This window comes from Aulonocara stuartgranti (genome assembly GCF_965226115.1).
Source record: "Aulonocara stuartgranti genome assembly, chromosome: 19".
In the NCBI taxonomy this organism is placed as follows: Eukaryota; Metazoa; Chordata; class Actinopteri; order Cichliformes; family Cichlidae; genus Aulonocara; species Aulonocara stuartgranti.
Window position 1 is genome coordinate 13,385,634 of NC_138955.1, and position 60,948 is coordinate 13,446,581.

Genomic DNA, 60,948 nt, shown 5'->3' on the forward strand with positions numbered 1-60,948 from the left:
CTAAACGTCACAAATCTCTCTTCCTAAATAACCAAATGTCGTATTGCCATATCATTTTTGATTGGTCGCACGCAGCTGCTTAAAGGTGTAGCCCCAGATTACTTACAGCTACTTCCGTACAACTGATGCGGTAAGATGCGGTAAGCTGAGCACAGCTTCAACCGTCTGTTTGTTGAAAAATAGTAACGCGACCGCACCGAATTTTCTTGTTAGTAACGGTAACGGCGTTGTAACGATAGAAATAGTAATTAGTTAGATTACTCATTACTGAAAAAAGTAACGCCATTATTCCCATCACTGACTACTACTATATCTTCTTTTCATAAAATGGAAAATATTATTAAGATAGTTGATTAATTATTGTCAAATAAGCAATAAGTTAGTTTATTACAGTGCTTATATCTTCCACTCAGTATTTTGAGAAAGAGCTTTATCGAAATGCATGCAAACATATCGAAAAACAATTTATAAGGGATAAGCAGAGCTTGAAACTCAGTATTTGGTCTGATCACCTTTATTCTTCAAAACAGCCTGAAGTGTCTTAGGCAAGCTTTATTATAATTTCTTCAGACAGTCTTCAGTTCTCCAGACTTCTTGAAGGACAGTCAAAACCCTTTTTTGGATGTGGACAGCCTTTTGCTCCATTCTGTTTAAAGATGATCCCACACTGCTTCAATAATGTTGATGCCCAGGCTGTGGGAAAGCCAGTCTATGTCTGATAGGGTTCCACTATGTGTTTTCCTATCCAGGTATGCTCTTACACTGGCAGTGTGTTTGGGATCATTGTCATGCTGAAATATGAAGTCGCTGCTTATCAGATGCTTTCCAGATGGTGGCATGGTGGTTCAAAATGTGACTGTACTTTTCTGTATTCAAAATTCCATCAACTGTAACAAGATCCTCAACACCACTGAATGAAGTGGAGCTCCAAACCACAACACTCTGTGTGAGCCTCCACTCTGTTTATGGGCACTGTTGTACCTCACTCTTTGCTTGTGGTGCACAACAATGATGATTTCGACCAAAAACTTCACTTCTGGATTCATCACTCTATTAGACCTGTTGCCACAAATTTTCAGTCCAGTTCTTCCTTAATTTGGCGTATCTCAGACTTTCTCCTTGTTTACCCTTCTCCAAATGATTTCTTGACACCCACCCTTCCACTGCAACCATTTGTCTGGTCTTGTGCCAGGTCTTTGCCGTCTTTCCTGTTTCTGAAGGACATGACCTTCAGATACCGTTTGTCTGCAGTTTTGTCAAACTTTTTAAGGATACATTGCTCACCAAGTCAGGATATGCTGAGTTTTCAGCTAACAACTCTTTGGAAACCATCTTTTTGGTTGAAAATACTTGTTTGTTTGTCAAACCGTGTTATCACATCATCCTTCTGTTCATCCATTGTGTTCTTCATAGCCCGCAGAATTTTGATTCTGTTCATCTGAACGTATCGTATTCAATCCTCAAATACTTTTAAACTGAGTGTTGTGCAGAAGCTCTGTGAAGGTTCCATTTCTGTTGCTTTGTGGCTCAAACAATGTGACAGAGAAGAGCCAGTCTCTGTTTTTCCTTCTAATTCATTTATTAAAAGATTATTTTTTGTACATAGTGTTAAATACAATCTCTCAGAATTCTGAAACCAACACAGTTTTTGATTCATGTCCATTTAAAAGACCACCGAGACAATATCACTCTGTAATTACTTTAAAACTCAATGCTAACCATCTTGATTTGGAAACAATATAGAAGAAATTAGAGGAAATGTCTTTTAATTCATAGCATATTTGTGCAAAACAGGGAGAGGTCCCAGAGCCCATATTCCAGCAGCTTCCTTACATTAAAGGCCAATGAAAACATCTTTAAATACCCAACCATAAAACTCAGGCCTTCTATCTTCCATCAGGACGACCATGCATTTCTGGTGTGTAGGTCAGAAGAACAATCATGACCCACAGGTGCAGTACCGCCTGCAAATAAAGAAAAAAGATCATGAATAAACTATAGATGTGACAGACCACTTTACCAGCTACTGAGCACTCTCTCATTGAACAAAGGGTTCATATCATTTCAATACTAACACTGACCATGTACAGGATGACAAAAACTCTGGCCATTGGGTAGCGCCTCAGAAAGATTCCCAGTCTTATGCTGTTAGAAATAAAAGTATTGGTCACAGTGAACAGTTTTTCACTTGTAAAACAATGGAACTGTTGCACAGTAAAACGGTGAACAGTGAAAGCTTACCTGAAGCGGTCAATTGTGCTGGCTGCCTTACGTACTTTTCCATACACTCCTGGACTGTCCTGGTCACTGAAGAGCACAGGTGTGTTTCTTTGTCTTGCCCCTGACAGTCCAAAACAGAGAAATGTAAATGCATATATTATATATTAGGGTTTTTTTTAATAAAACAACTGTTCAAAACAGGTCTCATTTACCAAAACAAAAAGAAAATGACAGCTTCTCCTACCTGCTCCCTCTAAACCGCTCATGTTGATTGCCGGCCCTCCACTTTGTCCTCCCTGAGTATTCTTCAGCTGCTGCTCCAAGCGCTCCAGCTGAAAGACGAGGGAGTTTTTTTCCGTGCCAAGAGCTTCCACCATTGTCTGCTTCTGGATCAGTGTCTCCGTCAGCTGGTGGAGCCGGTTCTCCAGCTCTGTTTGGCTGTTGCTGAGTGTCTTGTTGGTCAACTGCAAAAGGAAATTCATCAGACATTATTATTCAGTGGTTTTAATAGACACAAAGCAAATGTTCCCTAAGTTCTGATCTGGGAAGGAGACTCCTCAATTTTTTTGTATAACTTTAAGGTACTGACCTGGTTCCTGAGTTTTTGGATTTCATCTTCTCTGTCTTTGATTCGACTCTGCAGAGTGGTTTTGGCTCGATGGTGCTCTTCCTCAAGGTACTGAAGCTCCTATAGGCACAAAGATTAAGTTAGTCAAAACAACAGCTTGTGCACAGCTTTTATCATTTTTAGCCTATTATTATTATTGTAACTCTCTTTTACCTGTTTGTAGCGCTCCACCTCAGCCTCTACCTCCTGCTTTGCTCTGTTCTGTAAGGTCTGCTGCTCCTGTAACTGCGCCTGCTGCTCCCTCCACGTCTCTGCCTCTGCCAGCGCCTGATTCTCCAAATCCTGTAAGCAAAAATTCAACCTCCACTGAATTACTGGCCTCTCTCGCTAGTAAGTAATTTTGCTTTTTCCTACTGCATATAGTATCTCACCTGTATTTCAGTCCTCAGAGTGAGAACTTGCCCCTGCAGTTTTTGGATCTCCTCCCTCTGCAGGTCCTTTTCATGACGTAGCTCCTCAAGCTCCAGAGCCATGGTCCCACTGCCGTCCAGGGTGTCTAGACCAGATCCCTCCTTCAGACTGCTGATCAACTTCTCTTTGGACTAAACAAATATTTAAAAGTATTAAATAAAAGTTCAAACATATAATAATGAAATTTACTCCACTTTACTCCAGGGTAAAGCTTTCAATGAAATCATTTTTCGGGAGAGCCTCCACAAGCCTTACTTGTAGGATGCGTGAAGCTTTTTGCTTATAGTCTTGTAACTCTTGCTTGGCAGACTCAGCTGCAGCTTTGGCACTTTTTAATTGGTGTTGGAAGTCGTCGACCTTGAACTTCTCCTCTGCTGCTCGCCGCTCAGCTGCAGTCACTGTTTCTGCAAGGGTTTGCCTCTCGGCCTCCAATTTAGAGAGCCGGCCAGCATATTCAGTCTACACAAGAACAGAGAGTTAAGTCTCATCATTTCCATATGACCAGTCTATATTTAACCGTTGTAAATACAGAAAATGAATGGCATCATGTGCACCTGCATCTGCCGGTAGCTGTCCTGTTCTCTTCTGAGCGCCAGTTCAGCCTCTCGCAGCCTCTCCTGTAAGGTTTCCAGAGCTTGGGACTGCATGCTGTTCCCTTCTGTGTGGTCTTGCATAATTCTAAAAAAATCAAACAAGACAAGAAAATGCTATCTAAATCAGTTCTTTATAAGTTTAGTGTAATTTCTATTTAAGACTTTGGCTCCAAAAGCATACTTTGACTTTTCCTTCTGTGCCTCCTCTAATGCAGCACTGCGGGATTTTAGAAGCTGATCGGCTTCATCGAGTCTGATTTTTAGGACTGCAAGCTGACCGTCTTTGGCTGAGAGAGCTTCTGTTAGGTCATCGACTTGTGACCGAAGTTCTCGTAACGTTCGGTCAGTCTGGGACTGCTCCGAGTTCCATTTGTCTGCACGTAGACGGGCCTGGTTTAGCTCTAAGAGAGAAAAAAACAAATTAAATCATAGGAAGAGGTGTAGCCAGGTGAATGTGTGCCATTTTCGGGTTTCAGTATTGGCTTTTTTTTGCTAACCATCTTGTAAGTCTTTTGCTCTCTGGATAACTGAAGCCATCTCTTGATTCAGGGAGGCCACCTCACTGCGCAGCAACTGGTTCTCTAGACGCAGGCTGGACAGGATCTGGTTCTGTGGTTCTTCTGTTGGTGGAGGAGGCTCTTGCCTGCTGGACTCCAGAGGGACAGCCAAGCTTGAGTCTGAACTCTCAGGTGTATCTGTGGTGGCCAGGCAAAATGGTAAATGGTAAATGGCCTGTATTTATATAGCGCTTTACTAGTCCCTAAGGACCCCAAAGCGCTTTACATATCCAGTCATCCACCCATTCACACACACATTCACACACTGGTGATGGCAAGCTACATTGTAGTCACAGCCACCCTGGGGCGCACTGACAGAGGCGAGGCTGCCGGACACTGGCGCCACCGGGCCCTCTGACCACCACCAGTAGGCAACGGGTGAAGTGTCTTGCCCAAGGACACAACGACCGAGACTGTCCAAGCCGGGGCTCGAACTGGCTTGGACAGTTACAAGAGTAAAGAGAAAACAGCATTTACAGATATAAGTGTGGTAGCTCTTATGTTATACTTCTAAACAGCAACAAACTGGCATAATAAAGCATTAATATAAAATTATCTTATTTCATACCATTGTACTTTAAGGTTCCCTGTCAAGTTTTGGACACCAAGTGGGTTAATTCTTTAGTGGGGCGTGGTAAATTTACCATTTTAAAAAGGAGTCCCACAAGGTTCAGTATTAGGTCCCATGTGGTTCATATTAACAATATTGCACCCTCTCTCTATAAGAAAATATACCATCCATCTTTATTCAGATGCTACAGTTCTGTACTGTATTAATAATATTCTTTACTCAGCCACTGAAATCCAACAGCAAGTCTTTCTAAATTGCAAGAACCACATAACTTGAAATTAGCTTTGAAAGCAAACAAGTTATCAAGAGCTTATGAGAGATTATGGAGACTATCTGTAAGTACACCTCTGACTCCATTCTTAAACCCCCTTAATTAATTTCAGCTCTTCAACCAAAGATTTACTAATAAAAACATTGATTCTTGTTTTTACTGGGTTTCATATAGAAAAAGCTGAGTTATGACTGTGGCACAGTAGTCACTGGTTTTCATTCACTTTCTTTAAAGACCTTTATTTTGTTGTAAAATATTTTTATCCCTTCAAGCAATTGACTATTTCAATATGCAATTACAAACCAGAATGTTCTTGAAGGTAACTTTTATCTTACCAAGTGACTAATTATTAGTTCCTTTTCATGTGTTTATTCACTCCATTTTCACTGTACTCTTTAAATCTTTGCAAATTAGAGCATGCTATCACTGATTTATTTAAACAAAGGCTGCTTTCATGTGCACCTGCACATAATTTTTCTCTCATAGTCATGAGAGCCTATCAGTAGAAGTAATGTGACAAAAATGCACTGATGCGCCAATAAAGGTGAAGAAGAAGTTAAAAAAAAAGTGTCTTAACTGTAAGCTGAAATTTTCTTCTCCTGTGAATAAAGTTTATTGTTTATAAAATGTTTGAGTGTTGTTAATTAGTCAGACAGTGCGCTGTTGGCTTTGCTCATACCTTGGCCTTGCTCTTTAGCAGAGTTCTCCTCCGTTTTGATGCTGTGAGCAGATAATGAGCTCATGCTTGAAGCTCTTGATACACCCCGGGTGGAAGGGGGTGTGGAGGGGACTGATGGGGTTGTATGAGAAGTGGTGGAAGCGGGAAATGTTGGGTTTTGGGCCTCTACCACTTTTACAAGGTCCTTTCTTGAATCTCTCCGATTGCTGACTTGAGGCTCAGAGCTATTCAGAAAATCAAAGAGCATGTCATCGTCCACATTCTGCTCACTCTTTTTGGGCCTCACAAACCCAGATGAAGTCTTGCCAGTGTTGGGGGCGCTGCTACCAGAGCCCAAGGGTGTACTGGTCACGTTGGCAGACCCAGCCAGCATGGTTGCATTAGATTTCTTGATGTTGCCAGCTGCAGCAGAGATGTAGCCCTGGGCATCATGAGAGGATGCATAGGTATGATGTGTCACAGCTGGGTTGGTCTTGTAACCTGCAGAGTTGTAGTCCGTTTTAGCAGTGGATTCTTCTCCATAGGCTATTGAGAAGGAGGAGGATTTTTCCTGGCCTTTACTCAGGGCAGTAGCAGCTCCCTGGTCCACTTTATTAAGGAAGTCTTCAGCTTTCCCAGCCAAGTCAGTAAACCAAGACATTTTGCAACCTAGCGATAGAGACAAACAGCAACATGTAAAGATTTATTTGACGGATAATATATTTATTTACTTTCCAAGTTCTTGGATTTCTATTTAACAACATAAGGAAGGTCAGTGGTGGAGTAACGGTCACTATGTCAATGACAGACGCTAAATCTAGACACGCAGTTTAACTGTAAATAGCATTTCACCTCCCCTCATCATTATCACCACTGAGATACCATCCAGTGAGGCCTTCAGTTTCGAAAGCTCAGGATACACTGCCTAACTGTACCTGTGCATGACAGAGCTACTTCTGGTGTGGCTACTATCAGCCCAGGTAACCATAGCAGATCTTCTGCCTTCATCCCCCTCTTTCTCTAAGGCTACGTTCACACTGCAAGTCTTAATGCCCAATTCCGATTTTTTGATCAAATCCGATTTTTTTGGTCTGCTTGTTCACACTACAAATAAAATGTGACAGCAAACACGCTCTAGTGTGAACCCTCAAAGCGGCCCGCATGGGCAAAAGAAGATGTCACACACAACGCGCTCTGTTTAGATCCAGACCAAACAGTATTGTTTGACTGATGGACCTTAATATAAAGACTTGTTTTGGACTTTACATTTCCCAATTTTGCTTTAAGTTATAAAGTTATTTTATTATTTACATATGGCCTAATAATTATCCTTATTGCTGTTTTAGAGAGGAGCGGTGCTTCAAAGGATAGTTGCAGATTTCTGTCAGAATCTGCAGATTATACAGTACAAATAAAATGTTCACATTTCTCCAACGTTGTCTTCCCAACAGTTTCACTAACATCTACACTGGATGGCCAGGAAGCGTTCACATTGTCTTCTCGGGCGCTGATAATTGGCGTCTGTCTTGTTCAGTGACGTAAAAGACAGATTTAATGTCTGCCGGTCTGATTTTTAGGACTGCAAGCTGACCGTCTTTGGCTGAGAGAGCTTCTGTTAGGTCATCGACTTGTGACCGAAGTTCTCGTAACGTTCGGTCAGTCTGGGACTGCTCCGACATGACCATTAAAACAGCAGTCGCTTTCTAAAACATCAGATATGTATCGGATTCAGTATCACATGCGAAAGTGACCCAGGTCGGATTTGTGCTGTTCACACTGTCATACCATGATCGCATATGGGTCGCATAGGGTCAAAAAAGTTGGATTTGATGCGCTTCCGCCTGCAGTATGAACGTAGCCTAACAGTCTCCTCTGTTACATCACACCACTGTATGCCCTCCTTCATTAGATCTATAATTCTACTCTGATGTCTTCCTGTAGACTACAGGAAGAGCAGAGCAAACCCCCTCCCCCTGGCTGTCAACAAAGGCTGTGTAGAGAGGGTTTCTCAGAACCTTTATTGCTGACAACCTCACCTGGTCTGCTAACACAACAGCTGCAGGTAAGACAGTGGCGCATTCGCTTAATAAGGTTCCTGAAGAATAACTGTCACGGATGAGAAACTACTTTTGGTAACACTGCAATATGCCAACTGCTTTGCAGCAGCTATACATGTTATCCACAGGGTTATAAAGACAACAGAAAAGATCAATGCCTGTGCTCTTCCCTTTCTCAAAGCAACTGCAAAAGCAAGAATCCACTCAAGAGGGTCAAAACAGCTCTCACCCTGGGCACTTGCTGTTTGACCTGTTGCCCTCTAGTAGGCACTACTGATCCAACAAAGCAAATGCAGGCAGTTTTGGGTTTTGTTTTTTTTAATCCAAGTGCATATTGTCCAAAATAAATGTGGCAATAAATGCATTCTGAGGATAGCATTGAAACTAGACAGGACCGAGCTAGATGGGAAGAAAAACTGCGAATTGATCCATATTAAATAAACAGGATCGCAGCAACAAATTGTAGACAGTTAAAGTTGGGACTCTTCCAGCTTTGTGAGCAGCCTCTCAAGTTCTACTCAGGACTAAAACGGTCCCTGCGACAAATGCTGCACAGCTAGCATGCTATAACAAAAAACTAAGCAGCGAAATTTAATCAGCTATAATTTTTAACGACACCACGCTTTTTTTTTTGTAAAACGTAAATGAACAAATGGGGGGTTATTGGTTGTGTTTTAACTCTAACGTTATCGTAAAACGATGTAAACACAGTTGTTCAGGATCAACTCCATCAGTGCTGCGGCTAACAGGCTAGCTGGCTGTTAAAGGAAACATTTAAAGGTACCGTTTGACAAGAGGTATCAGTCTCAGGGTGTCTCCAGTCACCTGGCTGCCGCCGAGGTTAAACAGATCAGAGTGAAAGAATAAAACTGCTTGGAAAACGAAGTCAAATATCATCATCTGTCAAGGAGGATGTTGGTGATCCTCTCAATACGTGGACCAGGAAGCGCTGCAAATAAGGACCCGACAACAGAGCGCCCTGAGAAAAGCCTGATCGAAAATTAACCAACGGTGTTTCCAAAGCGCAGAACTCACCTCTGTTAAGGACTTTACTTTACTGTAAATAAAAATAAATTAATGGAGAACAACAACAACAGCAACAATAATACTAAGAAGAAGGAGGCGGAGGAGAAGACCTGACCAACTGGTAAGTTGTTTACTGTATTTTTTAAAGAAAATTAAACATAGTTTTTAAGTTTAAATATGATCCTATTTTAATTAATATTCGGATAAACACGTATAAAGTACTCATCTTTGGATAAAAGCTTGCCGTTTGAAACAAATGAAGCTAAACACTGGGAAAACTACTATAAAATAAAAAATAAGAAATAAATTACAGACTATGGCCAGAGTACTTTATTTTGTTAAGACAATCGAGATATTATTGAAGTGCAGACTTTCAGTTTTATTTCAAGGGGTTTACCAAAAGTTTTATCAATTTTTTAGATTGTACCTCATTTTCAGAAGACCAAAAGTATTTAAGATATTAAAAAATAATTGCTTGTTTGTTTGTTTGCTTTAGTCCACTAACCTTAATTATGGAACACATGGATGTTGCCAAGTAGATGTTCTGCTAACCCTTTACTACTGTCACCTTCCAGTCCTTGTGACACTTTCCGTATTCAGTTTTTAATTTTTTTTGCTGTATGCAGCTGTATGGGTTGCCTGTGAAGGTTCTCAGTCATCCAGGTCATAGTAGTCTAAGGAGCTTGGAAAGAAAAGCCTCTGGACTTCTTTATGTTTCTTCAAGACGTTTCACCTCTCAACTGAGAAGCTTCTTCAGTTCTAAGACCAATTGGTGGAGAGTCCCTTTGAGCTATTATCCATTTGCACTATGAAGCACTGTTCAATGAGTTTGGGAGTATTTGGCTGAATCTGAGCAGAGAATATAGGTCTGTAGACTGTACATTTCATCCTGCTACTTCTATCAGCAGTCACATCATCAGTAACAACTAGTGACCCGGTTCCACTGACAGCCACACAGGCATATGCTGTAATATTATTTCCATTACATTGGATGCGGTATGGTTCAGCTGTTTCTGTGCTTCTTCGTACTTTTCTCTCCCATCATTCAAGTGCAAGTTCTTCTTGGTTTCATCTGTTCAAAGATTTTTTTCTCAGAACTGCACATTTGAGGGTTTTCTGGCAAACTAATCTGTCCTTCTTGTTCCTGAGTGTAATCAGTGTTATTGTAAACCTTCTCTATACATCTCCTAAATGTAGATCTTGACAATGATATGCCTACCTGCTTGAGAGTGTTCTCAACTTGGTTAGATGTTAAGTTTTTCATCTTAACCATGGATATAATTCTTTTACCGTGCCCTTTAGCGGTCTTGTTTTTTTTGGGCCATTTAATGTTGCTGAGCTGCCCAGTGCATTCATACCTTTTAAGAATTTACCAGAATGTTGTTATGCAGTTCCTGTGACATTCAGCCTAAGGATGACCTCCTTTGCTTGCATCTGCATGTCTTTGGACTTCCTACTTAAGAGTTGTCAAATACAAATTCAACATTTGGAATCAGCTCCAGCCTTTTTATTGGCTTCATTTGTCAACAAATGGTGAACACTTGTCAGTTAATTGCCTTCTTACTTTTGAGTGGGGCACTAGCATACAATCGAATGCGACTGTCTTCTTTGAGGGCACAATTCATTTGCTCATGTCTTGGCAGCTGTATCCAGACAAAACTGTCACTAGTTTTCTTTCCAGTCTTTGAAATCTCTCTCTTCTTACCTCTGCTGAGCTTGTTCTGTACTTGAAGGCTCTCTTTAAATTTCTTGATTACTTCTAACTCCAGTTCCTGAAACTTGGAAACATTGTTCTAACTTTGTATATTCACTTGTCCTCATCTGTAGTCCATGCAGAAGACAGACAAAATGACACAGAAGTTATGAAACAGTGCCCCTTTATTTTTTTCCGCACTCACTCAAAAATGCATATTTACATGGCATGCCACATCAAAACAGGAACTGACTATGGACACAATCAATAACACATAGAATCTGCTCTGGGAGTTGAGGGCATGGGAGTTATCCCATGAACAACCAACCGAGGGAAACCAAAAATGAAGCAACACTTAGAATAAGGTCGGCCATACAAAAGAGTTCCTCTTTATTTAGGTTGATTAAAAAGTGACAGATGTCCAGCTGACCTGTACTGAACGTTTTACATTTTTCATGAAGGGCCAACACTGTGGTTAAGTCAGAGATGATGATAGTGTGAACTCTGCAAATAACCACAATGCTGTTGAAATTTAGGATGGAATGCAAGTACAGATGTTCATACATACAGAGGGGGAAAATGTACTATTTTAATTTATTACTGATGAGAACAAGCTGGTCAAATCTGAAGATGTCCATAGACTTTAAAATGCCTAAACAACCTAAATTTTCTAAGATAGGTTCCTTGTTCAAGGTAATAATCCACAAGCGTCATGTTGTCTTTGTCCTCTTGGAGAAAAATTAAAAAAAAAAAAAATTAAAAAAGGGAGTTGACTCCAGAAGATCCAGAAGAGTAGGAGAGAAGTTAAATACATTAAAAAAAACAAACAAACACACAAACAAACTCCGTATACAAGTTTGTCTGTGAATGCAAAAAGAACAAAAAAAAAAAAAAACCCCCAAAAAACAAACATAACTGGACAAGGTTTTCTTTTTTCTTTTTCCCGAGAAAGATCCTTTGAGAAAAATGTTGTCTCCGTTTAATCAGTATTTCCTTTGTGTTGGATGAACAGTCTATTTTATCATCATTCAAACACACATCCTTCAGGACATTCTCGCTCTTGCTCATACATACAAACACCCAGTCTCTCACTTTCACTCACACACACACAAACTCTTGCTTACACATGCAATGTGGGTTCTCGATGAGGTTCTGCCACATCAAATCAGCCCCCTCCTCTTCTTGTAGTCTTCCAGGTTGAGGGACCTGCGGGGAGCGCCGTCCTTCACTGGCAACGCGTTAGAGCTCACAGACAGAGACTTCGCCTCTGCAGACGAAGAGCAAAATTACACAACTTCACTATATCACTGTGATACACACTGGCATTCACCTTGTGCTCCAAGCAAGCAGAACATCTAGGTCGTATAGCTTCAACAGTACCACAAAACACACAAGGTTAAAACGAGGGTCTCACCTGCATTGGGAACCTGTAGGTCAATCTTTACATCAAAGTCGTGAACTTTAAACAAGTCTTCCGAGAGGTCAGTGGTTGGCTTCGGGACATCTTTGTCTTTCGGGTTTGTTTGACCCTAAAACAAACAAAGTAAAGATTTCTTCAGGATAAAGAGCTACAGTTCAGGTTAGTACTCATTTCCAGTCCAATCTCTTTTAACAAGACCTCAAAGAAAAATACATTATTTTCTGCTATAGTTTTGCCATATTCTAAAATAATAGTTTTGTTTTCATTCTTTTAAATATGACAGCTTATAATTCATGAATTCACCAAAAAACAAAAAAAACAAAACAAAAAAACAAAACACTACAGTGCTGAACTCAGTTTAGTCTTTCAAAAAGTTGAGTTTATCTCAAAATGTCTTTCCTTGGATAAAGCCAAACTTCAACACCAGTTTTGGCATAATTTTTATGAGCTATCAGAGAGGGTCCTGCTTACCAGTTTGTTCTTCTCTGGACTTGAATTGTCTGGTGTTGAACCAGAGCCATATTTCTGGTTTAGGTGAGCAAGAATAGCTGCATGGACTGACGGATCTCTGGCCTGCCAAATTAAAAGAATCACAGTGACAGATCAGATCAACGGAAGTAGAAGTAGTGGTAGTTTAGGGACATTTCAGACTGCTGTTATGCTGCGTGCACATAATTAAGCATGTCTTCAGTCTTATTTATAACAATTCAGTCATTTAAACTGTCACCTTCATGATTCAGGTATAAGTGTTTGTGAAAATGAGGCACGTGTTATTTCAGTGTGTTTAAACAAGCACAATTATCCAATCTGATAAATTTATTATAGAATACTTACATTAGACACCATGGTGGGTTTGCACTGTCTTCGTGTGAAAGGATCCATTTGTTGGTTTTTGGCATTTTGTCCTTCAGCCTGTTGGAAAATAATTAATAATATAAAAATGAATAAACTAAAAATTAGTATATAGAAACCCGCACTATCAAGGTGATGTATAATCATGAAAGCTGCATTAAAATTCATAAGTATGTTATTTTTACTACACATGCAATAGGACGTGACGGTTTTAAGCCTCTGCAGGTTGTCTTGGACATACAGGTGCTATAGTATAAAACTCTTAGGCTGGCAGATGCCTGAAGTGAACCACAGTGATACTGAACACGGTCACAGTAAAGCAGCACCAGATTAAGAAAACACCTGACATGAGGAAGCACTTTGAGGAAGATTATGAATGTACCTTTTTTATAAAATGCTGCAAAAACAGACTCCAAGTGTAAGAAAACAGACTTTATAGCCTGATGCTTGAGTCATTTATGGTTTTCCTATCCATAGATGTATTAATATGGTGTTATGCTGTCAATATTTTAGCATAAAGTTATGAATAATGAGTAATTGCATTATGTAATATAGCTTTTTTTTTTTTTTTTTTAGCTCATCTAAGGTTGTGATGACTGTCTATGGTGCTGTTTAAGAAGGTGAACACTTACCACAAGAGCTTTCTCAGATTCAACAATGTTCCAGCTTCTGTTCCTCTGATTAATGTAGCTGGGTGGCAAAAGAACAGTTTAAGGTCATTACAGAGTAATGATAAAGGACTGTATTTACATATCACAAAAAGTTTTTTTAAACATAATACCTGGCACTACCAACAAAACACAATTTAGCTGTTTTTCTGTAGTTTCCAATAACTTTATTTAACATTAGGTTTACTAAAACCAGTGTTTTAAACTATGTATTTTAATTCAGGAACTTTGGATAAGCAGTTTTATTAAACAGTAAAATGTTTATAAGTGTAGATTGTGTACCTAATAGCAGAGATGTTCTTGGTCCTTTGTCTGTCGAGGGCTTCTGCCCTTTCCTCAAGCTCATTCAGTTCATCCTGGATCACTTTCACTCGTTCACCATCTCCACTTTCCTCTGCCATGGCCTTCAAACCAAAAGAGAAAAAGAAATGAAAAGGTAAGCCTGATTAGCCTTTGTCTCTCATCAAAGTTCAGTTCAATGACATTTGCTGTCAGTGTCCATGTTTTGTTGGTACAGATTTACAGGTTATCAGGGTGACATTTAAAGGGCTACGATAATTCCACCTTAACTTGGAGTTTAAAAAAAAAAAAAAAAATTCTGGTTTTCTTTTACCTTATCTTTGAGTAACTGCGTTTTCTTCATGGCATAATTTGGTGGTGCTTTCCGGAATCTGTCCTTTTCTTTTACAATCTGCAGAGAGTTTAGACAAAATTTTTTATGATCGCTCATAATTAATGACGTCAGAAAAAAGAATGAAGACCTAGTAAAAAAAACAACAACAAAAAAACGACTTACATCCTCAATGTCTTTATCATTGAACTTGTAGTTGAGAGCTTCTTTGATGGATTGCTCCTTCTTGGTGATTTCATCCAGAGTTGGTACTTGCATTCCAGCAGCAATCATCTGAGAAAAATCGATGAAACACATTTCAGCATCACTTTATCGATTATATATTTAGGACTGTTTAAACATTCTTCTTTTTTAAAAATCACCTACCGCCTCTTTCCACTTCATGAATTCACTTTCTGTGAACTCTTGATTTGATACAAACTCAAGCCTGAAAACCCGTGTGTCACCACCATGCCTGTAGATGATTTACAACATTAAGAGTTGTGTTTTTGGAAACCAGGACAACTAAATGATCCATGTATCCATGACAGTATACCTACCTTAACTGTAATCCCTTGTTTGTTCGTGTTGATCCAAGCTGGTAAACCTTTGCCGTCTCTACTACATCAACAATTTCAGCAACCTTTCAACAACAAGGGAACAAGAAACTCAAACATAAGTAAAAATACTTCCAAAATAAATAAATAAACCTTACAATAATATATTGGTGGTAGAGGAGATGTAACGAGAATATAAGCTCACCCTATAAACTGGTTTACTGCTGCTGTTCCCGATTCCTATCCTTACAAAGCAGCCAGTCACAGTCTTAGCAAAGAAGGGCATGTGGCACCAGCGCTCCAGCTTGTGTCTGGACAGGCGGATCCTGTTGAGTTCATCTGGCAGGGAAACGGGCTGTGACTTTGGTGGAGTCTCCTCTTTTCTGGTAGCAGAACACAGTTTAAAAAGTTACTCAGAATCAAGAGAAAAGCATCAAACTTGACCATTGCTCTTGTGATGGCACTGTGGTGAATGCACTGGTTGATACACTTACTCGTCTTCATCGTAAGATGATGAACGAGAGCTGCGATCGCTTTTGACAGATGACTTGTCATCATCCTCCTCCTCTTCTTCCTCATCGTCAGAGTAAACCTCACTCGTCTTCAGCGGCTGACGCTTAGCCAGCAACTCCGCTGTTAAGAGACGACACGTCAGCGTTTGAAAGACAATCAGATTGGCACAACAACCTGTCACAAAGGAGTACAAGGCATGCCAACCTGTTTTATTTTTCTTCTTCTCTCGTTCAGCCTTTAGTTCTTCCATAGCCTGGGATTTTTTGTCAAGTTTTTCATCACGCTTGGATCGTCTTTCCTTGTTGTGGGACATGACCTGTAGACATGAGCACTTAGAGGTTAGAATTAGAAATATGATAAAGACAACGTGTAATGCCACTCCTTCTCATACCAGGCAGAAATGAGAAGCAAAAGAGGAATCTGATTTCACTTAAATTACTGAGTGAAAATAAAACTTCAGTTCAAGCTCCTATTTAGGCAAGACTATCAATTATTGATAGAGGCTTCATTAATCCTACACTGGGGAAAATCAGTTGAATTAGACACCCTAAAGTATTATAGAAGTGTAATTTGTACTATATACAGATTACTACTATATACAGTAAAAGGCACTAAAAGATGTCACAGAGATTTTTTTGTTGTTGTATATATTATAAAGTGCAGTGGGAGTACTAATATACTCCCACTGCACTAAAAACATATTGCTAAAACAATATGTTTTAGCAGGTACTGATACACACTGTTGTATAGTATGTAGAGCAGGGCGATATGGCCAAAAATATTTCGCACGATTGAGTGGAAAAGTGTTAGCATTCATCCTGCAGCTTCACTGTGTTTATGTTATGCTAACATAGCTGTGTCGCTAGCGATCACGTAGCACATCATTATATACCAGCTAGCTCACCTTCAGTAACCCTACAAACGTCACTGCTGTTTAGTTTTGTCTTTATTTATGTTGGAAGTGATAGCAGAGCTGTACGTTTGAATTTTTTCAGAAATTTCTCAGTCAGAACATGCTATGTCATAGGGCTGTGCAATATGACCAAAATCTCATATGCCGATATAAGAATTCTATCGTCCGATAACGATATAAATCACAAAAATTTAACATTTTCTGTAAATTCTGTGAATCTCGGGCAGCTCGACTTGCGTGAAGTGTTTCCAGCTGCGCGTCCTTCAACCGGAGTCGAGTGTTTTAACCAATGCATGAAACTATACATTTTTAGACATAAGTTGTAACGGCCGCCGTTTTCTTTGTATTTATTACACGGCGTGCTGCGGGTTGCCTGTTCTAACGTTTGAGTCTAAGGTTTATTTTTTAGCACCTGGCGGCTCTTTTTTACTTCTCATCCATAAATATTCTGCTCTTTCACGTGATTCAATTTATTTTGAAAAGTCTCAACAGGATCTTGAGCTTTATTGTGAAAGGTTTATGTGGAACATAAACAAGCGGAGACGCGAAGGTGTTACTGTCATTGTTGCTAACGACAACGCATAAAAACAGGCGCTTGTCCGTCCGTAGTGTGGTTATATTACATATAAGAGAAAGAGAGAACTTAAGAAATTAATATAACCACTACAGTGACCATCAGAACGATGAAAAAATATTGCCGTAAATCGGTTTATTTTGCGACACCACGAAACAAACGATAGCATAAAATGAAACGATTGACGTTTTTATATTGTCATCCGATATATATCGTTATATGAATAGCCCCACTATGTCATGCTTAGGTAACTAGTGAAACTAGCGAGCTGACCTCCGCTAGCTTCCTGCTAACGTCTAACTCTCTTAAATGTAATAAATTCTGTTTTCATGGATGCCTGGATGTTAAACTTAATTGTTACACCTGGTAAAGCAGCAGTGCTGATCATTTTATTAAGATGAAAGAATTTAGACAGTTTTTAACTCTCAGTGATGCTGCAGTGTTCGTTTGACTTTGGGACCTGAAGAGGACGGAGTTTTGGTCCCAGATTACTCCCAGATTTACGAGCACCTTAGTCCGACAAATACAGCAATAACAACAGCCCGCTTGCATGTTGTACAAAACAATGTGCTTTGGTGGGTATCTGACAGACAAACACTAAACCAGTTCCACATCACTGAAGTTGCAACATTTTTACAAACCAATTCTGTTTCATCCGTTTCACTCAACGATCCGCTTTCCCCCCCCCTTCTCATTCTCAGTTGCCGCCATGCTTTTTCGGCCATGTGCGTATGAAAACAAAGGCACTGTGCATGCGCGTTTTACCCATTTTCTATCGCGATATTTTATTTTCTTATCGTTGCCCAACATTGTACCGGTATTACCGTGAACAGTATAATATGGCCCAGCCCTAATAGTGTGTCTAATATTGTTTTAGATGTGTGTGAAACTAGACTCACCACTTGTGTATCTTGAACCTGAGATTGCTTCCTTTTTTCTTGCTCTTCTTCCTGCTTTTTCTTCTTCTCCTCCTTCTCCTTCTTCTTTGCTGTCTTTAGTTTCTTCTTGATTTCAAACCTTTGAAAACAAGCAGAATCCTGAGTGAATAAACTGTGAGCTCACGTCATAACTTAAAAATGCCACGTTTTTGCATTTTTTGGCAAATTTGTTGAAGTAAAATAGGAGTGCTCTAGTGTATTTTAACAAATAACTATCTTGTAGGATTTTTTTTAACAACTAAGAAAAAGTTATTTATGCCAAGTACAACTTTTTTTAACGATTTTTATTCCCCACTCACCGTCTCTTTAGCACCTCTCTTTTCTCAATTCTGTTGAACAGCTCTTGTTCTCTCTCCTTTTCTGTCATCTGCTCAAGTCGAGCTCTGTCCTCAGCATCACCCATCAAGTCATCATCATAACCATCCCTGAACACCTCGTCCTCAGAGGAATCCGAGTCAGAGCTGGAGGACGAACTGTTGCTCTCTGAATCAGACACCTCGCCTAAAAAATTTCAAGGAACCAGAGACAGGGAACACACACACAAAAAAAAAGCTGTTTTCAAATCAATTACAAAACAAAAAGGTAGACACGTCATCAGAGAGATTTTAATTCTAATATATCTGACTTTTGTCTACGAAATGTGTCATAAACAGCTTTTATAAGCAGAATTTGGAAGGGAAGCTTTTAACTATGAAGCAGTTCTAAATCCTTTTAACATTGCCAATGTAATTAGGTCCCAAAAAAAGTAAATAAATAAGTGTAAATGGCTTAGTGAAGTTGTACTGTAGGCTTTTCCTCACTCAATGTAGACAGTTTCATGTTAGTGGATTACCAAAACTGAATTGGATTTGTGAACAACCACAAATTCCCAGGAGAATTTTTTTCCAGGTTTTTCTTAATGCTGTCAGCCAGTTCACACCAGGACAATGTGACAAAAATAAACAACAGCTTAGATGCTTTGCTGTGAGACACCTGAGATAAACAGGATGAGTGAGTGAGTCATGTAATCCTAACCTCTTGAAAAACCTGTGGATGCAGCACTCTAGTGATGTATAATCTACGGTTCGTAATATGTCTGGATGTCCCGCTCTACACTTCATGGAACATGTTTTGAACATGTTTTGAACATGAGAACGCGTGCAAGTCTGTTTTGCTCACCAGTTTAGTAGCATTTCAAGGATACTAAACTTATGAATAGATGTGTGACTTAATAATAACTTAATCTTAATAATAGATTTAAAAAAAAAAAAAAAGGCTGCAAAGAAGCCTTATTTGAGAGCAGGGAAAATCTTTTTCAATGTGAACACTGAATTAAGAAACCCACCTTCCTCCGGTGCAGAGCTTTCAGCTGAGCTGTCCCCATCTGAGCTACCAGACGCTGTCGCTTTATTAACCTTCTTCTTTGTAGCGTTCTTCTTTTCAGACCCTTTGCCCTGCTTAACCTTCTTTTTGCCTTTGGTGCCACCGACCGTCCACTACACAAAAGGAATGAAAATGTAACTTTTGATTATATAATTGACAGAGAATTGAGGTTTAGTCTCCTGTGCCTCACATGTCCAAAACTGTAAGGTCTTTTAGAGTAAATACTAATAGTGCTATACCTCGTCATCACTGTCAGATGTCTCAGAGTCTGTGGAAGCTGCTGCTTTGCCAACAGGTTCTTCTTGCTCACCCGAATCAACCCTTTTCCTCTTTGCCAAAGACAGCAGCTCCTGAAAGTGACAAAACAGCGATGTGGTTCACCTACAGTGAGGGAAATAATTATTTGATGCCCTACTGAATTTGTAAGTTTGCTCACTTACAAAGAACTGAACAGTCTTTAATTTTGTTCCACTTTAATGAAGAGACAGAATATCAATCAAAACATCCAGAAACAACACATTACATAAAAGTTATAAATTGATTTGCATGTCACTGAGTGAAATTAGTACTTGTTTGATTGACTAAAGCCCAGCCAGAATTAAGGCTCCACAGGTTAGTACTCCTGCCTACAGAATCAATTTCTTCCATTCTGATCTCATGACCACCATAAGTAAGACCAAAGAGCTGTCAAAGGATGTCAGATATAAGATTGTACACCTGCACAAGGCTTGAATGGACTACAAGACCACCAGCAAGAAGCTTAGTGAGAAGGTGACAACTGTTGGTGCAATTATTTTGATCTGAAGACAGTTGGGACCACAGTCAGTAAAACACCATTCGTAACACATTACACATAATGAACTGAAACCTTTCAGTGTCCACAAGGTCCCCCTGCTCAAGAAGGCACATGTACAGGCCTGTCTTACGTTTGCCATTGAACATCTAAATCACACGTGTCAAAGTCAAGGCCCATCAAGTATGGATGTACTATTATTGTTATTCATGGCCCGGCGATATGAGGCGCTAATAATATACAAACTACATATCCCATAATGCAGTGCTGCAGCCTCCTTGCTGAACGCTAGGCTAACTGGGAACATTCCAGCGTCAATCAAGTCAAACTTCTGTTATTGCGAAGCTAGCCGCTCACAATGGTGGAGAGAAAAGTTGATTCTGAAAGCAGAGCCTTTCAGCGCCAGTGGGTGACTGAATATATGTTTACAGACATTGCTGGTAAACCCGTGTGTCTTATTACTGGAGCTAATGTGGCTGTAATTAAGGAATTTAATTTAAGATGGCACTACGAGACAAAACGTCAGGATAAGTTGAAAAACCTAAATGCAGAGCAGAAACTACAGAAAGTAGAAGAGCTAAAGAAGAATCTGACATTTCAGCAGACGTTTTTCACCAGAGCAAAATCAAAGTGAAGCTGTTGTGAAAGCAAGTTTTATTGTAGCAGAGGAGATAGCCAAATCAGCCCGGTACCACTCTGAAAAGCTGCATGATGAAGGTGTGCGGCGTCTTGTGTCCAGACAAAACGCAGATTTTGGCAAATGTGAGCCTGAGGAGAAATACGATTGCTGATCGGGTTTGGCCACTGATTTAAGAACACAGTTAGAAGCAAAAACTTTATTGCATACTCTCCTGCTGTAGATGAAAGTACAGACATGATGGACATTGCACAGCTGGTCATCTTCATCCGTGGAGAGGAAATATTGAACATTAAATCGATGCACGGGACGACGACAGAAAAAGACATTTTTTAAAAGGTATGTCAAAGTGTAACCGACATGAAACTGCCCTGGGACAAACTTGATGGACTTACAACAGATGGAGCGCCGGTGTTGTGCGGTGAAAAAAGCGGACTAGTCAGCAGGATGTGAGTAAAGATGCAGGAGGAGAACTGTACCGGTGAGTTATCAGCATATCACTGCATCGTACACCAGGAAAGGCTGTGTGGTAAAGTCCTAAAAATGGAGCATGTAATGATCACTGTAACGCAAACCGTAAATTTCATCTGAGCAAAAAGTTTAAATCACCGTCAATTTCAGTCTTTATGTGGGAAATAGATTCAGAGTTTGCCGACATTCCTTATCACACAGAGGTCCGTTGGCTGAGTTGGGATAAAAATGCTCAATAGAGTTTTTGAGCTCAGCAAGGAAATCTGTCAGTTCATGGACATGGCATGTATGATGCGGTGAAGGCATTTCAAGTGAAGCTGCCACAAATGCACCAGTGCAACCTGCCTCACTTTCCCTGTTGCCAAGTAATGTTGAACCAAGTCAGCGGACTTTGCTGAACTGCACCTGTGCAGATTCAGATGGAGCTGCAGTGTAATGATACACTCAAGGCAAAGGACGACACTGAATGGCCCACACAGTTTATTAGTTCCATTCCTGAAGCAATGCCCAGCTCCGTCTATATGCGTCTCGAACCTTGCGTATGCTTTCATTAATTTTTTCGGGGGTTTTTGGCAGCATGTTCATATTTCTAACTTGCATAATTTTGACAGGATATATTTTTATTTTATTTAAAGTTAAAGTTTATTTTTTTAAGTTTATTTAATCTGGAATAATATTCCTGTCTGTTTTTATTCATATTTATGTTTAAAAAAACATTGTTTTAGTGTGTTCAATAAATGTTTATCTTGTTTGGCCCGCGACCTAAAGTGTGCCTTGAGTTTTGGCCCCTGTGCAATTGAGTTTGACACCCCTGATCTAAATGATTCACAGGTTTGGTGAGAAAGTGCTGTAGTCAGACAAAACCAAAAATCAAGTTCTTTGTCATCAACTCAACCTGGCGTGGTTAGAGTAAGACAAATGCCAAGTATGATCCAAAAAAACACCTTGCCCACAGCCAAGCACAGAGGTAGAAACATTACGCTTTGGGGCTGTTTTTCTACTAAGGGTAAAGAACATCACTACATTGAAGAGTCAAGTACCAGAAGATTTTCTGGTATGTGAAGAGTTTTAGATAAGAGACCCTTTCCGTCAGGCAGAACACTCCGGAGAGGTCGTGGATGGGTCTTCCAGCATGACAATGGACAAAAGCATACCACCAAGGGATCAGGAGTGGCTAAAGAAGCAGCAGATTAAGATAATGCAGTGACCTAGCCAGTCTGAAAAGTGTGAAGGGAGCTGAAGCTTTGAGTTGCCAAGCAGCAGCCAAGAAAATTAAAGAACTTCTTTATAAATGAGCAAACATAAAAATTCAGCAACGGGGTCAAAAAAAAATTATTTACCCATACTGCAGTACAAATGGACAGAACTTCTCAAGCCACTTGAACTGAAATTCATATAGTGGGACAAAGTCAGCAGAAGTAGAACACTTTAAATTTAATGATCAAACCCATGGAAAGCTTCTCTTTCTTATTATTTAGCAGCAATCTGTTTCCCAGAAGTAAAATTACATGTGCCTTGTATTTCTCAAAACACCTTCTGATACTAGTTTGATGATTAACTTGCCTCATTAATGCGGTTATTCAAGACAACTACTCAAACAGACCTGATAACACACAAAAAGAAAGTGAACCTGCATACTCCACTACTATAAAATGTAGAAAAAGAAAAACAAAACTATGCTCTCTCTCTCTCTCTCTCACTTGAGAGCTTTCATTAAATATAATTTCTTTCCCTGTGACATAATATAATGCAGGGAGGATCAAGTCGGGACACTGGTCAAAGATGGTTTCTCTCGTGAAGTTCACAATAGCAGCTTGCTTGTTTAACAAAGACTCCATTTGGTTTATTCAAGGTTACCGATTGTATAGAGCAGCAAAGAATGTAAAGCCTGACAAAACTGCTATATTCTCACATGGATGAAGCAAGACATGTGGTATTTGTACTAAAGAGCAAGCAGCGTGGAGAACATTCGCAATTCAGCTTAGAAAAACAACCGCATTTTCATATACAGCTCCTGCAGTTAATGTTAAGATTCACAGCCACATGCCTGTGAAAACAACCTGTTATACTATAGCTCCTCCAAAACACTGAGGGCATCTCTTTAGCTTTACATGCATTTATTAACCATTGCTCCATATCATTAACAAGTCCTCTCAGTCTTGCAGTTTCTACTTTTTACCTGTACCCAAAGAAAGCCATGTACGTCTGCAGTTATTGTCCTCAATAATTTGGTCAAACACATATCCATTAACTCTGAGTCTGCTTCTATTGGAGGTCTCTTCTTGTTACAAAGGAGCTTTCCTCACCGCTGTCTTGAAATGTTTGCTTTGGGGCTAATTTGAGGGTTCATCTCTATGTTAAAAAGATCTAGAAATTCAATTTGTAAAAAAAAAAATCAAAAACCTTAACTTAAATTTAGCTAATTTAAATTTTCCAATGACCTGACTTATTTGGGTTCGGAAACTGCTGGCTCTTCCAATGAAAACTCAAATTCAATCTTTGGGAGACTCAAACCAAGTTTCTTCAGCAGCGATTATACTCATTGTGAATTTTGCTTGAGTGTTTAAGGTCCATGGCGAAACTTTTAATATCCACACTGAAGTGCTCAGAAAAGGAGTTCCAGGAACCAATCTCAAAATAGCATTGCAGGAAGAACCAGCGCAGAGACTGGACATGAGAAGAACGGCGCCTTGGCTACAAAATAAGGTTGGTGAATTAGAGGCTTATTAAAATGCCTTCTCCTACATGCATGTTCTGGCTGTCATCTTTGACACATTGTGCCACGGATTCACAGACGTCTTACACATCCATTTTCTAGTGCAATTACAAAACAAATTTGGTTATTCAGACCATGAGGGTACTATTGAGAAATACCAACAACACTATCATGCTGTAAACATGAATTGATGCATGTTGCTCAGATTAATGTCAGGCTTAAACAGCAGCAGCGTTGTCGTCTTTCTCACAAACTGTGTAAACAGGCATGCATGACAATGAGTAACTATGGTTACAGTGTGACGCTGTGAAGCTCATGATTGCCAAGAAAAGATCTTAAATTATTATGCATACGCAAAATCAAGTATGAACCTCAGTGCTTACGTTTAAGTAATATGGATATATACTCTGTGGGTGGCTGTAGCTCAGGAGGTAATCACAGGGTTGGTAGTTCAATCCCTAGCTGTTCCAGTCTGCATGATAATATCATTAGGCAAGATACTAACCCCGGCTTGCTCTCAGATATATCCATCGGAGTGTGAACGCTAGATAGGAAGCACTTAACCATAGAAAAGGTCCTTTTATGAATAGGTCAATGAGACAAGATGTATAAAGCGCTTTGAGTCCTCAGAATAAAATAGTGCTATACAAAAAACAGTCAATTTACTATGTAGCATAGATTACCTTTTCAAACATAATATTATTGACACAAAACTATATACTGTGTGAATAATCATATTTTAGAAGGAAACAATTAACCATCTGTGTGCATTTTATGTAACTTACCCTATAAACATTTGTTGTGCTATTCAGAGCTATGCATGTCTATTTATTCAAAGTGTGCCATAATAAGAAGAATATTTGAGTCTGATTAGTGCATACTGATTCTTTTTATATCCTGGACAGGAGGAGAACTGATTGCGTACTTAAAAAAGAAAGGCAGGCTAACACACTTGATTGCAACTGTTACAGAGTATGATATTTTACTATAATGTCTAATTAACAACTTTAAAAAGTTGCTGTTATCAAGTGAAAATCCAAAATATTTCTGGGTCCTTTTAATCACCCAAAGTTTCAAGACCCGAGCAATGCCTCTGGTAACATTCGACACCTCATTCCTCAAATTTAAGGCTCACCACAGTGGATCATCTGCCTTGAGCTCACACCATCCCTAGAATACCTGCATGTACTCCTTTACTACATCCATGAACTACATCTGTGGCTTCTATTTTTCTCCTGCCTCACAGATCCATATTCAACACCTTTTTTTCCAATATATCCACTATCCCTCATCTGCATATTTCCAAACCATCTCTAACCGTCTCCAAACTGCTCAATCTGAATTGTCCCTTTGATGTACCCCCCCTTAAATCTTGGCATTTTCTGATCACTCCCACTGATCAGTGATCATCTCTACCTACTCTACCCTGTCTGCACTCTCTTTTTCACCTCTCTTGTCTGTTGCTTTGGATGGTTAACATCAGGTATTTAAATGCATGTATCTTCACTACCTCCTTGCAGCTTTAGTTACACCTGTTTCCCTCTCGTTCACATACGTTTTCTGTTTTGGTTCTACTGACTTTTATTCCTCATCTCTCCAGATTTACTTCCATCTGCTCCCAGCTCTCAATACAGATCACTATGTCATCTGCAAACATCTTAGTCCATGGAGACTCCTGCCTGATCTCACCTGTCAACCTGTCCATCAACACTGAGAAGAAGAAGGGGCTCAGAGCAGATCTTTCAATGTAATCCCATCCCCACCTTAAACCCTTTCTCTTACCACACACCTCACTACTGTCTGTGTCCTTATACATTATCCTGCACCAGCCTCACCTGACTTCCTCATGCAGCACCACAGATCCTCTCATGGCACCCTATCACACGCTTTCTCGAAATCCACAAAGACCGTGCAACTACTGAAGATAACTATATTAATCCGCACTTGGTCAAAAAACACGCACGATCAAACCTACTGACGGTTTGAGCAACCAAAGAAGCTCGTCTTACTGACCCAGTCTGATCTTCTGTGGTCACAGTTTCTGTTTTCGGGGGGGGGGGGGGAACAAACGGGTCAAATACACGTGAGTTTACAGGTGATGTAAACAGCGTTGGCAGCTCTTCAGACTGACATGTTTCTCTGCCAGCTCCAGTTTGACAACAACACCACCGAAATAGAACTTCGTCTCATGACGTCATGCAGGAGATAATGTTCTGACTAAAGCAAACGCGACTCCAGAACGATTTCACTTTATCAAAAAACAAACAAACAACACACTCCATTCCAGTTTAGTCTGAACGCTAACGCACCAATTATTCAACAGAGCACGGCTGCAGTCACGCAGCTTACGGCTCGAAACCAGTCAAAGGCCCACGGCGCGGCATTTTCATGGCTACTTAATACTGCATGATTGCAAGCGTTGGGTACCTTTCATAACTTAACGAGCTGGCTCTGTTCAAACTCAAACACTTTCCATTTTATCCAGTACCAACCCGTAAACGCTTAGTAGAAACCTAGCTCCGTGTTAAGATTTGAGTGTTTTATCACAAAGGAAACAGCGGTTGTAAATAAAATAGGCCCACTCAACGCAATCAGCTAGCACACATTAGCGTCAGCCTGAAACTGTTGTCAACTTCAGAATCCACCGGTGGGGAAAAGGGTAAAAATAACACCTACCTGATCTAAATTATCGTCACTAGCGCTGTCTTCGGAGTCAGAGTCAATAACGACTCGACCTTTCCGCTTCTTTACATTCACCATGATTAGCTGCAGAGCTAACCCACTAGCTACCACTGTGTCGTCTAATGTAATGTTCTCTACGATAGCTGTCGCTGCTACCTGGCTAACTCCGGAGTCGATCACACAAAGGCGGCACTGCGCATGCGCGCCTGTATTACCAGCTTGATTAACGAAAACATGTTTAAGTGAGATATAACAAAAATTTCTGTTCTTGGTCCCTGTGTATTAAATACGAAGATTCAACCAAAGAACATACCGCAGAAACGGAACCGCTGGATATAAGAGCATATACAGTTAGCAGAGAGAGGAACCATATATGAGTACAGGAGTCAGGACAGTAATCTTTGATGCACGGAAGCTGTGTTGAGTGATTACCTTGTGGCTCATTCAGTGACATTTCTGGTCGAAGGTTTGCTGAAGGAATTTCAGTCGTGTTGGTTTACCTATTTTTACTAGGACAGCGTACACCGGCAGTCTATATATTCTTTTGTACCTCATAGCATAGTGTATGATGAAACCTAACCCAAACAAGCCCTGATGTATCTACGAGACATTTGCTTCTACATCGTGGTCAAGGTAAATGTAAACAGTTTACACTGTGTTAAGTTATTAACTGTAGTTTACGTCATGTAATTCTTTCCACGAAGTAAACAGTTTCAATCATTCCAGTATGGTTAAGCTTTTGATTAATTTGTGTGTTTAGACAAATATAATTCGAAATGTATCTGACAGTCATTCTAAACGAATAGCACGCAATCAATTTTAATTCTAAGGACTTAGAGGTAACAGTCTTTATTCACCAACTGTGTAGACAGAAAAAAGTAAGTAAACCTCCTCATGACCTCTCCCGAAACAACCTGGAGTCAGGTGATCGAATTAAGAAGTGAGAGTGGGAGTGTGATTATAGAAATGCCCCTCCCTATTCTAGTAAGTGTCTTGGGTTGAATTTCTCTGTCTTTAATGTTTTCCCTGTTGTGAATAATTTTTCGCGTTGTAAAACCCTTCCAGAAACCTCTTTATGATCTTTGCTAATGTCATTTTTCATCAGCATTGTGTTTACACACATGTGAATGCTCCAGACCAGCAAACTGCCAAAACTTCTGCTCACACTTGCCGATATGTGAGCAAGTGTGAAAATGGGATTATACGTAAAGAAAACCCATGAACACATAATTCAAACAAGAAACCTTTCATTTTTCTACATAAATATAGTTGTTTGAAGTGGGACATTTTAAATGCCCTCTATTGGATAATTATACAAAACGATATAAATATTGTTTTAAGTGTGTCAGGCCATTATTTTGTTTTTGAGAAACATATTCTTATTTATATTCATTTTGACTCTGTTACTCTGTTTTGTATCTCAGCAGTGAAACCTGCAGATCAGCGTTGAAATGTCCCTGCCGAGGATCACACACCTCCCTTCTGGGAGGCTGCTGAGCACCATCCTCCACCACCAGCCGCTTCTCCCCTCCATCATTCCTCTCACTGTGCCCAAAAGAGCTGTGATCCAGGGTGAATACAGACGACCTGGCCAGCCCAAAAAGACCAAGTTTGCCTGGCAAAAGATTAACTTTAATTTCTCAAAAGGTTTGGAGGGGATAAAGAAACATTTCACACTCCTAAAAAAGGAGTTTACCGACCGCTGGGTTGGCCCTGAGGGTAAACCGATTGTTGAGCACATGCTGGAGCAGAACAGAGTTGTATGGGAGTTCAGAGGTCCAGAGAGCCTGAGGGAGTGGACGGTGTCCTCTGATCGTGAGATTGGAGGCCATAGTGAAGCTTACCTGAAGCTGGGAAGGAACAATAATACCTGTTTTCTGTACGGGACACTGAGCTCTACTCCCCCACGAGATGGAGAAACACGCTACAGTGGATACTGCACTATGCGCTCAAAGCAGCCTCTGGTTAGTGTTAACTGCTGGATACCATGTTTTTGTTGAATTCAGTAGCGCAGAGAGAGATTAGTCTCCCTCCCGTGATTACTTTTCATTTAGAACATAATATAGGATGGATGCAGAGGGGAGGAGGGGGTTCCCCCATTGCAGTTTATCAATGAAAGTTTATGTAAATGCCAATTTCCAAGTCTTTTGTGTCTTCTAGGCTTCCTTTGACAGAAAAAAACACCATGATTGGAGCAGTTTTAACACTCTGCAATTACGTGTACGTGGTGATGGTCGCCCATGGATGATTAACGTCTCAGCAGAAACATACTTCTCTCACCAGAAGGATGACATATACTGTTATTTCCTATATACCAGAGGAGGGCCCTACTGGCAGGATGTTAAGGTGAAGTTTGTTTGTTTTTTTTTTTAAAGTAAAATTATTTAATAAATCTATATAGGTCTGTTTAAGAGGCATGATAGTATCAAATACGTTGATCAGCCTGACTTCAAATGCTCTTCTGCAGATACCTTTCTCCAAGTTCTTCCTTACACATCGAGGGAGGGTACAAGATGACCAGCATCCTGTCTGGCTGGACAAGGTAGTGCAAAGAAAAATTCCCTCACAAAGTGATGATAAAACTGATGTATCATTACCCTAATCCCTTTTTAGCTTGTGGCCTTCACATTGTTTTTCATATTTGTATTTACAGGTTAACACCATTGGGTTTACTTTGGGAGACAAAGCTGATGGCCCATTCCAGCTTGAAATTGATTTCATTGGTGTTTGCAAAGATTATGCACACACAGAGGAGTTTGCCTATGAAGCATACAAGAGGAACCCAGAAGTCTAAGAACGGTTAATGCTGCAGTCAGACTGTTGGGAAAAATTTGAACTTATATTGACACCATTTCTGTAATGTCATTATAGATTTCAAACTATTAATATTAATGACTTGTGCAGACCGTTTATTATTAAATTATGTATTAAATACCACAATAGAACAAATATAAAAAGACAAGATCTTGGGTCTTATGAGTGCCTCAATTCTAGCAAAGTAATAAAGCAAATGAAATTTTTAATTAGTAGTTTCAAAATGCAGCAAAACAGGACAGACTTATATCACATCAAAATATCCTTTTAAAAAAGGTATTAGCGTTTGAGCTAAAAGTATTTAAAAGAAATGCAGGATTTGAACCTCAAAGACGCTGGACAGTATATGTAAGCTTCTACTACTTTTCTATAGGGGCTACAAAATGCTGAAACTGAAGCTGCAGACAATGAAATATTTACACTTCAACAGGGTTTACAAACGGCCCCAAGCAGGCACAATATTTTATGCCATGACAAGGCCTCTTCTTGCCCCAAGCATACTTTCTTTCTTCTGCTTCCGATCTTGTATCTGCTTTGCTCTCCTGCCCTGCCTAAAATAAGAATAAAGATATTCAGAGATGTGGCATGAGCCAACTGCAATGGGAGAATTTTCAGCATCAATTAAAAACCTACCTTGACTGGACTTTGTGCTGTTTGTAAGCTTCCTGGTGCGGATTTGAGACAGACTTGTTCATGGCCGTGTTTTCTTTGACATCTTCAAATGGCTTCAGTTTACCTATGTATAAAATAAATAACTCAATGCTACATCTTGTCCAATCAAATGGTGTTTCACACGAACAGGGAAAATGAGAACATTTTTATACCTTTATGAGGCTTGTAGGTGAGGGGACGTGACAGACTCGCCTTCAGATCAAAGCTGGGTTTCTTGTTTGTGCCAGGCGTTGTTGAAGTGCTTGTGTTGCCAGTGAAAACAAATGGTCCTTTCAGAGGGGGGGGAAAAAAAACAAAAAAAAAAACCAAAACATAATCATCTACTTTTTAGAAACATACTTCAAATATATCATTCCAAGGGTTGAAAGGCCAAAGTACCTGGAGTTTTTGTTGCAGAGAACGATGCAGTTTTGACACTGCTGGGCTTTAATCCATTGGCAGTCGGTTTCTGCGGGGTGCTGGAAGCCACGCAGGGTGACATGCGTGCAGGTGTCTTCACCAGTGACCTTTTATATTCATTGTCATGAGTAGCTTCTGAGAACCTGTATGTAGACAGTTCTCATTAAAACCCCTTAGCAGTCCTACAAATTTTGCCTAAAATTTGTGAAAAAGGCATATCCAAAATAAATTGCATGCTGCTCTTGAACCATTTGGAGTATATGCATGGTTTTGGTCTCTTTTGAAAGGAGACAATCTGTAGTTTGTTCCTGAGGTGTCAGAATCACTTTATGTCATACTGCTATTGAGTAATAGAACTTTGAACACACTAAAAAAGAGAGAAAAAAAAATCCGCCCAAGTTTTTTTTTGTAAGGAATGCATGCAGATGCCTACCTTGTGAGGTATTAGCTGGAAAACACAACAGGATCAAAGCATGAAGCCTTACCAAGCCACAATTCAAATTTGATAACAATATCTTAGAAAATGAGTGTTCTATGCAAGTTTATTTAGGTCTATGTATAGGCGCTACCCAAAAAAGGCCACTTGGAGACTCCAAATGGCCCTTTGTAACAATCAACACATAAAAGGCTGTAATTCTTGAATGCTTTTATGTACAGTCCTAATTTTGGTCTCTAATTAAAGGTTACACTCAGAGCTATTCTTACACTCAGAGCTATTCTTACATCCAGATTTATTGTCAATACTTTACAAAATTACAGGAGCATAAACATTATACAGTGGTTTTTTTTCAATTTCGAAACAAATGTAAAGGGAAAAAAAAGTATTATGGCATTAAAACTCACTATATATACACATTATGTATATGCATCTGTGGGTGTATAAATATATATATAGTTTTTCACACAAATGTATTTTTACAATTATATTTTTTAGAGATCATTGGCATCATGCCAGTCTTTATAACAATCTCGACTTGGCAAAAAGCACAAAGGCACATCACAGGAGGAGCACTTTACTGGTGTCTTTGCCTGGCAGTGTCTGCACCTCAGACGACCTGTGGTGCTGTGTCCACTGATATGCACAGGCTTGTGATGTGCTCTGTTTGGAGAGGGTGATGGTGCGGGCGATGGAGCAAGGCTGCCAGCTGCTGCTGCCAGCTCCTCAATAAGTGTCTCCCGAAAAGCCTTTTGGTGCATGGGTACCTCTCCTTTACCCTTTGTGATGCTCTTGTGAAGCAGGAAGGCATTCACAACAGCAATGTCCAGAAAATGATAAAAAAATGTCTTATACCACCTCTGAGTCTTGTGGATGACTTTATAGTAGTTTATCAAGGCATCGGAGTGGTCCACCCCACCCATGCACCTGCATTGACAGAAAAAACAAGAACAAACAGAATTGAATAACAAGAACAAACAAAATTGGATTTCCAAAAAACAAAATAAATAACATAATAGTTATATAGATTGTTGAATATAAAATACATACCGATTATACTCCTTCACTGCTGGTGGAACAGAGATGTCTTTCAGCACCCAGTGTCCATCTGCATCTCTAACTCTCCTTTGAACAGTGTCCCCAGCATGGGCTGTGTGGAGGGTTGAGCACAGGAACACATCCCTTGTGTCTCGCCACTGAACGAAGAGAAGGGAGTCCTTTCGGATCCATCTTATGCTGCCACGGGGAGATTTAGAGTCCAGGCAATTTTTTTTGGTTTTTGGAAATCCAATTGTATTTGTTCGTATTGTTCCACATGCCCAGATCCTCTTCTGAAGGAGGTCACAGAAAAGGGAGGGACTACTATAAAAATTATCTACAAAAAGTTTGTATCCTGTGCCAAGCAACCGTGTATCGATAAGCTCCATCACGGATTCATAACCTAGTCCCTTGCCACTGTTTCCCTGCAGCTTCCCTTCATACACGAAAAAGTCCCATGTATATCCGTTGCTCGAATCTGCCAAAACAAAAAGTTTGTATCCCCAGCGAACAGGCTTATTTTTCATGTATTGCTTTATTCCAATACGTGCTTTGGAGGCAACCATTCGCTCGTCAATGGAAATTTCTTGGCCAGGGTTATAGTTTATTTTACAGACCTCCCTCATCTCCGTGTATAATGGTTTTATTTTGCAGAGACGGTCAAAATCTGCCGTACCTCTTCTCTGCTCATTAGCAGCATTGTCCTCCAAACTGCTTAGGTGAAGGGAGCGGCAGATCCTTTGAAACTTCTTACCAGACATTATTTTTTTAGGGAATGGAAGGCTGTACAGTTTACTACCTCGCCAGTAATCAGTGATTGCAGGGAGTTTGACCAGACCCATATAAATCACCATGGCCATAAAAGCATACATGTCCTGTAAAGTCAAGTCAATCCATGGGTTAGAGGGCTTGTGGCATGTTGATCCAAAGTCATTTGTGTTTTTAATTATTGTCAGCAACATGGAGTTTGTGAAATAAAGTTGAAAAAGCTGTAAAAGTGTGTATGAAGCTGTAGGTATGATCTGAGGTCCTGGTGATTTGATGGGCCTGAAGGTGGGCTGTGGTGGTATTATGTCTGGAGCATCTGTATCATTCCATCCCTCTTCAGATGTACTGGCTGGCATCTCAGCTTGACTGCTGCCAGTTCTCCCTCTTCCTCTTCCCCTCCCTCTTGGCCTTCTGCTTCCAGAAACTCTTTGGAAAGTGGAAGGATGTGGCTCCTCTTCTGACGAAATGCTGTCATCGTGTTCCTCTGTACTTGTCTTTTTACTGGCTGGCTCCCATAGTTCATCTGATTCTGATGATTGTCTGTGATATACAAAAAAAACAACAACGATATAAGTTAGCAGGAACACCTCAAAACACACACAAAAAAAAAAAAATATATATATATATATATATATATATATATATATATATATATATACACATACACACACATACATACATTATATAAAGACACACGACGTGAGTTAGTAAGAACACAATCAAAACACAAAGATGCACACACACAAACAAACAATATAAACACAGCAGGAGTTAGTAAAAACGCATCAAACACACAGAGGAGCAGGCGCGCACACACACAAAGGCGCACACACACACAAAGGCACACATACAAACAGTAATATCATTGTATGATATAATAAACACTTACATGTCGAGAGTAGCGTCTCCTCCATCCAAAAAAATATCCTCTGCTACCGAGTCAACAAAGGAAACATCACTGTCTTCTTCGGAAATATCTTCCTCCGACTGATCACTGTCACGCCGAGTGCATTGTTCGAGGACTTCTTCCAGTGAGAAGTAAGTTTTCCTCTTTGCCATTTTGTACTTACAAAGCTCCTTTGGTCGCAAGTTCTCTCAAAATGCTGTATGAACACAGACGCTGTCGTCGCTATGAAAGTTTACGCAAAAGCGCACGAGTGACAAAAACCTTTTGCGCATGCAAATAAAAGGGGAAAAACAAGTGTCCTCCCCCTTAAGCTGCATATCAATCTTCTTTAAAGATCATTGGCTATCTGATACGCCAATCATTTTGACACTCTGCCACAATTGGAAGAAGTTACTGCCCATCAAAGGGGGGCTGGCCAGACCGCTGACCACCAGCTGTGTTTGGCTATCGCTGCTTGTTCACTATGGAACGCCAGGACTGCCATAATGAATTAATTAAATACACCATTAAATAATTAATTAAATGTGGCAATAATTAATTAAAATTGGAATTAATTAATTAAATAAATAGTTATGACACATGTAATTAATTAATTATTGACACATTTAATTAATTATTTATGTATTTCACATTTTAATTAATTATTGACACATTTAATTAATTAATTATTGACACATTTAATTAATTATTTATGTATTTCACATTTTAATTAATTATTGACACATTTAATTAATTATTGACACATTTAATTAATTATTGACACATTTAATTAATTATTTAATGATATATTTATTTATTTCATTTTGGCAGTCCTGACGCCTGGCTCTCGTCATGAAATAATTTTATCTGTCAGCCTCACCCATCAAACTCAGGGGGCGGGGTTAACGCTGCCCATGCAGCTTCTCTAACATTTGATTGGTTGCCGTGCAAAGTAAGTCAAAACAGGTCGATCCTAGATAATCGATTGCTTGTGTAGACTTGGGGCAGCCAGGTATCCCAGAATGCAGATCAAATCACAGGCCGTTTTTCTGTCACCAGCTACACTTTTAACAGTGTTTTAGCCGCGAATGTCGCGCCGTATGTCTGGTCAGGTTGTCAACATAGAACATGTTTGCAAAAGTGCTCAGATGTTTTCAGAGATTTCACTAGCTCTGCTAACAGTTAGCATGCAGAGTGCACCGAGGGGGTACATTAACCGGTTTGTTTACATATTCCACTCTCCGTGTTCCACATGTTGCATTCGCAGATTCTCATTTTCACCGAACGATCGTCTCTTTCCGCCTGGTCTTGTGTCTCTGTGCTTCTGTAACATAAAGAACGAGCTGACATTTTTCTCACGAAACCAGCGATCAGCTCAGCAGACCCTCAGTTTACCTGCATGCATCTGTCAGCTGTTTAACACCTGCTGCTAATTCAAGAAACACGCCTAGTTACCTGGTGATAGTCACAGTTTAACTGCACAAGATAAGTAAATATAGTATTTTCCCCGAGCGCAGAGCTGCTGGAGCTTGTTTCCTTACAGAGCACTTTATAGGCGAACAGCTTCATCAGCGGCTGATGTCCAATCACCAGCACACAGCTTTCAAACCTCAGCTGAGTTTTAGCTCTCAGTGGTTAAACGCTGGACTTCATTCACTCAGGTTCTGTCTGTCGGGTCACGTTTACTTCGCTGTTTTATTTACAACTGAGCAAATCGGTTTGGCTGAGGTTAAAGTTACGTTTCATAACTGCATAGTTTCACAGACGTTTAATGAACCACTGGCACATGTGTTAGACTGAACTATCATCTAAATATCATCTGTTTTTTAATAGTTATTCAACTGTATTCTAAGCACCAGCTGTCTGTTAGAATGTGATTTTTTTTTCTCTCTCTGTTGGCAGAGGTATAAAAATGCGCAGGAAAATCTGACGTGCATGGCAAACTTCACCGACGATATTTAGGGAGGAATAAACACACATCAAACATAAATGAACCATTTGCCTGTCTCCATAATTGAGAGAATTTTCTCTTCTTATGTCAACACTCTCTCTCTCTCTTTTTTTTTTTTTTTTTGCTTTTTCGGTCATGTTATGTTTACCTGTCAAAGGCTTGTTACAAACTATGAAACACATGGTGCAGACTTCTGGATGTTAGAAGAAAACGAATACTGCTCATGAATGAGACTAAAGGCAGGAAGGTGTCCTTTAAAACTAAACATGTTAATAGGACCTCCCTGTTTATATCATAGTTTATGATATAGCATGTGTATTTCAGTAATAGCCTGCTGAGGCCACTATACGTGCTGGCCTCATATCAAATGTGAAGGCAGACTGAGTCTATGTTTGACGTTTGTTTATATCTAATCTTCCTTTTCAAACATTTAAACAGCAGCGAGTCTGCAGCTGAGGGAATACAAATTCAAATTGTCGGAACAGGTTTGCTCGTTTCTTGGATTCATTTGGTGATTTATTAAATGTATAACTGTGTGGTGGGGCGTGGTCTGCGGTGCCGTGCAGGGAGGGCGGACGCACCTGCACGGCATCCTTAATCACGCCCGCCTAGTTAAAAACACGGGGACTGAGGGGTTTGGGGGTGTTGTGGTGTGGTGAGATGTAAATAAAGATGACTCTGAACGTTGCTCCGTGGTCCCGCCGTGTCTTATTCACGCCACATTGGTGCCGAAACCCAGGAGGCAGCACGGCGGGTCCATATCGGAGCCAGGGAATGGAGGAGCTGGCCCAGAGGGTGGCCGAAATGGCGGCCGCCCAGCGGGAGCAGGCGGCGGAGGTGCGTCGCCAGCAGGAAGAGCTGCAGGACCAGTCCGAGCGGCACCTGGAAAGGATTGGGGAGCTGGCGGCGCTGCTCTGGGCCTGGGCGCCACCCCCACAGGTGTGTCCCGAGGACAGTGAAGCGGTGGAGGAGCCGCGTGAGGCACCTCAGCAGCCGGAGGTGGCAGACGAGGCGCGCGGGGATCTGCGCCTGCCGGAGGAGGGGGAACAGCCAGGTGAAGGGCTGCTCCTGCCGGGAGTGGTGGATGAGCCGCTCCAACCGGAGGCGGCAGACGAGGTGCGCGAGGGTCTGCGCCGGTTGGAGAAAGAGGAGCTGCACGAGGGGCTGCTCGAGCCGGGAGTGGCGGCGGAGGGAGCAGTAGTGACGGAGGAGTCGCGCTATGGGCTGCTCCAGCAGGGAGCGACAGCGGTGACGGAGGGGCCGCGCAAGGAGCTGGAGGTCCCAGTGCCAGGGGAGCTTGCTCGAGTGGAACTGGCGAGCGAGGCGGGCGCCACGCTTGAGATCGCCGTGCTCGCCAGACCGGCCTCACCACCACCAGAGGCCTGTACACGCCACACCTCTGCCCAGCCACCTGTGAGCTGGGGCTCACGCTTGTGCCGGCCGCGCCGGGTGCACCTGTCACGTGTCCGACTTCCGAACCAGCTTTGCCTGCGCCGCTGGATTCGCGGGCGGCCGCCTGAACTCGCACCTCCCCGTCGCTTGGCCGGGGCCTGGGGGTGCCAGCTGTCCGGGCTGATTCCCTCTCCCACTGGCGGTGGGGGAGTAGGTTCGGCCGGATGGCTCCCCGGCCTCAATCGGGCGATGGGGGTATGTGGTGGGGCGTGGTCTGCGGTGCCGTGCAGGGAGGGCGGACGCACCTGCACGGCATCCTTAATCACGCCCGCCTAGTTAAAAACACGGGGACTGAGGGGTTTGGGGGTGTTGTGGTGTGGTGAGATGTAAATAAAGATGACTCTGAACGTTGCTCCGTGGTCCCGCCGTGTCTTATTCACGCCACAAACTGTTATTCTAATCTGCTGCTGAGTCTCTTACACTTTTCTTTATGCTGTATATTTTCACGTCTCTGGAATAGTTGGCAGTTAGTCAGCTGGGAAACTTTGTGTTAACTCATGGAGCTGAGGATATCGTGGATATGCTGACCTCGCTGCGTGGTGTACAGAACGAGGTCAGCATGATTAATATTCACAATAAAAATATTAGCCGAACATCATGAAGTCTGTATGTGTTTCATAGTGTCGAACAACCTTTGTACAGTTAAAGCCAGCAGTTACTACATGACGGAAACACCAACGTTATCTCTTTTATGTGTTTATACACAGGTCACGCTGATTACTGAACAAAAACCCAAAGATCAGATGTTAAACAGATTTATTTGCTCTCTCTCCTCCTTAAACATGTTTTTAATGTTAGTTATAATTCAGAATTGGCGACTGAAACACGTAGGACACATAAGAACATCAGGAAATAAAACACTGATAAATATAACCTCAGTAAAAGAAGTCAGCGGGGGTTACTACAGCTGTGTACCGGGGCCTGCGCTTTGTCGGTGGGATTGCTTGCGAGGCGAGCGGGTCTATCCCACGCTTTGCCGTGAGACTGGGCAGACATCTCCGAAATCATCGAAACACTTTTGCAAAGAGGCTGTATCTTGACAAACCGACCAGACACATGAAGATTAAACCACTACATTCTCGGCTAAAAAAATATTAAAACGGTATTTGGTAACACACAAACAGGGTTTTTCAAAGCTCAGTTCTGTTAGCTTCCACATGCCGGTTGTTGTGTGCTAGAAACAATGGCCACCAGGCCAAAGAAATGGTTTTGACTCGATCAGCGTTAACCCCGCCCCCTGAGTTTGATGGGTGAGGCTGACAGATAAAATTATTTCATGATGAGAGCCAGGCGTCAGGACTGCCAAAATGAAATAAATAAATATATCATTAAATAATTAATTAAATGTGTCAATAATTAATTAAATGTGTCAATAATTAATTAAATGTGTCAATAATTAATTAAAACGTGAAATACATAAATAATTAATTAAATATGTCAATAATTAATTAATTAAATGTGTCAATAATTAATTAATTACATATATCATAACTATTTATTTAATTAATTAATTCCAATTTTAATTAATTATTGCCACATTTAATTAATTATTTAATGGTGTATTTAATTAATTCATTATGGCAGTCCTGGCGTTCCATAGTTCACACCTGTGTGAAGCACCCATTGGTTCAAATGAGGTGTCAATCGAAAGTGCAGAGGTCAGCGGCCATTTTGAGATCAAAATACCCGGAATATTTACATGTCAAGAGCTGCTAATGCTTCAGGAAGCACCGAAAATAGGATTATTCGCCGGCTACTTTGAAACAATACTATTACATTCAGTGGATGTTTATCAACATATAAATGTCTCAGAGACTAAATATTGGACTGATTTGGATTGCCTGGACTCTTGGCAGTCTAACTACACCGTTTTTGTTGGAATATTATGAACCAGTGGACTAACAGGTGCTTTATATGTGAGTACAGACCTTATTGTTATTGTTTTTTTTCGATGTTGGCAGCCTGACATAAACACTAATTGTACCTGCTATGTTGATTCTATCTTGAAATGCTTTACATCGTTCGAATCACGAGAATCTCAGCTTTCCAAATATATATAACATGTTTAGCTTCTTTTTTGATAAGTTTTTGTACGTAACCAATTAGTCCCCTAAACCATCCAATGTACCGTGGGCGGTACGTCCGACTGCTAACAGGTTAAAGCATTAGATTTAATACAAAACTTAAATTTGAATGTTTCCACTTTGCAATACCACTTAAAGTTTATTTTGGAATATCCACTCTTGAATTCAGGTTTATCCTTTAGAATGAACCATTATTTAACAAGTGTTTGCAAACAGAGACTGCATCGCTAAGTCATAAGTTTTATACACCTGTGCGAAAGTGATTGATAACTAATGAGAAGATTAAAAGACTGTGGCTCAGTACTTTTGTCCATTTAAAAGACACAGATCCCAAAGAAATTCATTAGATTTGTTGTATCAAAAGGCCAGAGGATAAAACGGTGACTCACCGAACATTGATCCTGCGAGTAGAAAGAACAGACGGCCTGAAGGAGGTGACCTCCTTTGAAAGAGGTTTTTTGGTGGCTGAAAGCACAGTGTGCCTGCGGTTTTTGCCACCTGGTGTCTTGTTCACTGGGGCAGGGCTGAACATGGAAGCACGAGTTGGATTTGCCCTCTGTGGGATTATATACATGTGTCATTAGTGTGCTTCAGAAGTAATCAATATATACATCAAATGTGGGTGACCAGTAGATGGTGGTGCTTACCACTTGATCTTTGCCATCAACTTGCAGCAGTTTAGTTTTGTCTGACAGACTCTACAGGTAAAAAAAAATAAAAATAAGACAAAGTTCAAGTAAAAGTTACCTTTAATTTTTCCTGAATAAAACTAAGCCAAGATAATTTGGCACCTTTAATTCCTTCACTGAATTTCTGTACGTCTCCATCTGTTTCGTCTTCCGCTGAACATAGGAATCAATGGACTCCATCTTGTTGAAATGAGCCTCGTGAAGTTTTTTGAAATCTGGATAAACAAATAAAATGTATAACATATTCAAAGATTTATTTATGCATTTTTTTTTTGGGGGGGGGGGGGGGGGGGGTTTCTTTTTAATCGATTAAGGTTTTATTTACTCAAGCAAAATAGTTGTGCATCTATAGAAAACAGGAAAATGTACACATTTCTCTGAAATAAAGTAGGACAGGCTCTGCTGTACATAGCAGAGACTCCAAAAAAGCTTTTGCTGAATCAAGCACAAAAAGAACCATATCATTGAAAGAGGAACAAACAAAACTTACTGGGGGTAACAGGCTTCAACAAAGGCTTACTCTTCTGCTGGAGACGAGGAATTCTACCAGCTTTTGCCCCTTTTGGTGCCTTTTCTGGACACAGACCTTTAAAGGTAAAATTTGTGCAAAAGTACATGATCGTAAAGTCCAAGGAAGAAAACATAAGTGTGTATCAGCTTTTATCAACTATTGCTAACCTGTTTCAGCAGTCACTGGTGCTTCATCCTTAATGGCAGGCTGTAGCTGCTGCTCCTCACGGTCAGCAGTCTGGATCTTTTTAGGAGGCTCATTTTTTTCTTTATCGTTTGTAGAGGACACCTTTCTCTTCTTACCACCCCTGACATTGCAAGGTGCAGTAAGTGCATCAGCTTCAGTGTCATCCTTAAAAAGAAAAATAAGCATAAAGGTTTTAAACCTCCAGAATGCAAAGAACTTAAACAGCTGCAAAGCAACCCTATGCACAGGGATATAGAGTGCTTCAGATGTATTTATGTTGAATGCAGTGTAATGTATAATACCTTTGCAGCAACTGGAGGCATCTTGGCATCGCTTTTAGTCGGTGTCGCAGTATCAGAGATTTTTCTCTTGTTACCCTTTCCTTTACCTCGACGTGTGTTCACAAACCCAGTAGTGCTGGAAACTTCTTCCTTGCAAGCTGAATCCAGGACAACCTCAGATTTCTCCTGAGCTTCAGCATTAATATCTTGCCCCTGGAACAGTCATAAACGCATTAGCGCTGTGCACATGAGATGCTGACAACAAAGCCAATACATTACAAAACAGCAGTAAGTTACCTGCTCCTTCGCCTCTTTGTTCTTTTCTTCTTGATAATGCTGCTTTATGGCCTTCAGAAGTTTGTCGGCCTAATGTTGCCGAAAAAAAACGGGAAAAAATGCATTTGAGTGTAGTCTGCCCAACACACGTTGACGTTAGAGAACAGCCAGCTACCGTTAGCGAATACAAGGTAAGTCTACCATAACCCCGCTAGAAGCAAATTTTTAAAAGTACCGCTTCATTACCTTCATGTTCGCCTTGAGTCCCAGCTCCTTAGCGAGACTTCGCAATTCTGCATATTTCATAGAGTCCAAATCCATGCCGGTATGACAGTTTATTTCGCTTTTTTTAAGAAAAAAAATCCGCGCACACGTCGGTGTTTCTCCTCACCACAAACGGCGTCGGTTAAAACTACCCTCCGATTCAAAACACAGAAGCGCGACACATTTGATTGGCTCTTCACTCTAACCGGATATGCCTCTCAGCCAATCAGAACAACCGTGCATTTTCGGGATTTTGTTTTTATCCCCGATGCTTATTTTTTCTTTCTAAAATCTTATTTTTTTATTAGACATTTTATACATTTAAAATATTAAAATTTAATCAGTCACAATTTTTTTGTTAAACTTGTAGAAAAGTGTTATTTGGTATCTTGCACATTTCTTTGTAAGGGCGTGGTTACGCTGAGGGCGTGCTTTCCTCTGTTGTTCAAATTCGCGAGGAGGCCAAGTTGCTGGCTAGGCACCGTGAAGCATGGAATTTAACGACAGCTTTTTAATTAAACACACCGATGACTTAAAGCTGCCGGTCACAGGAACAGTGCACAGACAGCAGATGACTTTCCACTGTCAGCAGTGCAACGCCGTCCTGGCGGACTCCACAGGCGTCTGTGGAGAGATGAAAAGCATGGACTCGCTTATGTGCTTAAGTAAGTACACTTCATTTCTAAAAGCTTGTTCGCTGAGGCATTGGGCTTGTGTTAAATGCAGTATCAGTTTACAGTGCTAACTAAACTCATAGTAGATGGATTTTGACTTGTTTTTATGGCGACTGTTTACATCATATGACCTAATATGTTCGAGTAAGATAATCAATGAGATGATAAATACATTATTCAATAGCAATATGGTAGTATGCCTGGTGATAGATGCCTTTCCTGTAGCTGCAAAGCTGAATCAGTCTTTTAGAGAGACTGCCTATTCAGCACAGTGGTGGATTATCAATGATGGATAAGTTTCATCACAATATCCTCAAAGTTTCCAATTTACAGCCAGTTACAGAGTCAGCCTTTATTCAGTCTTCTCCCCCAGCAGAGTTCAGCCTATTGTTGATGCGGACACCCAGGTACCTGTACTCCTCCACCACCTCAAAAGGAACCTTCTGAACTAGATCACATTCCCTCTGGTCTTATTCATATTCAGAAGCAGATGAATCCTCCCAGGCCATGACACAAAATCATCCACTAGTGCTCTCTACTCTCCATCCTGCCTCTAAAATCAAACCGTTGCATACTCATTAGAGTATTTCTGTAGGTGCCACAACCCAGAGCTAAACTCCTCAGTGTCTTAGGTGTGCAAGGTGAACAACAATGGAGATTGCAGAGTCCCCTGCAGAGCTCCTGAACTGAACATCACCAAACACACGGAGTACTTCCCCAGTCTCATGTGCTGTGACCTGTCTGTCAGTGGATGTGTTTCCTGACATTTCCTGTAGATTCTCTCTCAGTAGCAGCAGATGAAATTGTGTTAAATGCACTTGCGAAATCAAAGAAGGTAATCCTCACTGTGCAGCCATTACTGTCTAGATGGCAGTAAGCTCCCTGCAGGATGTAGTGCAAACTGCTGAGGGTCAAGAGATGATTTCGCCTGTGGTCTCAGCTGGGCCAAGATTAGTGTCTACAGTACCTTTGTCACATGCCGTGAGGGCAGCTGTTTGATAATCGTTAAGCTTTGGCGATGTTGACTTCTTTGGTACTACTTGGGCCAGCGCACTTGCTCTAGTGTAGTTTCTTCTGCTGTCTGTTTGGGAGTGGAGGGGATGGAATAGTATCTCGGGGTCTTGTTCGCGAGTGATGGGAGAAGGGAGCCGGAGATCGACAGACGGATTGGGGCTGCAGCTGCAGTAATGCGGACGCTGCACCGGTCCGTCGTGGTGAAGAGGGAGCTGAGTATAAAAGCGAAGCTCTCAATTTACCGGTCGATCTACGTCCCTACCCTCACCTATGGCCACGAGCTGTGGGTAGTGACCGAAAGAACGAGATCGCGGATACAAGCGGCAGAAATGAGCTTCCTCCGAAGGGTGGCTGGCCTCTCCCTTAGAGATAGGGTGAGAAGTTCGGCCATCCGGGAGGGGCTCAGAGTAGAGCAGCTGCTGCTCCACATCGAAAGGAGCCAGCTGAGGTGGTTCGGGCATCTGACAAGGATGCCCCCTGGGCGAGGTGTTCCAGGCATGTCCCACCGGGAGGAGGCCCCGGGGCAGACCCAGGACACGCTGGAGAGATTATATCTCTCGGCTGGCCTGGGAACGCCTTGGTATTCCCCCGGACAAGCTGGAGGAGGTGGCTGGGGAGAGGGAGGTCTGGGCCTCTTTGCTTAGGCTGCTGCCCCCGCGACCCGGCCCCGGACAAAGCGGATGAAGATGGATGGATGGGGATGGAATAGCCTGCCTGTAGTCCTGTCCTCAACACCATTGAACACTTGTGGGATCAACTGGGACGTGCTGTTCGTGCCAGAGTGACAAAAACAACCACATTTGCTCCCTAATGCTCTTTTAATGTCTGTTTTTTCAGGGGTACTATACTTAAACTCCACTGATGATTTTCAAAAGTTTTATGCCAATATGATATTTCTACCTAATGTCTTTCTACCTAATTTTCTTTAGGAGTAACCAACGATGTAGTCATTAGTGACAAGATGGAGTCAGAACATAAAGGGGAAATGACTAATTGGTGAGTAGGGTTAAGCTGCAGCGTTTATTGACCTTGTAGAGGAAATTTGTTTTGTACCACAAAGCATTGTCATGAGCACAGCTTAGACTTTAGTAGTATAGACAGGTTGATAATGAATGTCTTGATCACTCCCAGCATCTACAGCTCTTTAAAATGCCGTGGCTGCCGCTGTGCTCTGGGGAAAGTCATTCACTCAGCACCCTCACGTTTGGCTCTGATTCGGTCCATCTTTCTCCTCTACAAAGCAAACATCAACTGGTAAGCCCTCCGGTTTCTACTAACCACACGACCATATTGACTACTTGTGTACATGTTTGTCTGGGGAGGGTAGAATAAACATGTGGCTTATGAGCTTTCTTTGTTCACTTCATATTGTGAGCTCAGGTCAGAGATGAAACAAACCCTGTATATGTTGTACACTTGATGAGTAGGTTTAACTATTCACTTTATAAATAAGTGTGTGTGGTAATTATATTTTTCATTCTTTAATGGAAACCATTTCATTGAAGTTATTTTTTGCATCCCTCGATCTTCAAGAACTTGCTTAATTCTCTCTGCAGTTACATCCTCAACAGCAGCTCCTTGGTGAAGGCATCCACACTCACATTTGATCAGAAGCCGCTCAGACAAAGCATGAATGAGGTGGGACACTGAAATAATAATATCATGTCGGAGCAAGAGAACCAATTTTACTTTTTTCATTGGGTTTTATTGTGGTTCATCAGTGCACACACTCACTTCACAATAGAAGAGATTAGTGCATAAAGCAATCCAGTTAGGAATGAAATAAATTATAATTGCCTCTGCTGAGCAAATAAATGTGTTACTTGCTTTCCGTTGCAGGTGAGACAACAGTTTGAAGCACAGCTGGAACAGATGTCACGCATTAAGAACAGACTGGTAGACAGAAGTGTTACCAGTAATATGGTCAACTAGTGTACACAGGACACCCAGCTCAACCTGGGATTAGGGAAAATATGTTCTTCAGTCTGCTGCGTACTGTAGATGGTTTTTGGTGATGGTGGCATTTATGCGCCTCCATATGCTTGTAAAGAAAATTATATCACTAATAATGGATTAGAGCTGAAATGTGTTTGTTCCATCGGAAAATAAAGGGAAGATCAGTGAACACTAATATGTCAGATTGTATGTAAACAATGGATGCAGCTCCAGCATTCAAGAGTGTGAATACTTAAACCGGACACAGACCTGCATTCTTTAGAAGAACCAGCAGAGGGCGCCTCCTCATTAAAAAATCAATTCTTAAGGTAAAGATGGAAAAACCCTCCCGCTTCTTTGATCTGCCGCTTTCCTGTTGAGTTTATGGCCTCCGTCACTATTTTTATGTCTTACTGAATACAGCATGATTGTTTTATTTTGTAAATTATGGCCCCGCTTAGGCTATAAGGATACAAAACAAAATGGTATGCTTTATGATAGGCTAGTTGCTACTGTGTGACCATGAAGTGTCCTTGGTTAATCTGTCAGATTCACCCCTCCCTTCTGATGTGTTGCTTGCTGACCAGAATGCTTCAGAACTGGACCTCACTGTGCCAACATCCATCTTTTATATACAGTCTATGTTGACAGCTACTAAGTGAAATTACTTTTTATTATTCATTTTCTTAATTGTTGTAGGTTAAATCAGGGCATTGTTGTGAAATATAAACGTCATTCCACCTGTATTGTTACTTTGGTTCAAAACATTGTTGCTGGTACCCTCACAAGGTATTTGTGAGGGTGGCAGAATGCAGATATTAACAATTGTTACAGATGATAGCAACAGTTGTTGACACAGCTTCTCAGATCCCTTCTCTGCTGCTGATAATGACTTCTTGCCAACGTTTGAGATATATGGTCAATGTTCAGTCACGCTCAGTTCAGTTCAATTAAAATGTCAAAGTAATCTTGATTTACTGTAGTTTGTTTGTAATGGACAGCATACACTCAGTGGCCACTTTATTAAGTACATCTTGCCAGTACTGTTTTTGCCTTCTGATCTACTCTAATTCTTCATGGCACAGATTCAACAAGATGTTTGAAACATTTCTCAGGGATATTGGTCCATTTAGAGATGATAGCATCACACAGTTACTGCACATCCATGTTGTGGATGACCTGTTTCACCACATTCTAAAGGGATTATTGGATTGGATTGAGATCTGGTGACTGTGCAGGCCACCACTACCAGTCTGAACCTTTAATTATGAAAGTGAGATCGATCCATACTTGCATATTGTTTATGCCAAATTCTGACCCTACCATCCTCTTGTTCTCGTAACTTTCTGTTGTTCAGTTTTTGTAGCCTGAGTTTCCCATTCTTAGCTTTGCCTTAATTTTCTTATGCTTGCATAATGACAATAAGACAATCCCCTCTTACTGAGAGGAGTGGCACCTGCTGCGATCATCTCTATCTGCTTCAAGGCTGGACATATTATGTTTTAAGACATGTTTTTTTTTTTTGCATAGCCTGAATGGGTGCATAACTGCTAATCTAAATTATTATTGTTGACAGCAGTTTCTGCCATACTCATTCAAACAACCATGTCACATTCAGTGTCAGTAAATTACTTTTTCTCCCCGCTCTGACGCTCGGTTTAAACGTCAGTAGATCATCTCAACAACAAACACAGCCCTCAATGCTTTGAATTGCTGCCATGTGATCGACTGCTTAGATAATTCTATTATAAAGCAGTTGAACCTAATAAAGTGGCCAGTGAGTGTATATCTCATGTATTTGCTGTAAATGCTATTTTGTTAATAAAGTTAATTGTTCCCATGATTTTAGGATCAACAGTTCAGTGAGAGCAAAGGTGGTTTTGTTCCTGCTTACAATCTTCAAACCAAGCTAGAATTAGGTTCAAATCTTCCTTCAGTAATCATTTTCTGGTGTGTAACCAGCCTCAGAGTGGTATTAAGGACAACAAACTTTTGGTTTGTTGGTTTGTGTTATATGGCATTCAAACTGTAGTCGACACCCAAAAATTTAATTGGCACCATGCTGCGTTTTATTGCTTAACTTCTGATACAGATTCTTTTTTCTTTTTAAAGTTAATACAAAACCAGACAAGAGGCTCACACATAACAAGCATGCCCATTTCCTCCCTCTGGAGTGCATAGTTTCTACACAGTCCACGTCCTCTGTGGGAAAAGTTGATCAACAAAGTGATGTCGTTAATCTTACCTAAGCTCTTGATATTTTTTTTTTTTTTTCCTTAATGGGAACAAAGGTTGATTTGTTTTTCAGCTGCACTGTGGCTACACTGTCAGGTCATATTTGACACAATGGAGAACTACTCTGTTCTTTACTGTATCAAACTAGCAGGTAGTCTGTAAAGCCGTTGTGTCAAACAAGTCCTGACAGAACATCCAAAATGAACATTTCAGTTTCCTAATTACACTCATTCACATTACAAAGTTGGATTATTGCATGCAATACAAATCATTCATTATTCTGCTAAGACATGCATATTTTTCAAACCCATATATTAATGTTGCTAGATGTCTACTTGCTTATAAATTTTTGATTACAAATTCCAAGAAAGAGCATTACAGGGTTGTTAGAACAAAGTATCCAAGACAGGGTGGAGATGATGACGGTGCAAGTCAGTACATAGAGAGAGAAAGTGCTTTTCAAACAAGTGTCAAGTTCGCTCAGTGAGGCCTTTACAGTTACAGAATTACTTCAATATTTATTTCTAAATAAGAAGTGGGCTTTGAATGGATGTAAAAATGCTACGATTGAAGTTTAAAGCATCTCTCGTGTACTGATGTAATAACATGACGCTACAGCTGTTCTAGAATACACTTTGTTCTGCAGAAAATATCCTAAGCTTTCAGTGATAAATCCATAACTCCCCAATGAAAGAAGTGTAATCGACTGCATGAGCAAAAAATAAATAAAATAAAAACGGGTGAATATAACCCTTTCCATGTGATGCTACAGAAACCTTTAAAACACTTTCACCCGGGCACTAAACTCATGCATTATTGTAGGTTATTGCTTCTAAAACTCTAATCAAATACAATTTTATGGAATTAAATATAACGCTCTGAATCCCAAAACTATGAGGTAATATGTACAATGTGATGTCATTGAGAGATCATTATTCTAGGACTAAAAGTCAATTTCAGATCCTTACCAATCAGATCCAAATCTAGGATTAAATTTAATCTCATTCCCAATAGAACATTTCTTCGTCACCATCACACGTGAGACTTGAGAGATTTTTGGCTTTTGCATATTAACCAATTCTTTTAATGCTTTATAGTGCATAAATAAAAGAAGTTACTTATTTTAAGCATATATGCTATAGTAAATGACTTGTTTAAATACTTAACTTACCCTGATTGTGCCTTACATTAGTTGTATTTCGATTGCACAAACTAGCCATGTGATGAAAATGAGATTTTGCAGTAGAGTTTAGAGTAAAGCTGTGTCTCTATGCAGTGTATTTAAATGTACCTAAGTCTACCACCCTTTAACTTCGCTGAAATAGTTTCCAAAGTTTGGCGCTCCAGCTTAGCCTAGAAATCGATTTCACTATTCCTCATGAAGCAAGCATCACTACTGGTCATGCACGGCTACTATAATGTTGGCACCACAGTCCCGCTAAATAAGCTAATGCACATGAGTCTATACATATCTTAATGGAAGACATTGGTGATTTTGTTGCTTTCAAACAACTTGTCACTTGTTTATACAATATACAGTTTGGTCAACAACATGACAGTTAGGATAAAATATTGCACAAATCCCGGTAAAATGTGATTTTTTTTCCTTTGAAAAATCACAAACGTGAACAAAAGAAAGAAAATGCACAGAAGCAGCATGCATTCACTTGAGGAACAATTATGCATTTCATTAGATTACGTTACCATTATCATGAGAAGCTCTGACCAGCCTACTCTTTGCCACTTGTTTATGCTTTCAAATACATACCTGAATGCAGTTTAGATGCATGAACATCAACTGAGCTGCGAAGAATTTTTTTGTTCGGCTGATCCTAAAGAAACACCATAATGTCCGACAGACCAAGATGAGCTATCTACCTAAAGAAAAAGCTACACTAGATTAAAATAAACAAGCAGGACTTTGTTTGATTCCATTGGGTGGATCTCTAAATTAAATGTAAAGCTTCTTCTAGGAGTAATTTCACTAATCTCTGAAATCTGAGATAATTACCTGGGTAATTCAGTGGGAAACTGTCATTTTCTTCCTCAAGTGACTGCATTTTACTTCTGTTAAAATAAAAAAATAAAGAAAAAGAAAAATGAGACCAGGTTTTTGGATGAGATAAAGCATGTTTGATAAAGAAAATCTGATTGCATCTTCTCACAATTCCTTAAAAGAAATCAAAACTGAAAATCTATCTCAACCTGAATGTCCCATTATACACGCCCTACATGCAGGAGGGGGGAAAAAACCTCCCAGCAATTTACATGGGAAAAAACTAAATAAAAACATGTTAAATTGAAAATTTAAATTGAAAGAGACCAGATGAAGGAAAACTGAATCAGAATGCTTCAGGAGACAAATCTGAAATAATACAAGTTGCCAGATTTCTACGTAAAGGACTCAACATTAAAAGGAAAACTTCCCAATTTTATCTCTATGTGCTATTTGTAAAGAAACACCTGCCGACCTGACAAAGGAGAGCACAATACAATGCAAAACAGATGCATAGGAGACCACAGTTTGAGTGGTTCAGTGGTTTTTTGTTTTTGTTTTACCCAAAATGAGTGAAAGTGTGCATCGTGTGCTTGTGTGCTGCTCAGTCTTCTCCCATTTACAACCTCACTTTTTGACCCCCAGAAACAAAACTAATCATCCAACATTATACAACTTTCTGTGGCACTTGACAGCCTTTTAGCTAATTCACCACTCTCCTCGTCCATGCTGTTGGACTTCCCATGGCAATGAGGTAGAGCAAAAAACAAAACATTAACACACCCAATGAGTCTAATGAAAATCACAGGCCTTGATCTTTGCTACAGTATCTTGTGTCTTTTGCTATGTTTCCCAGAAAATTGGGAGCAGTTACTTTGTTCTTTATCAAACTGTTTTTTGTAACTGTGGTGAAGTAATTTTTTCCTTTCTTACTATTTGGGAAGTAGAGACTATGTTTACATGCAGCCTGACGAGAATGTCACGCGTATTTCTAAAGGACTTTCAGGCAGACAAAATAATACTAGGCTACATGTAGGCATAAGCAGTGTGCATCATGCAAGTCCGACCGCCCAAAATTTCAACAGATGGTGTTCACTGATGATCCGTGGGATGCTGTGGAGGAGAAGTGGTTAATGTCCCAGCAGGAAGGAGAGCACCAGTGTCCCAGAAGCCCAAATGAGGTCATCTTGATAGTGTCCGTTTACCTCCAAATGTCTTGGTGGTGGCGGATGTTACATGTTGGTGTTGCTGGGGTAAATTTGCAAAGCAATATCACTTGCAGAGGATTCATGACTCCATTAAATGACGGTTTATTCCTAAAATAACAATTCACATGTTACCTTCATAGAAGAAATATGACCATTATTCATAATTATACTCAGCACATTCTCTCATTGCATTTGGAACAATTAGATATGCAGTGATGTACAAAAATCTTAAGCCATTCTTGATTTCTTTATATTTTATCTCAGCAAATGGTAAATATTCAATATTGAAGTAAATTCAAAACTCTTCTTTGGATGTTCACTGCCTTTGTTTTGTTCTGTCCCAAAAATCTGTTTTATTTTCTCTAAGCTGTCTGTTATGTGTAAACAGAAGAACACAGGTCATCCCTTGAGCTAAGTGCCTTTTTTGTGCTTCAATGACGAGGTGATTATTAAATGGCTTAAACACTTAAACAAATAAATGAAATATCATGACTGGATTGAAAATGAGTGAAAAAGCAGCCAATGTCAACCCCCCCCCAAAAGAAACATCAAACAAGGGAAACAAGGAGGGAGAGAAAGCCTGAAGCCACTTTGAAAAATAATAATAATTTAGGTTGACTCCGTGGAAAAAAAATTCATAGAAATGAAGGGTGGCTCAAGAGTTTTACACAGTACTGCATAATGAATGCATTATATAATGCTGCAATCGATTCTGCTCCTTAAGTTAATTTATTCGATTACGAATCATTTCAGCTTTAAACAGAGATTACAGTAGAATCTTATGGTGCTTAATGGACACAGTGTCATTTAATGCAGACAAACAATTTTCGATGGTGTGACTTTCGGTTAATGTACAGACGACTCCTTAAAATAACTCAAATAACACAACGTAGAAGTCCGCTGGCATGCAATTGTCATCAGTTTTCAAAAAGTGAAGACAGAGGTTTAAGTAAAAGCTGACCGAAGCACTGACCTTGATGCGAGTTAGACCGAAAGGATGCAGAGATATTTCCTCTGTGGTCTGAGCTGCAGTTGCACACAATGGTAAACAAAAGCCGTGGGGAGGAGAGGGGGTTTCTTCCGCTACCAGGACACATTTAGGACCAAACGAACGACTGTCTGATTTATCTTACTAAGAGAAACCGCAGCGGCGAAGAAATAAAGTTCTGGACCCTCTTCTTTCCCCGGTTACCACAAACGAGGAGAGAAGAAGGTCCTGTCGTCCTGTTCTCCTGAACACCTCCGCTCTACGCCATTTTCGCTCCGCTACTACGAGCTAACGGGAAAAGGATTGCGCTGGATGGCTGTCAATCAACATTAAACCCGCCCCGGAAGTTGTTCTTCTTGTGTCCTGAACATGGAACGCTTCACTGCCGCTAACTGGGTCACCCAAAAAACTTGAAAATAATCCATACAAACAATAATAATAAAAAAATATGTTGGTTGTGTGAATTACATTTGCCCCAAAGACAAAATACTAAAATTCAAACCTATTTAATATAACAAATAATTAACACAGAAAAAGGGATATGCGGTTAATCTTCGGAAAGTACCAAACTCACAAATTTATTTACTCTAGTTTTTCACAACGTTTAAAAAGGAAACTGCGTATTACATTAAAACCATATCTGAATTCAAAAATAATAAATCTCAGTATATTTCTTATTTACTTTATTGCTATCGCCGTTGACTCCGTTAATGACTACCAGTGTTTATTGTATTTGCCAATATTTACGATTTTTTAAACTCCTTGAATGCCACATGTCATATCTAACATCTAAAATAGTTACAAATCCACGGTTCATTTTGTTTATACATGTTTTTTGTTGTTGTTTTTTACGATTGTTAAACCACTTTTACTAGAACAGTAATCATGCACTGCTTGTGGTGTTCCTTCTGACTAGAGTGTCACGCTAACCAATGCGACAATATTACCCATAATTCCAAAATAAGACAAGGTAAAGTTTCCTTCCTTTATTTACATAAATACACTTGTCCTTGACTCCCACAGTGCATTACACTCCACAACTTGCTTCTGTTTTTGAGAAAACACCAATATTAGCACTTATTGCAACCTTGTTACCGTGCATACTGAAATCAACTTTATAAAAACACGTTAAAAACATATAAAATACTGTTAAGTAAAATTTCTTAAAATGTAACCATGTCACCATATCATTTTCAATAAAAGTAAGCAAAAATATTTTTATTAGCTCACAAAGGGGTTTAATCTGTTGCCTTTATGATAAATGTATTCATTATATTGATAGTGTATTTAAGCATATATTTGAAAATAAATACAGAAATTACTGAGGGAAAACATGTGACTATTAAAAACTTGGGCAAGGATGTCAAAAGTTGCTTGAATGAGTGAAAATTCTCTATTAAGGTGATTTTTCAGGTTCTAGGGCATTGGTAACAGGGTTGAGTGTTGTTTAAACCATAGCTGCTTCCCACCAGCCAGACAAGAGAAATGGCGGCCTTGTGCTAAATGTAAAGGTACAGTGCTTTTACAAATTACAATTTTCAAAGACCACCATCCAGAGCTTTATTATTAGCAGAAAACAATAATAAAGCGTGTTATTATGTTTTGATTGAGATGATTCAAATTTCCACATAATCACTGTCTCTCCTATTCAGGGCCTTAGTGCACTATAGCAAGTCTAAAACTCAGCAGGTGATTATTATTTATGAATATCTGCTGTGTGCCTGCATCAGTGTAACATGATGATCTGTTTCCTGTGTCAACTGTTGATTAGCTTTGTGGGGGCAGTGATCTGATAAATGTCACCTTTAACATTTCCAGAATCCTCCCATAGATTTTTATGGAAGATTTTTGATATTTCTGGGCCATCCACTTATAACTGGCTGCTTTAACTCCTCTCCCTTTGAGGTTCCACAGATAATACAATTTTCTTCTAAATGGGAGATCTGTGCCCACGGTTGCTGAGATGACCGTATTAAGAATACCAAGCGTAAGCAGTCCAAAGTCTAAGAGTTTGTTAACATGGGATCACTTTGTACACACTGACCTCATCATGTGGAAATCTGGATATGGTTAGTATCCACAGTTCTAACAGTATGTCACACAGAAAAAGAAGGAAAACCATGATAGGTCCACTTTATATCCCTATAAATATAGTAAGTATATCTACAGTATATTATTTGTCACTGTTGTCATTGTTATCAGCCAAATATTTAATCCAAGAAATCAACATTAACATATGAAGTTGTAGTCTGTTATATTCTAATTTTATCACACTCTACAATTTTTTAATTCCTAAAGAATAAATAAATAAAATTGCCAAGCTGGATGTAAACTGTGGCACAAAAAAGTGTCATAAGAACATCCCAATAAATGAGACAAAGAAGCATGGCACTTATTTTTATTCAAATCAAATTCCTGAATCACTTTGATAATACCTCGACCAACATCACATAACGTGATTCACATCTGACTGATGATCACAGAATGATTGATAAAATGGTTGAGCTGTGTTTCCTGCACTGGAGGGTGCTCTAGTAATGACTTCACAGACTCACATTAAAGATTTAAAAGGGGTCATGCACAGTGACATGTCCCAAAAAAAATAATAAGCCCAATGCATCAGGCGCTGGTCAGTGAGGAAAGACATTCTAAGAAATACAGAGCAGAGGAGAAATCAGCATTTTTCCTTAGCTGCAGGGAAACTGATCAAATGAGTAAAAGCACAGTATGTTATCTTTGCCTGCTCTAAGTCTACAGACTAGCTGATCCCACAGCCCAATTTCCAAAACGGTACTTATAGCAAGGCCTTCTTTAAGTCTTAAAGCCTTTGAGGGCTGGTCCAGGTGGCAGATACTTTTTGAGGATATCAAAAAACCTGCTGTGAAAGTCTCACATACTGATGAGACACCAGCATTTTTGAAATCTCCATGCCACCGTTCTCACCTCTAATTGAGTGAGGCACTCCAGTGGCTCCAACAGGCCCATAATTTGAGTCTACAGGTAGCAGTTGATCCACGGTGTAGTGGTTTACACATTCATCTAACAAATGAGATTCCAGGGTTTGATCCCAGTCGTGAAGGGCATCCGGCTTAAAAACTGCCAACATCAAACATGTGGTCCTACCCACTGTAAATACGGGAGCAGCTAAAAGTAGCTTTAGATTCTACTGGCAGCAGCTCTGTTAATTATATGAAACCGTACACAAACATGGCCATGGGTTACTGTTTAGCTAATAACTTACAAAGGGGAACCAGACACTTCAGTGAATTACACAAGAACCTGAGGAACAGGTCAGTCCGATTTTGCTTCAAGAGACAAACTCGGATTGGCTGGTCTGGCTCGCTCAAAGGAAACAATTCATAACAGATGGCATTAAAACACTGACATTTTGAAGTGGAATCACACAATTTTGAATCTTTGCATATTTATATGGACAAAGATGCAGCATGGGCTAAATATCAGTGGAGCAGCATAAATAAACTTATAAACTTACCTACTGCGATAGCAAAAAGTTAATCTGCCACGCTATAAATATTTAAATGTTCATGTGAAAAATGAACAGAAGTGGTAATAACTACGATCCTCTAAAAAGTTTCCTAATAAAGAATGTATCATTACTGGGGGAAAAAATACATAGTGACATTGCATAAAACAACCCAAGGCACGCAACGTTTCCCTTTGTTTACAGAGCAGTGCAAAGGCCGAAACTCAAGATTTATTATGGTATCCACCCAATGCTTGGCCTGAAGGACTGAACCCATAGCGTGGGCCACAGCAGCTCGTTGAGCAGCCGGATGAGATTGTGTCTTGAAATCAACGGACATGTTCAAGCGCTACTCTAAATAGAATTACAAAAAAAAAAAAAAATGATAACAATAATGAAACTTTAGTGCAGGAACCGGATGCTCATCTTCTGTTCCACATCCACCTTTTCCAAGACCTGCGAATAAACAAACAAATACAAGAAAAGTTTATACTACAGAAAAATGTGCTGCTCTAAAGTTTACATTTGCGGCTGGGCCTTAAAAGAACATCTGTTTTAAATCAATCCCAAAAACAAGTCAAAGCTCTCCTGCCATTTCAGTTAACCATCACCCCTGTCCTGGGTGCTGGTTCACCCATTACACCACTACGACTTCAGTCCCACACAAACTATTTAAATCTCAATGTTACACAGTGTGACATTTTTGTCCGGCTACCCCATAAAACACCTTTAACTGTCACTATAAGCTGAAAATAGCACATTATATATTAACTAAAACAAGTCTTTAGAAGAGTTAGAGGTTGAGACAGTTTAACTTACTTGTAAATGTCCACACAAATCAAACTGTGAAAACCAAGGCCTGAATTAACTGGGATTATTTCATCCTCATCCTCTCTTAATAACTAACATAGATACACAATCAAATTTTTGTCCTCTGGAAAACCATGCTCTGCTATGCAAAATGCATGCTTGATAGATATATATATTTCCTTCTTTTCTGTGGTTAGTCTTGGGTTCTAGTTTGTGTACCACTGAGGCCTCAGATGCTAAAAATATACCTGCACATGGTAGTGGTCAGTTTTTAATTAAAAAGAATCCTTCAAACAGCATCTGTTATGTCATTTTAAGTTTAGCAGCAATGCTTCAGTGGTTAACTTAAAAAGGAAACCACATAACAGTACAAATATGTATGTTGACCACAAAGCTTGCCTTAATAAACTCATTGAAGGAAATGCAGCTATCTCCGTTTGTGTCAGCCTCCTGGATGGTCCTATCAGCAATGCTGCCGAGTTGTTCATCTGAAATGTTAACTCCAACCATCATCCGCAAGACCTGGAACAAACCAGCAAAATCTATTTTTAAGAGTCACCAAATAACAAGGTGACGTATATTTTTGCAAGATCACACAAGATCATTTGTAGCTATTTTGGTTCATTGGCAAAGCCACACTTGACTAGGAAATACATGATAATAACTGATGGTGCACGCATAATGAGTGAAAAACGAGTGCACAAATAGTACATTTAGCCCTACAGGTTCATGCATTACACAAAGCAGGTGACACAGTGAAATGTTTTGCGCAAAACAAGAGGTGTGGCTGAGTCATTAACCCTGAGCTTATAGCAATTACAGGTCAGAGAATGTCACTGAGCTTGACCCGCTTTAAAGCGGGACGACAAATAACACAGAGGGAGTGCAAAGGAAGCCAAAATACAGGATATTAGACTGTCTGGGAAGGATCAGCCTGTAGTTAAGGTGAGATATCACATCATTATCAGCACAAGGGCAAAGTCTTCTTTGATGGTGAAATCCTCCTCTCTGTAAAACACTTTAAAACAAATGTGGTGCAATAGCACTTGTTCATTTGTCAAACATACAGTCTGTAGATATAAATTTACAGAAATAATAACTGATATTCACCGAAAGGAAAAGTAGCAACTGAAAAGGTCTTACATTCTGTAATGTACAAGCAAGAAGGTAGGTATGAAATCATATCCAGACTTTATGAGGGCTTCCAAGAGGCCTCGGATGCAAACAGCCACCATATTAAAGACATATGAGAATTTGAAGTCAAAATAGTTCTATCTACAGGGGACTGGGATTAAAATGACACAAATCTCAACCCAAATACTGTTTCACGTACTTGGAGTGGATCCGATTAGAAAAATGTTGACTTTTATTTTATTACTCCTACCATAAAAGACACCAAAGAGTAGGAACAAAGTGCTGGAGGTTATACGGACTAACAGTAGCTAATCATTACCATTAATTGCGTTCTGAGTATCTATCTGGGAACATTTGAGCACAGAACATTCAAGCTAAAGAAGACAAATACAAATAAAAATACATGGAAAGCAAAAGCGAAATAAAGATGTGGTTACACTCTGAAGGCTGGCTCAAAATCATTTATGAAATCTACGTAAAGGAAGGAGTCATTTGCTCACATTTACAGCAGGATGAATTTATGGAATTGTGGTTAAAATTGATTGCATTCATCACCTCATTTAGATCAGATTTAGCCTAAGTGGAAGTCACAAATTATCTTTCACCGAGAGAAAAACAAAAAAAATCAACTTAAAACTTGTGTGTGAACTGCAACAAGAATAGAGAAGAGAGGGAAGTTTGACATCCTTCTGTTCTGATGTATTCTAGTGAAATTATACAGAAAAGTAAGTTAATATGACATAGAGGTTTCTTATAAATGTTACAGTTTTTGCTATATTAACAGACGACAATCCCATGCATGTAAAATTTAACCTGTATGCTGATGTTTTTATTTGGGAAATTACAATTTGACCTCGGAAAAATGATACATGACGTCTCAACTAAAGAATGACAACACAGGGCTGACTGAACTTCTGATAAATGGGTGTAGAATTAGAGATATTAATTTTTCTTGTAAGCCCCACAGTTGCCAAAAGACTCTGTAATGTTTAAACACACTAATTATTCACTGTGTGACATACTGTGTGAACCACAAACTACATGATGACTCCAAGTCAATCCACTCACCTGCAGGAGCTCATCTCGGGAGATCTTGTCATCTCTGTCCAGGTCATACAGACGGAAAGCAACTGAATAGAAAGAAACAGGTAAGTCACATACTCTTAAACCGACGCCAAGATGATACCAGTTACACCCCAACACTCACAAAGCAGCTTGTTTGTCCTGCTGTTCAGGGGCTCTGTAGCTGGGTTCTTGTTCTTCTCATTGTCTTCGATTGGTCTGAAGTGAGCCAGGGTCCGCATGAAACCCCGGAAATTTACCTGGTCCTCTCTAAAAATCACAAGCACGAAATATCTACTATAACTCTCTGGAAAGTTCAGTCAGATTACCTTTGTGCTCAAATGCGTATTGTGGACACCACAATGAGCTAGTAACCTAACACCAACATGCAGATTGGAATGGTTTCTACATAAAGTTGTTTAAAACAAACAGGCCAAAACCAGAGAAGCCAGAATCCGTCTGAAACCATTAAAACACAGAGCTGCAATTACAACGCCTACACATGTGACCTTTTAGAATTTTAATGATATATCTAAAGACATCTGTTTGGGTTTTTTTTCCCTCCCACAGTGATGAAAACATCCAAATAACTGTCAAGTATACAACTCAAAACCCCATTTGATTTACTTCCACGCAGACTTGGCAGTAAGGACTGAGCTTCTCCAGCCTGCAGTCAGGAAACCACAACTGAAAGCCTGGTCCAGCTTTGTGGCGATGGTGCTGGTGACTCAATTTTATAGTAGTGCAAAAACAAGCTATCCAAACTACTGCAGAGCAATAACACAGACTACTCACCCCTCAGGAAAGAATGCATTGATGATTCTATCTCCCAGAGGGTTGATGGCCAACTCGGGGATTCTCTGGAAATCTTCTCGACTGTAAAAATAAGGAGACGTGATCAAAGTTAAATTCTAAACTCAGTATGTTTTAACTGTTCATTTTTACCTAACAATTCACCAGTCTTATACTGAGAGTTGATGAGCTTTACTAAGACATGACACATAGCAAAACTTATGAGGTCATGTGATGAGTGATATATGACATAAATCATCATTTGTTTATTAGAACAAAAAAAAATTTTGTTAAAATCATTGTTCAGATTTGTTACACACTGAAAAATTTTCTTACTCCAGTTGGTTGGACTAGAAACAAATCTGTGAAATCTCACTGTTGTGAAAACTAATGAAACGATAAGGAAGTCACACTGAACAAACGTGACTTCTACTGTGACTGGAAGCACTTGAGCAAGGAAAAAAAAAAAAGTATAGCCAGGAACTTATTATCTGTAAACACAACATCTTTCATATATCCAAGTTGAATGAAACCAAACAGAGTTGTGTGTGTGTGTGTATGGGGGGGGGGGGGGGGTTCCGTCTGCCCTTGAGAAACTGACTGTCCTTTCCCCTTCAAGGAATCATTTTCAAATAGCCAAAGGGCCATCAAATTTAAATTTTAGCTGCTTAATGATTACCAGTCTCTTCACCTATCAGTTAAGACAGAATCTGAACCAGATGAATAGTCAGTGACAGGAGAAAGATTCATTACATGATTTCATCACTGAAATGAGACAGATCTCACATTGCCCACCTTTATCTCAGCACAACACTTTGTCTTAGACCTAATTTATTAATATAAATACCACATTCAGAGAGGCAAATTTGGTAAAACAAAAATATATATATATATATATATATATATATACACACTGTAAGATTTTCTCAATTTAAATACCCTTGGAGGTGTGTTCATTCTCAAGTCAACCAGAAAACTTAACTGCTTAGGTGACCTCTATAACGGTGTCCTTGTAGTGTGGGCTGGTAAAGGAACAAAACAAATGAGGTGCAGCTTGTGGCTCCTGTTTATGTTTTTGCTCACCTGAGGGTGCCGTTTTCCCCTTTATCCAGGCTGGTGAAACGGCTGTACAGGCGAGTGATCTGACTGTGGGAAACTGCGGCGACAAAGATTTTGACTATCAGATGAGCCAAAGATAGCTGATACACAACTGAATCCACAATAACCCCTCACCGATATAATGCAACAGATTAAACTAGCAAAATATAGAGAGTTAATGAGTACAGCCTCAATCAGAAAAAGCATTCAGCCAAAGGCATCTCAATATGAGAGTACAGCAATCAACTAGCTAATGTCCAAGAGGTTTTGTCTTCACACAAGGACTAAACTCTAAACTCTGAGCTCAACTTACAGCCAGTTTCCTTCTTAATTTCTTCAATTTCCTCTTCTCTGAGTAATCTGGACGCTCTGGATCCCATGGTGAGATGTTAACGGAGGTCGAGATGATTCTTGCGCAAGCTCTCCAAGAGTCTCTATTAAAGTTAGCAAACAAGCTAACTAACCGAGCTAAAAAGGCTGCTATGTTCGGTTAAAAGGAACGCAGCTGGTGTTGAATCTAGAAATCTGCTGTTTATCTTCCTGCCGATGTAACGCAGCTGTAAGTCTGTCTGCTGCTACTGCTTTTCTCCGGCACACAGCGACGTTTTGACGTTACCAAGACGGGTTTCGGTGAGGTTATCTTCCTGGTTTATGGAGGAGGCGGGGTTAGGGAGGCCGCCTCCCCGTTGGGCCGTTCTCACCGGGGTTAGGTGGCAGACTTGATGCCTGCCTAAAAATGTCAAAAACGGCGATGTGTTTATACACAGCGGTGTATAAACAATAATTACAGTTTTAAAGCTTAACAATTATAATTAAAACTAATAATGGACAGGACAGAGCTGGATATATAAATGCTTTTAAAAATTGTATAATTTGTGGAAAATGTCGACAGGTTTATTTTCTGGCTGAAGTAAGAACTAGTAAATAAATAGATAAAAATAAAAATAGTTTCAACTTTTAACAGTTCCAGATAAACACACGCAAAGTGGATATCACTTCCATTATACATTATACTATACCATTTTTAAACAAAGTTCACTATGGCTCATAAAATTAAAACAAACAAATAATAATGATACTACTACTACTACTACTAATAATAATAATACTAATAATAATACGAAGAAGAAGAAGAAGAAGAAGAAAATAATTTCAAGTTACGTTTCTCAAAATTTGAACTTTTCAACATACTTCCACATACTTTTTTGTATGATGAAATTTTGAATACCTTACTTTAAATTTAAAGCTATCAAATCAAAAATTTAAGAGGCCTGAAAAGAAGAAGTCCGATTTTTCAGGTCAGTACCCACAAACCTGGGCATTCTTCATAAATCAAATTGGGGTTTTTTATATCTCCCACAAATAACAAATAAATAAATAGACATGTACATACATACTGATGATAATTCCAATGCAGAGC

The 60,948-nt window shown here is 40.0% G+C and overlaps 6 protein-coding genes and 1 long non-coding RNA gene across 10 annotated transcripts; 2 read left to right on the top strand and 5 right to left on the bottom strand.

The window, feature by feature from the left end:
* Positions 1-1,567: 1,567 nt before the first annotated feature.
* golga5 (golgin A5) lies at positions 1,568-8,950 on the bottom strand. Its single transcript, XM_082515178.1, has 13 exons — positions 8,751-8,950; positions 5,931-6,578; positions 4,350-4,547; positions 4,034-4,253; positions 3,814-3,937; positions 3,515-3,718; positions 3,220-3,390; positions 3,002-3,130; positions 2,810-2,908; positions 2,465-2,684; positions 2,242-2,341; positions 2,082-2,145; positions 1,568-1,964 (listed from the first exon to the last, which is right to left on the bottom strand). The coding sequence occupies exons 2-13, from the start codon at positions 6,568-6,570 to the stop codon at positions 1,887-1,889; spliced, it is 2,247 nt and encodes a 748-aa protein (XP_082371304.1). The 5' UTR covers positions 6,571-6,578; positions 8,751-8,950; the 3' UTR covers positions 1,568-1,886.
* Positions 8,951-10,852: 1,902 nt separating this feature from the next.
* Positions 10,853-26,570, bottom strand: rtf1 (RTF1 homolog, Paf1/RNA polymerase II complex component). The gene is made up of 18 exons (XM_082515179.1): positions 26,386-26,570; positions 19,332-19,442; positions 19,055-19,205; positions 18,030-18,231; positions 17,692-17,809; positions 15,510-15,621; positions 15,287-15,425; positions 14,998-15,175; positions 14,796-14,878; positions 14,623-14,710; positions 14,422-14,529; positions 14,239-14,316; positions 13,908-14,029; positions 13,590-13,647; positions 12,940-13,017; positions 12,577-12,678; positions 12,100-12,214; positions 10,853-11,952 (listed from the first exon to the last, which is right to left on the bottom strand). Exons 1-18 carry the CDS (start codon positions 26,467-26,469, stop codon positions 11,846-11,848), a joined length of 2,034 nt encoding a protein of 677 aa, XP_082371305.1. The 5' UTR covers positions 26,470-26,570; the 3' UTR covers positions 10,853-11,845.
* A 13-nt stretch (positions 26,571-26,583) lies between these two features.
* On the top strand, positions 26,584-29,267 carry ndufaf1 (NADH:ubiquinone oxidoreductase complex assembly factor 1). 2 transcript variants are annotated; one of them, XM_082515180.1, is made up of 5 exons: positions 26,584-27,024; positions 27,816-28,355; positions 28,552-28,737; positions 28,859-28,933; positions 29,045-29,267. In XM_082515180.1, exons 2-5 carry the CDS (start codon positions 27,843-27,845, stop codon positions 29,183-29,185), a joined length of 915 nt encoding a protein of 304 aa, XP_082371306.1. In that variant the 5' UTR covers positions 26,584-27,024; positions 27,816-27,842; the 3' UTR covers positions 29,186-29,267. The 2 variants fall into 2 exon arrangements, with proteins under 2 accessions (XP_082371306.1, XP_082371307.1); XM_082515181.1 differs by having other exon boundaries at positions 27,819-28,355.
* A 112-nt stretch (positions 29,268-29,379) lies between these two features.
* Positions 29,380-41,254, bottom strand: nusap1 (nucleolar and spindle associated protein 1). Of its 3 annotated transcripts, XM_082515177.1 has the most exons (12): positions 41,081-41,249; positions 40,856-40,924; positions 40,580-40,771; positions 40,259-40,442; positions 40,071-40,166; positions 39,683-39,795; positions 39,539-39,589; positions 39,281-39,447; positions 30,256-30,419; positions 30,030-30,146; positions 29,839-29,941; positions 29,380-29,756 (listed from the first exon to the last, which is right to left on the bottom strand). In XM_082515177.1, exons 1-12 carry the CDS (start codon positions 41,153-41,155, stop codon positions 29,669-29,671), a joined length of 1,419 nt encoding a protein of 472 aa, XP_082371303.1. In that variant the 5' UTR covers positions 41,156-41,249; the 3' UTR covers positions 29,380-29,668. The 3 variants fall into 3 exon arrangements, with proteins under 3 accessions (XP_082371303.1, XP_082371301.1, XP_082371302.1); XM_082515175.1 differs by lacking the exons at positions 29,380-29,756; positions 29,839-29,941; positions 30,030-30,146; positions 30,256-30,419 and adding exons at positions 30,803-31,639; positions 31,763-33,058 and having other exon boundaries at positions 41,081-41,254; XM_082515176.1 differs by lacking the exons at positions 29,380-29,756; positions 29,839-29,941; positions 30,030-30,146; ... (7 more) ...; positions 40,856-40,924; positions 41,081-41,249 and adding exons at positions 30,803-31,639; positions 31,763-33,058; positions 33,408-33,911.
* Positions 41,255-41,401: 147 nt separating this feature from the next.
* On the top strand, positions 41,402-46,564 carry oip5 (opa interacting protein 5). Its single transcript, XM_082515182.1, has 5 exons — positions 41,402-41,763; positions 43,716-43,782; positions 43,918-44,040; positions 44,343-44,424; positions 44,626-46,564. Exons 1-5 carry the CDS (start codon positions 41,589-41,591, stop codon positions 44,716-44,718), a joined length of 540 nt encoding a protein of 179 aa, XP_082371308.1. The 5' UTR covers positions 41,402-41,588; the 3' UTR covers positions 44,719-46,564.
* Positions 46,565-46,767: 203 nt separating this feature from the next.
* On the bottom strand, positions 46,768-51,451 carry LOC309694923. Its single transcript, XR_014272989.1, has 2 exons — positions 51,134-51,451; positions 46,768-50,268 (listed from the first exon to the last, which is right to left on the bottom strand). It is a non-coding gene; the product is annotated as an uncharacterized lncRNA (long non-coding RNA).
* Positions 51,452-53,529: 2,078 nt separating this feature from the next.
* LOC309696185 (calcineurin B homologous protein 1) lies at positions 53,530-60,204 on the bottom strand. The gene is made up of 7 exons (XM_082517336.1): positions 59,842-60,204; positions 59,514-59,586; positions 58,434-58,514; positions 57,784-57,908; positions 57,645-57,706; positions 55,842-55,964; positions 53,530-55,088 (listed from the first exon to the last, which is right to left on the bottom strand). Exons 1-7 carry the CDS (start codon positions 59,906-59,908, stop codon positions 55,035-55,037), a joined length of 585 nt encoding a protein of 194 aa, XP_082373462.1. The 5' UTR covers positions 59,909-60,204; the 3' UTR covers positions 53,530-55,034.
* Positions 60,205-60,948: the final 744 nt, after the last annotated feature.

Excerpts from the sequence above, each read along its gene's own strand:
- golga5 (XM_082515178.1), bottom strand. The coding sequence starts at position 6,570 with ATGTCTTGGTTTACTGACTTGGCTGGGAAAGCTGAAGACTTCCTTAAT. Across the intron at positions 3,131-3,219 it reads CTCTGAGGACTGAAATACAG|GATTTGGAGAATCAGGCGCT; the intron begins GTGAGATACTAT and ends TTTTGCTTACAG. Across the intron at positions 2,146-2,241 it reads AGCACAATTGACCGCTTCAG|CATAAGACTGGGAATCTTTC; the intron begins GTAAGCTTTCAC and ends TATTTCTAACAG.
- rtf1 (XM_082515179.1), bottom strand. The coding sequence starts at position 26,469 with ATGGTGAATGTAAAGAAGCGGAAAGGTCGAGTCGTTATTGACTCTGAC. Across the intron at positions 19,206-19,331 it reads CATCTGACAGTGATGACGAG|TGGACGGTCGGTGGCACCAA; the intron begins GTATAGCACTAT and ends CCTTTTGTGTAG. Across the intron at positions 14,530-14,622 it reads TCATGAAGTGGAAAGAGGCG|ATGATTGCTGCTGGAATGCA; the intron begins GTAGGTGATTTT and ends GATTTTTCTCAG.
- ndufaf1 (XM_082515180.1), top strand. The coding sequence starts at position 27,843 with ATGTCCCTGCCGAGGATCACACACCTCCCTTCTGGGAGGCTGCTGAGC. Across the intron at positions 28,738-28,858 it reads CCTACTGGCAGGATGTTAAG|ATACCTTTCTCCAAGTTCTT; the intron begins GTGAAGTTTGTT and ends GCTCTTCTGCAG. Across the intron at positions 28,934-29,044 it reads ATCCTGTCTGGCTGGACAAG|GTTAACACCATTGGGTTTAC; the intron begins GTAGTGCAAAGA and ends TTGTATTTACAG.
- nusap1 (XM_082515175.1), bottom strand. The coding sequence starts at position 41,155 with ATGGATTTGGACTCTATGAAATATGCAGAATTGCGAAGTCTCGCTAAG. Across the intron at positions 40,443-40,579 it reads TGCCTCCAGTTGCTGCAAAG|GATGACACTGAAGCTGATGC; the intron begins GTATTATACATT and ends TTTCTTTTTAAG. Across the intron at positions 31,640-31,762 it reads GCAGTGAAGGAGTATAATCG|GTGCATGGGTGGGGTGGACC; the intron begins GTATGTATTTTA and ends CTGTCAATGCAG.
- oip5 (XM_082515182.1), top strand. The coding sequence starts at position 41,589 with ATGGAATTTAACGACAGCTTTTTAATTAAACACACCGATGACTTAAAG. Across the intron at positions 43,783-43,917 it reads AAAGGGGAAATGACTAATTG|CATCTACAGCTCTTTAAAAT; the intron begins GTGAGTAGGGTT and ends GATCACTCCCAG. Across the intron at positions 44,425-44,625 it reads TCAGACAAAGCATGAATGAG|GTGAGACAACAGTTTGAAGC; the intron begins GTGGGACACTGA and ends TTTCCGTTGCAG.
- LOC309696185 (XM_082517336.1), bottom strand. The coding sequence starts at position 59,908 with ATGGGATCCAGAGCGTCCAGATTACTCAGAGAAGAGGAAATTGAAGAA. Across the intron at positions 55,965-57,644 it reads CCCGAGATGAGCTCCTGCAG|GTCTTGCGGATGATGGTTGG; the intron begins GTGAGTGGATTG and ends GGTTTGTTCCAG. Across the intron at positions 55,089-55,841 it reads CCTTCAATGAGTTTATTAAG|GTCTTGGAAAAGGTGGATGT; the intron begins GCAAGCTTTGTG and ends GTTTATTCGCAG.